The 72,089-nt window shown below is 36.2% G+C and overlaps 3 protein-coding genes and 1 non-coding gene across 4 annotated transcripts; 1 reads left to right on the top strand and 3 right to left on the bottom strand.

The window, feature by feature from the left end:
• Positions 1 to 11,511: 11,511 nt before the first annotated feature.
• On the bottom strand, positions 11,512 to 13,697 carry LOC141674110 (uncharacterized). Its single transcript, XM_074480835.1, has 4 exons — positions 13,447 to 13,697; positions 12,264 to 12,595; positions 12,018 to 12,181; positions 11,512 to 11,958 (listed from the first exon to the last, which is right to left on the bottom strand). Exons 1-4 carry the CDS (start codon positions 13,695 to 13,697, stop codon positions 11,512 to 11,514), a joined length of 1,194 nt encoding a protein of 397 aa, XP_074336936.1.
• A 106-nt stretch (positions 13,698 to 13,803) lies between these two features.
• On the bottom strand, positions 13,804 to 14,208 carry LOC141674109 (uncharacterized). Its single transcript, XM_074480834.1, has one exon. It carries the CDS (start codon positions 14,206 to 14,208, stop codon positions 13,804 to 13,806), a length of 405 nt encoding a protein of 134 aa, XP_074336935.1.
• Positions 14,209 to 18,488: 4,280 nt separating this feature from the next.
• On the top strand, positions 18,489 to 25,274 carry LOC141671535 (aspartate aminotransferase, chloroplastic). The gene is made up of 12 exons (XM_074477807.1): positions 18,489 to 18,651; positions 18,777 to 18,866; positions 19,201 to 19,278; positions 19,826 to 20,020; positions 20,282 to 20,320; positions 20,435 to 20,524; positions 20,608 to 20,716; positions 20,797 to 20,906; positions 22,566 to 22,709; positions 23,058 to 23,224; positions 24,128 to 24,392; positions 24,905 to 25,274. Exons 2-12 carry the CDS (start codon positions 18,798 to 18,800, stop codon positions 25,034 to 25,036), a joined length of 1,398 nt encoding a protein of 465 aa, XP_074333908.1. The 5' UTR covers positions 18,489 to 18,651; positions 18,777 to 18,797; the 3' UTR covers positions 25,037 to 25,274.
• Positions 25,275 to 40,596: 15,322 nt separating this feature from the next.
• Positions 40,597 to 40,703, bottom strand: LOC141675897 (small nucleolar RNA R71). Its single transcript, XR_012556524.1, has one exon. It is a non-coding gene; the product is annotated as a small nucleolar RNA R71 (small nucleolar RNA).
• Positions 40,704 to 72,089: the final 31,386 nt, after the last annotated feature.

Raw genomic sequence — 72,089 nt, 5'->3', positions numbered from 1 at the left:
AAGGCCTCAGACTTGTGTTTCATCAAACACATATCCGAATCCAGATCTATCATCTATGAAAGTAATGAAGTATGAAAATCCACCCATGGCTTGCTTAGATATTGGTCCACATACATCTGTGTGTACCATTCCTAGCAAATTTGCAGCCCTCTCTCCATGTCTACTAAATGGAGACTGCAGTGCCACTATAAAGTGAGATTTTCATCATCCCTTTTCTTTTATTAGTTTGTTCAATCTGAAGTAAATTATGTCACATTTATACAGACCATTATTTAAAGTACCACGTCCATAAAGAATATTATCTCTAAGAATAGAACATTCATTATTCTCAATAATAAATGAAAATCCAGCCAAGTCTAACATGGGAATAATATTCCTCACAATCGAGGGAACAAAATAACAATTATTTCAAACAATAGTCTTGCCCGTAGGCCTATGTAAATGAAATGATTCTACATCTTCAGCAGCAACTCTTGCTCTATTTCCATCAGTAGAATCACCTCATCTTCCTCAAGAGTCCTACTTCTCCTTGGTCCCTGCAACAAATTGCAGATTTGAGAACCAGAGGCGGTATCTAATACCCAAGTAGAAATTTGATTTAATGACATATTCACTTTTATCATGAACATACCTGAATCAGAAGCGGTAGTCTCACTACCCTTCTTCTTCAATTCTGCAAGGTAAACCTTGCAGTTCCTCTTCCAGTGCCCCACCTTGTTACAGTGAAAGCAAACAACTTTTCTCTTGCGGTCTTCAGCTTTTGGTGGAACCGGCTTTTCTTCACCTACTTTCTTCTTCTTGGAAGAGTTCCTCTTCCTTTTCTTAGGATTGGAACCTTCACTAATTAGATAACAGAACTCTTCTTAGGGGGAAAATTAGATTCCGCAGTCTTCAACATGGTGTGGAGTTTAGGTAGGCTGACATCCAACTTATTCATGTGAAAGTTCACAACAAACTGCGAGAACGAACTCGGAAGCGATTGCAAGACCAAGTCTTGGCTCAGCTCCCCATCTATGGCAAAACCAAGTTGTCCAAGATGTTCAATCAAATTGATCATCTTAAGTACATGGTCATTCACAGATGATCCCTCAGACATCCTACACCCGAACAGCTCCTTCGATATCTCATATCGAGCTGTCCTCCCTGCCACATCATACAACTCTTGTAGATGCATGAGGATAGTGTGAGCATCCATATGCTCATGTTGCTTCTGTAGCTCAATGTTCAAGGAAGCTAGCATGATGCATTGAGCAACATTTGCATCATCTATCCACTTACGATACACAACATGTTCATCATTATGTGCATCACTGGCAGGTTCAGTAGGCTTAGGTGAGTCAATCACGTATTCCAGCTTCTCAATCCTGAGAACAATTCTCAAGTTTCGAAGCCAGTCAGCATAATTAGGACCAGTCAATTTGTGAGCATCCAGTATGCTCCTGAGTGATAGTGCAGAAGACATAACGTACAAAGTAAATTTGTAAATGATAAACACATAACAACACTTAGCAAATATTCGATTTCATTTCAAAACACTATATAAATCTGGTCTTTATTCATAAGTGGCTCCCACTAGTTAATCTAATTTATTCAACCCTCTACGTGAAAAATTAAGCATTCATAATGCTAGTGGGAATAGGGATCCTACATTCCATTACACAACCCCGGCTGTAGCACGAACCGCCATGCAATGTTCAATAGGCAGACAACTCTTGTCAATTACATCTTATGTTATTTCCTAATCAAACTTTAGCCTCTTGAATAATTGAGTCTCGGCTGTAGCACGACAAACTCAATATTCTAAGTCAAGTCTAACCCAACATTTCGTACAGTTGAATCAGTCCCCAAAGGCCCACGGCTGTAGCACGTACCGACCTTTAGATTCTTATTCAATGTACATATCTCTATGTAATAGACAAGTATTTCTTATTTCGAAATCAAAGCCCTCGGCTGTAGCATGAACCGACAATGATTCAAAAATAAGAACTACTTTTCTATCATGTTGGAAGGCTATGACCGACACAAGCCCGTTGTATTATTGGCCAATTACTACTTGATATTATTTAATTTTAGAGGGATTATATTACGTTACAATCATAATCATATTATAAATAAATTCTTCCTTTTAAATTAAATATTTCAAATCAATAATCAATAATCAGATGATTCCCAGATCGGGTGGAGCATTGTCAAGAGGCGTCACTTAATAACCCTTTCTTACAGATAGAAATCTGTTGTTGACAGAATCATCCTTTCTCTCATATCGAAAATTCATATTCAATTATGTGTTTCACAAATACAAGAATCTCATGATTGTATTCATAATATTGTTATTAAGGTTATGAAACAATTTCACTATAATAGGTTGTCTAACAAACGCCTTATGTTCATTTAAGTTCACCTAAATCTATCATCGCATGATAAACTAAGCATATATCACATATATCAACATGAATAAACATCAAGGTAGGCATGTTATATCATCTAGCACATTAGTCTAAGCATTATACATCTCTATGTATCACATGAAGTATTTAAAAGCAATTAAAAATAGTCAAAAACAGCTTTAAAACACTTCATGGAAATATAAACAGTTCAAAACTTTTATATAAACTAAAATTGATCAATCCATTAGATCCGTCTCGGAAAAACGAATCCAACGGTATATTGCATGCCCAAAATGGAGTTACGAAACTCCCAGAAAATCAATTTTAATATCAACAGACGGGCTGTAACGCATTACAGGAACGCGTTACAAGCCCTGTAACGCATTCTGGTGATGCGTTACACCCCTTTTAAGCCATTAAAGGGTGTAATGCATTCCGTGAATGCGCCACAGGTGTGTAACGCATTCCCGGAATGCGTGACACCCCTATTTTTTTATTTTTTTTTGTTTTTGCAGCAGCCGACAGAATTCTTTCTCGGAAACCGCGCCGCACCTGACTTCTCTGTGTTCTGGTCTGTCTACTTTTCTGTTCGTGCATTCAGACTATGCAGACAACAGCAATACAGATATACATATACATACTAACAAATAATATATATATATGATTATTGAATTACGAATTTAATTGTAAGAACTTCAAAAATTCATAATAAAAAATCTATACATCATAAAATTATGAAAAAAATACCCAGACGATCTACAACACTTGTAGAACCCAGATCAACATTCAAAATTATTCTGACAAACGATTTCTCATCAGACAAACTTAATCCATGATATAACTTGTAAAAATCATAATTAATTCATACAAGCACATAAAATTCTGAATTTTTTACCACAGATCTATATGCATACAACCTATGCTCTGATACCATTGTTGGATTTTTAACGCAGCAGGGGTATGGTAAAATACTTTTACACATATAAAATCCAAATAAAAGCATACAGATCATGAATAAAAATTCGAGGGATCGAATCTAACCTTTAAAATTAATTCGGAGACAATGATCAGAGATCCTTAGCAGTTGCTCCTCAAGTGTGAAGCACTCTACCGGTATCCACCAAGAAAACGATGTTAAGGAGGAGGAAGGAGGTGGAGAGAATTGGGTTTTCCAAACTTTTTGGGTTTTCGGGTTCGATGGGGTTAGAATAAAATTAGGGTCTATAATAGTGTATTTATAGGCAAAATTTTCAGCTGAAATTTTCCCATAAATATTATTATTATTATCCCATTTATTATTCTCATTAATAATTAAAACACCTTTTAATTACTAATCCTTTTTCTAAACACTTTAGAAATAATTCTCTCTCTTGATTTAATTTCCAAAAATTAAATCCTTTAATTAATAATATTAAGAACTTTTCTTATTTAATTTATAATCAATTAAATCTCATTTAATCAATTATTAAATTTGCCAATTAATTATTTATTTCATAAATAAATAATTATTAGCCATTATTAATTAATTCCTCCACCATTAAATCATTCTCTTTTTTTGGTGTGACCCTGTAGGTTCAATATTAAGCCGGTAGTAGAAATAAATAATAATAAAACTATTTTATTATTATTTATATAAATTCTCTAATTTATTAAATATGATTAATTAATTAATCACATTTATTCTACATCGTGAGGGATACTTCTCAGCATATCGCGACTATCCGGATAATATGAATTCACTGCTTAGAATACCAAGAACCTATTCAGTGAATAGTTACCGTACAATAAACTCCTTCTACCCTACAATGTCCCGATTAAATACAAGGCATGGATCTCGTGTCAAGCCTATCTAATTCAATCACTTTGCTTACCATTTACTATGCGTAGTTCTATACAAATTAGAAACTCCTTTCTAATTTCATTTACTCTGCCCAGAGATTCCTGAACTAGCATAAGTGGATCAGCCTTGAACATTCGCTTCCTTCACTGGAAGGGGTAGATCCTTTATTGATCATACACTATCTTCGTGTACAAATTCCTATACCCAGAAGAGCCCTAATAATTGTCCCTGGAGACTAAGAACTAAACCAAAGCATAGTTCAGTGTACATAAGATGACTATGATGACCTCAAGTCTAAGGATACTTGTACAACTATCACTATGTGAACAACTGCTGACACGTGAGTGAACTCCATCAGTTGTTCAGCTGTGCGAGTCATGTTCAGTGAACTTATTCCATAATAAGCACCTACATACTAGCTATAGTGTCACCACACAAATGTCTATGAGAACAGACATCCTTCATAATGAAGCAAGCATAGTATGTACCAATCTTTGCGGATTATTAATTACCAGTTAGTAATCCTATGACCAGGAACTATTTAAGTTTAGAGTTATCATCTTTTTAGGTCTCACTATTATGATCTCATCATAATCCAGAAAAAGCTTTACTCTAAACTATGGTATATCTTATTTAAACACTTAAATAGATAAAGCCCGTAATAAAAGCAAAACAAGTCTTTATTAATATCAATGAAATCAAAACAGATTACATAAAAGTTATTCCTAAATCCTAATACATGATAGGACTTAGGACATATTCCTTTCAATCTCCCACTTGTACTAAAGCCAATCACTCTGGTATCTAATACCCATCTTATCTTTATGACGATCAAAGTGACTTTCATAAAGTAGCTTTGTGAGTGGGTCTGCTATGTTGTTATGTGTGTCAACTCTAATTCAATACAATACATGAAATGTTACCGCGCTCCAACTAACTCTTTTGTAGACGCATGGTTCATCTACGTTTTTTTGATAAAATCAAACTCTTTGATTGTCTCATCAAAATGAATGTTCCATCTTTCTAGAAGCTTGCTTTAAACCACATATGGTTCGCAGCAGCTTACACACTAGGTTTTCATTTCCCTTGGAAGGAAAACCATCTGGCTATTTGCCAGATCACATAGTCGTAGTAAGCAGCATTCACAAGCAAAATCCGAACTGATTTTAACAGGGCTACAGGTAAAAGGTTTCATCAAAGTCAATCCATTGCCTTTGTTTGAATCCTTTTCCCAAAAGCCTGGCCTTAAAGGTCTCCACCTGGCCATCTGCTATAATCTATCTTTTGTATACCGTATACATAGATTCCATTCCGGATTTCATGGCACTATGCCATTTCTCTGAGTCAACACTACTCATAGCCTCATTATAGGTCACAGGGTCGTCATTATTAATGATCGACAACTCATTGTCATTCTCAATGACAAGGCCATATTACCTCTCAGGTTGGCGAGACACTCTCCCTGACCTATGAATGGGCTGTTCCACAAAAGGTTGTTCAGTCAGAACAGGTGTTTCCACTCGATCTGTAGTAGTTTATGCTTCTTGAACTTCATCAAGTTCAATTTTGCTCCCACTGTTTCCTTCAAGGATAAACTCCTTTTCCAAGAAGGTAGCATGTCTGGAGACAAACACCCGATGATCGGTGCAAAAGTAATACCCTAAAGTCTCTTTAGGATATCCCACAAAACTACATTTTCCGGATCGATATTCCAGCTTATCTGGGTCAACTTACTTGACATAAGCTGGACATCCCCAAATCTTAAAGTGTTTAAGACTCGGTTTCCTTTCTTTCCATATCTCATACGAAGTTTGAGGAACAGATTTTGGAAGGCACCTTATTCAGTAAATATGCTGAGGTTTCCAATGCATAACCCTATAGGAATACTGGAAGATTTGCATAGCTCATCATGGACCGAACTATGTCTAACAAAGTTCGATTTCTCCTTTCAGATACCAATCTGGAGGCGTCCACTGGGAGACTATACCATTTACTTTAAGATAATCTAGAAACACTCCATTAAAGTATTCACCACCTCGATCTGATCGAAGAGTTATAATACTATGTTTGGTTGTTTCTCCACTTCATACTTATATTCTTTAAACTTTTCAAAGGCCTCAGACTTGTGTTTCATCAAACACATATCCGAATCCAGATCTATCATCTATAAAAGTAATGAAGTATGAAAATCCACCCATGGCTTGCTTAGACATTGGTCCACATACATCTGTGTGTACCATTCCTAGCAAATTTGCAGCCCTCTCTCCATGTCTACTAAATGGAGACTGCAGTGCCACTATAAAGTGAGATTTTCATCATCCCTTTTCTTTTATTAGTTTGTTCAATCTGAAGTAAATTATGTCACATTTATACAGACCATTATTTAAAGTACCACGTCCATAAAGAATATTATCTCTAAGAATAGAACATTCATTATTCTCAATAATAAATGAAAATCCAGCCAAGTCTAACATGGGAATAATATTCCTCACAATCGAGGGAACAAAATAACAATTATTTCAAACAATAGTCTTGCCCGTAGGCCTATGTAAATGAAATGATTCTACATCTTCAGCAGCAACTCTTGCTCTATTTCCATAAGTAGAATCACCTCATCTTCCTCAAGAGTCCTACTTCTCCTTGGTCCCTGCAACAAATTGCATATTTGAGAACCAGAGGCGGTATCTAATACCCAAGTAGAAATTTGATTTAATGACATATTCACTTTTATCATGAACATACCTGAATCAGAAGCGGTAGTCTCACTACCCTTCTTTTTCAATTCTGCAAGGTAAACCTTGCAGTTCCTCTTCCAGTGCCCCACCTTGTTACAGTGAAAGCAAACAACTTTTCTCTTGCGGTCTTCAGCTTTTGGTGGAACCGGATTTTCTTCACCTACTTTCTTCTTCTTGGAAGAGTTCTTCTTCCTTTTCTTAGGATTGGAACCTTCACTAATTAGATAACAGAACTCTTCTTAGGGGGAAAATTAGATTCCGCAGTCTTCAACATGGTGTGGAGTTTAGGTAGGCTGACATCCAACTTATTCATGTGAAAGTTCACAACAAACTGCGAGAACGAACTCGGAAGCGATTGCAAGACCAAGTCTTGGCTCAGCTCCCCATCTATGGCAAAACCAAGTTGTCCAAGATGTTCAATCAAATTGATCATCTTAAGTACATGGTCATTCACAGATGATCCCTCAGACATCCTACACCCGAACAGCTCCTTCGATATCTCATATCGAGCTGTCCTCCCTGCCACATCATACAACTCTTGTAGATGCATGAGGATAGTGTGAGCATCCATATGCTCATGTTGCTTCTGTAGCTCAATGTTCAAGGAAGCTAGCATGATGCATTGAGCAACATTTGCATCATCTATCCACTTACGATACACAACATGTTCATCATTATGTGCATCACTGGCAGGTTCAGTAGGCTTAGGTGAGTCAATCACGTATTCCAGCTTCTCAATCCTGAGAACAATTCTCAAGTTTCGAAGCCAGTCAGCATAATTAGGACCAGTCAATTTGTGAGCATCCAGTATGCTCCTGAGTGATAGTGCAGAAGACATAACGTACAAAGTAAATTTGTAAATGATAAACACATAACAACACTTAGCAAATATTCGATTTCATTTCAAAACACTATATGAATCGGGTCTTTATTCATAAGTGGCTCCCACTAGTTAATCTAATTTATTCAACCCTCTACGTGAAAAATTAAGCATTCATAATGCTAGTGGGAATAGGGATCCAACATTCCATTACACAACCCCGGCTGTAGCACGAACCGCCATGCAATGTTCAATAGGCAGACAACTCTTGTCAATTACATCTTATGTTATTCCCTAATCAAACTTTAGCCTCTTGAATAATTGAGTCTCGGCTGTAGCACGACAAACTCAATATTCTAAGTCAAGTCTAACCCAACATTCCGTACAGTTGAATCAGTCCCCAAAGGCCCACGGCTGTAGCACGTACCGACCTTTAGATTCTTATTCAATGTACATATCTCTATGTAATAGACAAGTATTTCTTATTTCGAAATCAAAGCCCTCGGCTATAGCATGAACCGACAATGATTCAAAAATAAGAACTACTTTTCTATCATGTTGGAAGGCTATGACCGACACAAGCCCGTTGTATCATTGGCCAATTACTACTTGATATTATTTAATTTTAGAGGGATTATATTACGTTACAATAATAATCATATTATAAATAAATTCTTCCTTTTAAATTAAATATTTCAAATCAATAATCAATAATCAGATGATTACCAGATCGGGTGGAGCATTGTCAAGAGGCGTCACTTAATAACCCTTTCTTACAGATAGAAATCTGTTGTTGACAGAATCATCCTTTCTCTCATATCGAAAATTCATATTCAATTATGTGTTTCACAAATACAAGAATCTCATGATTGTATTCATAATATTGTTATTAAGGTTATGAAACAATTTCACTATAATAGGTTGTCTAACAAACGCCTTATGTTCATTTAAGTTCACCTAAATCTATCATCGCATGATAAACTAAGCATATATCACATATATCAACATGAATAAACATCAAGGTAGGCATGTTATATCATCTAGCACATTAGTCTAAGCATTATACATCTCTATGTATCACATGAAGCATTTAAAAGCAATTAAAAATAGTCAAAAACAGCTTTAAAACACTTCATGGAAATATAAACAGTTCAAAACTTTTATATAAACTAAAATTGATCAATCCATTAGATCCGTCTCGGAAAAACGAATCCAACGGTATATTGCACGCCCAAAATGGAGTTACGAAACTCCCAGAAAATCAATTTTAATATCAACAGACGGGCTGTAACGCATTACAGGAACGCGTTACAAGCCCTATAACGCATTCTGGTGATGCGTTACACCCCTTTTAAGCCATTAAAGGGTGTAATGCATTCCGTGAATGCGCCACAGGTGTGTAACGCATTCCCGGAATGCGTGACACCCCTATTTTTTTATTTTTTTTTATTTTTGCAGCAGCCGACAGAATTCTTTCTCGGAAACCGCGCCGTACCTGACTTCTCTGTGTTCTGGTCTGTCTACTTTTCTGTTCGTGCATTCAGACTATGCAGACAACAGCAATACAGATATACATATACATACTAACAAATAATATATATATATATGATTATTGAATTACGAATTTAATTGTAAGAACTTCAAAAATTCATAATAAAAAATCTATACATCATAAAATTATGAAAAAAATACCCAGACGATCTACAACACTTGTAGAACCCAGATCAACATTCAAAATTATTCTGACAAACGATTTCTCATCAGACAAACTTAATCCATGATATAACTTGTAAAAATCATAATTAATTCATACAAGCACATAAAATTCTGAATTTTTTACCACAGATCTATATGCATACAACCTATGCTCTGATACCATTGTTGGATTTTTAACGCAGCAGGGGTATGGTAAAATACTTTTACACATATAAAATCCAAATAAAAGCATACAGATCATGAATAAAAATTCGAGGGATCGAATCTAACCTTTAAAATTAATTCGGAGACAATGATCAGAGATCCTTAGCAGTTGCTCCTCAAGTGTGAAGCACTCTACCGGTATCCACCAAGAAAACGATGTTAAGGAGGAGGAAGGAGGTGGAGAGAATTGGGTTTTCCAAACTTTTTGGGTTTTCGGGTTCGATGGGGTTAGAATAAAATTAGGGTCTATAATAGTGTATTTATAGGCAAAATTTTCAGCTGAAATTTTCCCATAAATATTATTATTATTATCCCATTTATTATTCTCATTAATAATTAAAACACCTTTTAATTACTAATCCTTTTTCTAAACACTTTAGAAATAATTCTCTCTCTTGATTTAATTTCCAAAAATTAAATCCTTTAATTAATAATATTAAGAACTTTTCTTAATTAATTTATAATCAATTAAATCTCATTTAATCAATTATTAAATTTGCCAATTAATTATTTATTTCATAAATAAATAATTATTAGCCATTATTAATTAATTCCTCCACCATTAAATCATTCTCTTTTTATGGTGTGACCCTGTAGGTTCAATATTAAGCCGGTAGTAGAAATAAATAATAATAAAACTATTTTATCATTATTTATATAAATTCTCTAATTTATTAAATATGATTAATTAATTAATCACATTTATTCTACATCGTGAGGGATACTTCTCAGCATATCGCGACTATCCGGATAATATGAATTCACTGCTTAGAATACCAAGAACCTATTCAGTGAATAGTTACCGTACAATAAACTCCTTCTACCCTACAATGTCCCGATTAAATACAAGGCATGGATCTCGTGTCAAGCCTATCTAATTCAATCACTTTGCTTACCATTTACTATGCGTAGTTCTATACAAATTAGAAACTCCTTTCTAATTTCATTTACTCTGGCCAGAGATTCCTGAACTAGCATAAGTGGATCAGCCTTGAACATTCGCTTCCTTCACTGGAAGGGGTAGATCCTTTATTGATCATACACTATCTTCGTGTACAAATTCCTATACCCAGAAGAGCCCTAATAATTGTCCCTGGAGACTAAGAACTAAACCAAAGCATAGTTCAGTGTACACAAGATGACTATGATGACCTCAAGTCTAAGGATACTTGTACAACTATCACTATGTGAACAACTGCTGACACGTGAGTGAACTCCATCAGTTGTTCAGCTGTGCGAGTCATGTTCAGTGAACTTATTCCATAATAAGCACCTACAAACTAGCTATAGTGTCACCACACAAATGTCTATGAGAACAGACATCCTTCATAATGAAGCAAGCATAGTATGTACCAATCTTTGCGGATTATTAATTACCAGTTAGTAATCCTATGACCAGGAACTATTTAAGTTTAGAGTTATCATCTTTTTAGGTCTCACTATTATGATCTCATCATAATCCAGAAAAAGCTTTACTCTAAACTATGGTATATCTTATTTAAACACTTAAATAGATAAAGCCCGTAATAAAAGCAAAACAAGTCTTTATTAATATCAATGAAATCAAAACAGATTACATAAAAGTTATTCCTAAATCGTAATACATGATTGGACTTAGGACATATTCCTTTCATGAATCTGGAGAAATATTGGTTTCCTTACCATCACCGACCGCAAACTGCCACTTGCTGAATTCAACGATGATTTTATTCTCCGATTCTATATTTCCTGCATTAAGCCGCATGTTTTGCTACAATAACAGTACTTCACAAGAATCCCAAAGCTTGGATTTATTGAGGGTAGCACAAACTACTTCAGCACTTGACGCTTTTGGAATAACTGGAAGTATTTGCCGAAATCTCCACCAAAAACAATGGTTATACCACCAAATGGCTTTTTAGCTCTTCTTTTATCAACATCAGACATAATATCTCTCAAGGATCGATCAACGAATTCAAATTCATGACGATGTTGCATAGGTGCCTCGTCCCAGAATATTAAATCAGTTTGTTGAATAAGCTCGGAAATATCGGTCCCATGTCTTAACCCGGCAGAACAATGTTCATCAAGTTTGAGAGGAATGTGAAAGAGAGAGTGCGCGGTTCTTCCACCGGGAAGCAGCACGGCAGCTATACCACATGAGACCGCAGGAAGCACAATCTTATGCTCCGACCGTAATCGACAATATAGTGTCTGCCACAAGAAAGTCTTTCCACAACCTCCACTCCCGTAAACGAAGAAAACACCACCTTTTTTCTGGTTGATATTGTCAAGAATTGAATCATAGACTCTCTTCTGTTCATCATTCAAAAGACTATGATTTTTTTTTCATGGATTTTCTTCATTTCTTCTGTGTCATAGGATGTTTGCTCAAGAATTAGCCTATTATCAGAGTTGGAAAAATATGTTTCTCCTGGAAATGGCATATCTGGCAAGTTTGTAAGGCTTTTACCAATATCGTTCAACAATTTCTCAATCTCTGGAATTAATGTACATAAAATTTATCCTGTTAGTTACATACGGTAAAATGATAGGGCTGAAAGAATTATTAAAACTCATACCTGCAAGAGCGTAATTCTGGATATCATAATCTGATAGACAAAGATTTGGATTGTTAGTGAGGTGTCGTCTCACAAGAACAATATCATCCGACATGCATCCCCAATGAGTATCCCAAAGACTACGCGGATGAGAAATTGGACTGTAAACTATAATGTTCACAAACAGTGCACGGAGTTGTGGAGGCATGGATGTATGCGAATTTTTAGCTATAGCTTCATGCCATTGCTGGTCATTCTGGAGGAGACCTAGTGCGGCACAAGCTTCATGAAAAGATTTATGAATATGACCGTGGACTGTCTTCAAATCATCAAAAGAAAAAGCACCTTTAATCCTAAGCAAGAGCATGCGAAGATATAATAATTCACCGCTGGATGAATGTACTTCAGAAAGCCTACCAATGACATCACCTCTTTTTCTCGGTTTCCAGGAACCCGGTTGTGGATGCCAGGTAAACTTGCTTGGGAATTCTGAATAGGTGAAATTTTTGGCCTCTAGATATATTCTGTTTGCTTCAAACCATGCTTCTAATTTGCTTTTTTTTGATCCTGCATTGTCACACACCTCCTATAGATTTTGTGAGTTCCTGAACGACACGTGCTTGTCATTTGGTAGATGTATTGGCAAACATTCAACTGAAGGCCAATGGGAATGGATGTCAAAGCCAAATATCCTCCAGTATGCTTCAGATGCACAAACATATCTACCATCTAAGTAATGTTTAACTTCATCAATTGGACATTTCTCCGGAGTGATTGGTGTTGTGGCGACAGTCTTGGCGGTTATTTTTTTCCTCAGACACATGGTTGCGTTATCGTGCCCTTTCAGGAAATACTTGAATAGATATTTCAGTGATCTTGAGCTGTTACAAATCTGTAGGTTTGTGTGACATTGAAATCTTATTAAAAAATCTCGATTGTATGGGACAACATAACGATTATCCAACTCAATTCCCTTTTTGTTGACAGTAATTCCTGTTTTCCTTCTTTTGTAAATAGGAAAGCCACAGTCATCGAAGAATGTGTGAGAATTATACATGTTAAAAATTATAGAACAATTTTATAATTCAATGTCATCAAGTATATGAACTGTTATAATAAATTCGTTGAGTATGGTGTAAATGACAAAGATTTATATTTTAGGAAATTGTTTAGTACAACTATGGTGTAAATGACGACGATTTACCTTTTAGGAAAATGTTTAGTACAACTGCCTTTAGCCATACATGGAGAATTAACACAATCAGTTCCACATGGTCCATGAATCATGTAATTCTTTACAGCTTCGTATCCAACAGGATCAATACTTGGATCAGGAATTTCTGCAGATACCATTTTATCTATTTGGTCCGTGGTTTTTGGACGATCGTTTGGATGCAACCAAATAAGCATGTGAGCATGTGGCAGTCCACACTTTTGAAACTCTATGACGTGCATCACTGTAAAATGTCAAGGTATTAAATTAGAAAAATAGTATGATTTCCATACATGTCATTTTATTGTCAAAGTGTAAAATTAAATCATCAGAAAAAAAGCTTTCATATTATAATACCTCATATACAACGTCCAAAAAATTTTTATTTTTGATTTGATCAACCATCTGGTCAACTTTCATTTTAAAAACCCTTGCAACCACGTCTGGAGCGTCAACAACATTAACACCGGGTAAAAACTTTAACATCCGTTGTATTTCAGGCCATTTTGTATTTGTGGTCATCGTAAGGAACAGTGATGGGTGGCCAAGCGTTCGACAGATGGATAAAGCATCCTTAAAATACAGATTCATGTACATTTTACTTCCAGTAAATGAGGCAGGTAAAATTGTTGCTTTGTCGATATTTTCAGGATTGTTATCACCCTTTTGTAGTGCATCCCGTATATTGTGGTACAAATCTGAACGAATCGTTGTCTGGTTATCTCTGATCCAGTCAAGTCTGTACTGCTCCATTGCAGTAAATGCATCCACCACATATTGCTGCCATAACGACCTCCGAGATGTGGAGTCAAACCTGTAAACTCGTGATTAAATGCTTGATTTTTTGTAAATTTGAGAGAATATTAAAGAATATGTACTAAAACAAAGTGCAGATAAAGAATATACCTTCTGAAGGTCGAATCATAAGTTTATAATTGTAATACTCTTTCATCGTGATGAATTCTCTATCTCCTTTTTCTATTGGATCTTCATTTTCTACAAACTGAGTGTGTTTGGGCTATTTTTTATAAGGTCTATTAGCAGGGATTTGACGGTAAAATCCAATATCTCCGTGAGGAAAAAGAAGAGGATATTGTAGTTGCATAAATCATGGATCGGTTTCATATATCATCTCCAATCCATTGGTTCTTGAATGGATTATTGTATCCCTGCATCCTTTTGAATAGTCTTCTGTGACAATCAATCCGGCAACTTCATTTGATGGGCCAATATGGTTAGGTCAACCAGATGCTGAAGAAGAAGCTATTAGAACCAATCTGAATTCATCAACTGCATTCTGTTCGATCCGTTCACGTGCCATACGAAAACCTTTAACTAGACGATTATGTTTATCCAACATTTCTAACAAAGACTGTACGATACCCTCATCAACGGAATCACTTCCTCCTTTAACGTCGTTTATTCTGTTATTCACTTCATCTTCAGTGTCATATACATAGAGTTGACAAAATTTGGGGATTACACCGTCAGGTGGTACAAAGCTTCCTATACTGTGGTAATTTACACCTTTGACCTTGAAACAATAAGGAGCACCGCCATGATTGATACTATGATCAATTATTTGACATGCTGTAACAAATACATTATTTGTAAACTTGTGAACTAAACATATTGGATGCTTATCAATCTAATAGTATACATTAATGTACGCACATATATGTGAACCGCACCTGAAAACTCTATGGATTGTAGTTTACGCGCACACGGAGTTTTAGGATTTGCACATGTTTCTCCACATATGTGAACACCTACAAAACTTTTAATAAATCAATAACTAGAGATATAGAACATTAGTTTAATTATGTAAAAATTTGTGGAAAGTTATGATTCTGATAGTTTGTACATCTATTGTTCAATTAAGAATTATTACAAACATTGACCTGATGTTTGAGTCATTCTGAAAGTGATTTGTTCCCAGCGGGAGTGTATATCAAATTATCGAATAATCCTGTATAAGAAGATGACACTGCACTACAGAATATTGCTTTTTTTGGCGAGTTGTTTCTTGCCAGGAACGCTAACTTTGTTTTTATCTGGAAAAAAACAAACAAAATTATGACAGTTAATAACATTTAATTTACATATCTAAGTCGTGTTCACTTGATTCATTATCAAGCCGTGCCTGATATGTGGGAAGCATCCAAAGGTGACGTGTTTCTTCCGGGAGTGTGTAAAATGGTTTCGCTCAAACTTGTATTTTGTGACAGTGTAGATTGGAATACATTCTGATCATTAGAACTGTAATTCTTTCCACGCACCCTCACTTTCTTATTTTGATCTAATTTCCAATCAAGAATTTTATATTAGCAAATAAAATCTGTAACATTTCCTCAGTAGATACTCAGTCATTATTGCTTACCAGGCTGGGTGAGGTAGGGATTTGATCTTGGAACAGTATTGACCTCACATCGGTTGTTAGCCAGAAGTTCAAAACTTGGTTGGAAATCAGTGTCAACCACAACGTCGTGGAGATTTGATATTAACAAATGTTCTGTATATAAACTGTCATTACCAATGGGGTGGTAATCACTGTCGCCTGAATCTGCACGATGAACATGAATTGAGAGCTTTTAGTATCGCCATTCCAAATACCAAGTTTAGGAAGCTTACCAGGCATGGCAATGTAAATACTGCGCATAGACTGATTACTTAAATTTACCGTACGCATACAGTCTTCTCCAGAAATTATTTAACTGCATATTTGAACCGAAATATCTTGTAGTAAATTGTTTCTAATTTCCTCATTCACTTACATACCCTGCCAATCAGGGTATCATATAAATCAAAAACTATATACTCTACCAAGCGCTTTGAGACATTTCTCTGTATTAAATTGGTTGACTCCATATTTGAACATAAATAATATGGCAAAATATGTGCTTGTATGTTACTTAATTTCAATTACACAGATTCAAAACCACTATACCGTATAGGTACAAAAACTAATATTACATTAAAAAATAAACACAAACATCACAGACTGGACTAACCTGATTCTTCTGATTCATTGTTAAAGTTATCAACACTTGATAGAGGTTTTAGATGAGAATGGTGCAAAGAATTACCTGCATCCATGTCAAGATTGATACAAAAGTAGTTATACAATATGATGCATAATAATATACACGATTGTTCTACGATAAATGTTCAGTATAGTTTATTTCATATGTCAAGTAAGCGTTAATTGCTTGTAGAGGACCACGGCTGAGATGTGCTTCTTTCGTCGTCCACAAACATTGCTTGATCGGCGAAGGTTTGGAACCTGTTTAAGTAACAAATATACGGCATTAGCTATAAGGAAATTCATAGAGTGAACCTTGGCTAGAGTTTCTTATGATCTGAAGTGCACGACATATATTGGCTCTGCTTAGAATTTAATCGGCTAAAAGAGGCTTTGGTAAACAATATATCTGATTTCTGATTCTCCTTGCCACTAACTGCTCGTAACAATGCATCTTCACGCAAACTTGGTGGATTAGATCCAGGTATAACTAAACAAAAGAGTAAAGAAAAACTTATTAATGTATACAACATATATTATAAGGAATCATAACAGCGGCCACATGAGATATCGTGTAAAAATTCAAAAAACAATAGAATGCATCTATCATTGTTGCCGTATTTAGACTGGTGATCCTCTGTAGGCTGGAAATTAGTCATATCTGAAAGAATAGAATTGACATTTCTCCCACGAACCCTATGTTTTGTATCTGGTTCGACAAAATCAACAAATCAGTTAAATATAAATAGGAAAATGTTTGCATGCTGCATCATCATGAGGATTAAAACCTTGTTCACTGGTGGCATTAGATGGATTCAAGATTTTCTCAATATTACATCCACGAACACGCTTGAATCCTGAAATTGAACATAATAAGAATAATGTCATGTAGCGTTTCAATCATGAAAACATCAAACAATCTAACAACACAGTTCTGGAGACACCAAGGGAAAATATCAAACAATCTAACAAAAACAGTTATGGAGCAACCAAGGTTTTAAACAATACGTTGAGACTGCATTGTAAACTCCAAACAAAGTTTTTAAGTTCAGAAGCAATACTGTAACTCCATTGTAATCCGTCGACTGAGGGAGAGATAGAGAGGGGGATGATGATTTGGAAAAAGATAGAGAAAACGATGTAACAAATTGGAGAAAATCATGCATGATTTGATTTGTTCAAATCATTTTCCATAGATAGATTTATTTTTGAAATTCAAATAATAACCATATAAATTAAGATGGGTCAATTGAATTTAATTGGGTAGTCCATGGATCTAGCAAAATGTATAGGATTTGGGTCATGTGTAAATTTTTTACCCAAATTGTTAAATAGGTAAATTATGAAATAGTCATTAGGTATTATAGATTGACGAAATGCAATCACGTTTTAAAAATATTAAAGAAGATTCATACAACGTTGGCCATTTTTATACAAAAATATTATAACCAGATTCCATATTCACAAGTCATGTTATTAAAATCGAAGTAATCTAAATCAGTGTTGTAAAAAGCGCATTAAGCGTACGCTTAAGCGGGGGCTTAAGCGGAATCGGAGGTCAAAGCGCTTGGATTAGTGCAAAATCGGATATTTAAGCGTTTAATAAAATTTAAGCGGGTTTAAGCGGTTCTAAGCGGAATTAAGCGGATTTTGACCGATTAAGCGGTTTTTGACCAATTAAAAGGGGAATTAAAAATAATTAGAAAAAAATAAATCTTATTTTTAAAAAAGGTATAATTTGATATTTTTAAATGTTACTTGTATTTTTTAAGTTGATTATGACTTTATGAATTATTATTTTATTGATTTATTATAATACGTGAATGTTATCTCTTTATTAAAAAATATTCATTACTTTTAATATATACATATTTATTTATTTATTTATAATCCGATTAAGCGTCCGCTTTTAAAACCGCTTAAGCGCCCGCTTTAGCGCTTAGAAGGTAACATCACCGCTTAGGTCCGATTTGCGTTTTTTAATGATCTAAGTTCAAACGAAAGATCATGGGAGGAATAAACTCTGGAGTGCTACATCCCAATCTGAATCAAACAAAACAGCTTTGGCGAAATTTCCAAAGTTGTAAAGTGAAACAAGTACAGTTCAGTCCCCTTCATATATACAAACGCACCATTCCAAGAAAAACATACACATAATTAAATCTTGATCACAGGTCAGCAAGCTCTGATTTTGATGATCACCCTTTTCAATTAACAGTCTTCTGATTGCTCTTACTCTTTGTCTTTCTGTTTTTATTTAATTTTTCATCTTTATTGGTTTTCTTGTATATATACACAGATACATACATACAGATAGACAATGGCTGCTTCTTCTGCTGCGATTCTCTCCGTTGTATCATCCACTCCAAATGCTGCCTCTTTTTCTAAGGTCAGAATCACTACTATTCTTTTACTTGCGTTTTGTATGTGTGTGTGTGTTTTGATTCTTTTTTTTTTAACTTAGATATTCAGATTTGATCTTCATCTGATCATATGTTATTCCTTTGGTATAATTATGCAAGTTGTAGTGCTATAAGTATTTATTTCCTTTGCTAATGTTTCGCTTTCGTTGTGTTATGTGTTATGCTTCTCTTGTCCATCTGTGGTTGCATTCTTGTTTTTCTCGAAAAGGGTTTTTAGTGAAATAGGAAATTTAGACATAGTTGAAAAGATGTTACGGTTATGCTTTCTTTGTAAGACCTTGTTTTTGTTTTATTGAACAGGAAAAGTTGAAGCTTGGAAGCTGCAATTTTAATTCTGTACTATGGCAGGGGAAACAACCTTCCTTCTTCAAGACAAAGGTAATAGACTTCATTTCATCATTGTGTAGACTTACTGACTTTTAAGTTTTATGACTGCTTTCCTCTTTTCAGCCCTTAAAAATCGGTAAAGATGGAAAATTTTGAGTTTGACATTTTATTTGATCTGTCTTCACACAGGTAGAAATTATATTTTTGAAAATGTAACATTCCGTTCCCTAAGGCTGGTGGAAACCATTATAGTCTGTGAAATGGAGTTCCAAAGGAAACAAAGGATAAGAAACTAATTGTTAATCTAGGAAGAATAGCTTCGTACGCAAACACAAAGAGAAAAACTAGAGGGGGAGAGAGCGAGAGCGGGATTGGGAGAGAACAGGGTGAGGGTAATTGGGAGAGAAGAGGGAGAGGGAGAGGGAGGGGGAGAGAGAGAAAGAGATATCTCGTTTTTAAACCTTTACCTAGTCCCCTACACCCAACCATTCACCCTCACAAAAACATTTATTTTTACATTCAATTTTCATATCTTTTTCCCTATTTTCTCTGTGTTAATATTTCTTAGCTAATTACTATAATTTATTTTTATTTGCAGTCTCTTAGTAAGGTTACAATGTCTGTTGCTACTAATGTTTCTCGATTTGAGAGTATAACAATGGCGCCACCAGACCCAATCCTTGGTGTCTCTGAAGCATTTAAAGCAGACACAAATGAAATGAAGCTAAACCTTGGTGTCGGAGCATATCGAACTGAAGATCTAGAACCATATGTGCTTAATGTTGTCAAGAAGGTGAATGGTTTCTTCTTAATCTCTTGGCAAGTAATTATATTTCTATTATTATGTATTAACTAATTTAACTATCTTTTGTTTTTTTGCTAAATAATATAACTATCATTTTAAACCCTTTGCCTTGTTTAAACTGAGATAAATAAAGTTGGCTCAAAAATCATTTCTTAGTAATGTTGAAATTGCAAAAGCTCGTGTAGAAATTTTAGTTGGACTAAGTTATTTAATATCGGGTCTTCACTTTAGTTTTTGTTTGTATTGTAGGCAGAGAATCTAATGTTGGCGAGTGGAGAAAACAAGGAGGTAAAGCAGCTATATTAGCGTTGAATTTTGTTATTTAAAGATTATCATTATTATTGCGAATCTTTTTGCAATTTAGTTTGAATGTATTCTGAACTTTTGATATGCTTTGTTTAGTATCTACCCATCGAAGGATTGGTTGCATTCAACAAAGCTACAGCAGAGTTACTGTTTGGAGCAGGCAATCCAGTTATTCAGCAACAAAGAGTATGGACATAAAATTCAGCAGTTCCCAAAAAAACTTTCAGACTTGTATATCTCATTTACCTTAGTGTTATTTCAATGTTTAGGTTGCAACTGTCCAAGGACTTTCTGGAACTGGTTCTCTTCGGCTTGCTGCAGCGCTTATAGAACGCTATTTCCCCGGTGCAAAAGTTTTAATATCTTCGCCAACATGGGGTGGGTATCATCACTCTACTAAACTTATTTACGTAGTTCTATAAATAAAATTAAATGCTGAGCTAAAATTAAAATTGCAGGTAACCACAAGAACATTTTCAATGACGCCAAAGTTCCATGGTCTGAATATCGCTACTATGACCCAAAAACAGTTGGTTTGGATTTTGATGGGATGCTATCAGATATAAAAGTAATGACTATTCGACTATATCTTTTCTTTTCGAGATGCCTAATGTGAACTTATCTTTTGTCTCATGTTTCTGAGAGAGCAACAGTGCATTACACACTGTTTTTATCGTCGCTAACTTGTCACCGCTGATATCATTTCATGCTATTACAGTGTGTCTTATCCTTACTAGCTGATTTGTTATGATTAAAAAATTAAATCTGGTTTGATGTCATAATTTATTTGAGACTGAAGCTGATTTAGAACCCTTAAACCGCACGTAGATAATCCTTGTAAATTTGCACCTGCAGTTACCTTTTATATCAGATTTTTCCTCGTTCCTCTCACTCTATTTTCTTCTCCAAATTACGATATTGATGTCATATGATTTAGCTTTAGTCATCATTTGTGTGGCATAGTTTACTTCATTAGTTTATGTATCCTGAAGACACTGACTGGAGCTATACTATGGCACATTGCACTAAGATATAGACTGCCCCCGCAGCTGAAGTGCTGAACCAAATGTAATACAGATAGTAAATAATCTATGGCTGTGCGACGTGCCAATAATGTTGTTTTTGGTTGGTATGAATGACACTTGGGGAGAATGGAATCAGTCTTCCTGTAATCCATCCCTATGATATCTAAAAAGAGCTCAAACTATGATTTGAAAAGAAATGCTCCACAAACCTTTCCCATTCCATTCTCTCCGACCAAACAGTTTAAAGGTTTTATTTACCAATCATTAAAAGTGATTTTTCTTCAATATAGTAGGAGCATCTTTGTGTTTTAAAAAACAAAGAAAGATTCAATGTAAGGTGGGTTAAACTCCATAGGTATGAGAAGATATTAAACAAGAGAATAGCTGCTGAAGAAGGAAGACATTATTAGATGGATGACTTGCAATTCCAAGCAGATACAAAGCGTTTTATGAACAAGTTTTTGGGCCTCTATTAGTAAGAGGTATTAGTGAGTAGAATACCAAGGTTTGGAAAGATGGACTCTGGGACTAGTTAAACTTGTTTTGTTATGTAGTTCAGAAAAACTGACCTAGGAGATTAAAGGGTGAAAAAGATTTATTTACTTTATAAATGTACCTGAAAACCTTTTGGAGGAAGCCTCAGAGCCTCTATTAGTCAGAGGTATTAATGAGAAGAATACCAGGGTCTGGAGAGATGGACTTTTGGGCTAGTTAAACTTGGTTTTGTTATGTTCAAAAAAACTGACTACGGAGATTAAAGGGTGAAAATGCTAGGGTGAAAAAGGTTTATTCACTTACTAGCTGTACCTGAAAACCTTTTGGAGGAAGCCTTGGAGCCACAAAGTGTGTCATTTTTTTGTTTTTAGTTGTCCTCTCCCGACCCCCAAAAAAGAATTTGTATAAATTTAAACTCTTTGTTTTACTTTTATGAATTTAGGTTTATAAAGTAAATAGATATAGGTTGTCTGAATTTTATATTTTTTGATCTAATTGTATCAATGTTGAGATTAATTAGCTGTAGTACGCAATGGTTCCACTTTCCAGCACTGTGTCTACAACTTGTAATGAATCTTTCCTTTAATAGCTTATTCTCTATGACTGATTATTAGAGTGTGGGTCGCCTCTTCTTATTTCTGTATATCAGCTTAGTGCATCTAATGAGCTCTTATTGTTTATGTTTATAATCTTGTACTTTCTTGCAGGCTGCCCCTGAGGGATCATTTGTGTTGCTTCATGGATGTGCTCACAATCCAACTGGTATAGATCCAACCCCTGAGCAATGGGTTAAAATTGCTGATGCAATTGAGGAGAAAAACCACATTCCGTTTTTTGATGTTGCATATCAGGTACGGCTATTTAAGCTTTACAAGAGATTCATTACATATTATCGTACTGAAGTCGTGGAATTAGTAGAGTAACTCACTAAAATGATGTTAATGTATAGAGAAGTGTAGTTTCATATACACCCAGTATTTCGTAAAACAAAATAAGTTTTATTATGAAATTTAAAACAAAATGAGAAATCTTGCTTGCATAGCTGTCTACACGGGTTTACATTATTAGTCTATCAGATCATTTTCTATTTAAGTTGTAGCTATATCAAGAGTATAATTCCAATCTGTTGAACTAGGTAAAATTTTCATTTTACAAACTATGATAGTAAATGTTATGTTCCGGAACTCATTGCAATACAGGGATTTGCAAGTGGAAGTCTTGATGAAGATGCATCGTCAGTGAGATTGTTTGCATCACGCGGAATGGAGCTTCTAGTTGCCCAATCATATAGTAAAAACTTGGGCCTCTATGCAGAAAGGATCGGTGCAATCAATGTTGTTTGCTCATCAGCAGATGCAGCGACAAGGTTTGATGACCTTACATATAGTAGATAGCACTTTCTTATGAATGTACTAATCTGTGACCGCAAGGCCTAGCCCAGCGGATACCACTCCCCTCGTAGTAGTAAGTGGGAGACTGTTCAAACCTCCATGGAGACGTGTGTGTGAGTATTTAAAAATCTGTAATTGACCAATGACCATAACAGAAAAAAAAGCTTTAGAATATTAAAGTCCATGACTCAAAATTGTTTAAGATGGAGAAATAACAGTTTTAGGAAGGACTACGCAATTTACCTTGGCAATCCATCACTGGGCAGCTTCATCCAGTTATTGTTCTGTGGAAAAGCTGTAATGTTGATTCAAGATATGAATTATATCTGCTATTACGACATAAAGAAGAAAATAAGAAAGAACGAGTTGGGTGCAACGAGGACGTATACCTCATGTTTTTGCGCTAGTATTTCCTTATAGCTTCCCCTATATGCGGTGACCATGTTTTTTTTGTGTTAATCAGCTAGGGAGCAGGAAATACACGTTGCTTGTGCATTGGCGTTCCTATCTGAAAGCTAAAAATTAACCTCGGAACATAATAATTGTATCTTTTCTATATTATTCATCCATACATGCTAATGCTGGCTGATTTTCTTTTAATTTTTTATTTTCTGTGCTTTGTTCACATGCGAGCTGACGCACACACGTGTCCTTGTATCTATTTATTTGATTGTGCATTGACGATTGGATTAGAATTTTGAGACCTGATGAAAACTCTATACTTGGTCAGACATTGTAGCCTGCATGGGTACAGGTGTTGTCAACAATCTAGTGACCATGGTGCATATTTTTTTTTATTAGTTTGCCATGTGCTTAAGGTGACTTGTATAGTTTTGACTACTCTGTTTTTTTTACCAACTCACAAACTGTTCTTTTAGGGTGAAGAGCCAATTGAAGAGGCTTGCTCGACCTATGTACTCGAACCCTCCTGTTCATGGTGCTAGGATTGTTGCTAATATTGTAGGAAATCCTACTCTCTTTAATGAATGGAAAGAAGAGATGGAAATGATGGCTGGTAGGATAAAGAGTGTCAGACAGAAATTATTTGACAGCATATGCGCAAATGATAAAAGTGGGAAGGACTGGTCATATATTCTCAAACAGATTGGCATGTTTTCTTTCACAGGCTTGAACAAAGCTCAGGTGAACTTCTTTGATATATACTGTGTTATATGCAGTTTTTTTCCTGAATTGTTTAAGTATGAGATTTCAGCTCAGAATGAGAGAAAAGGGTGGAGCTAGTTTTCATTGAGCGGGGAGATTAGCACAAATAGCTCTAGGTCAAATTTAACTGCAATAAACCATATATTTGGGCTAGCTAGTGACATGAATCTTAGAGGGTATATTCGAATATAGTATAATAATTGATCCACTAAATTTTATAATATTTTTCCTTTTACCGTGTAGTCGGTTCCATTGGTAGGAATTAAAGAATATTTCAAACCTCTTACATATCCTGAAACACTGTTTCTCTTTCTTAAACAAGGATGAGTTTTTTCTTTAATATTTGACCGCTTATAATCATCTTTGCTTCAGTATATTGTACAGCTGAATGAGTTCTTCAAATACATTACTTTATAGTATGTTTTTCTAACGCAACCTTGCTGGATATCTGTACATCATTCTTACGTTATTTACTTTCCCTGTTAATTCAGAGTGACAACATGACTAACAAGTGGCACGTGTATATGACCAAGGACGGAAGAATTTCTTTGGCCGGTTTGTCTTCAGCGAAATGTGAATATCTTGCTGATGCCATTATTGACTCATTCTACAATGTTAGCTAGAAAGAACAATCTAAATACACTAGGCAAGACATTAGTGATTTTTCGAGTGGAATACCTTGAAAGTTGATTACAACTTTGATCAGGATGTTGTAATAATCCATCTCCAGTTTTTGAGATGCCAACAGTAATAGGTTTGCACTACCTTTCTTCTCTGGCAAAGAAGTTAGTAATGCTTTACGGTGTTTTTTTTGGTAATGTGACCATATTGTAATGTTACACCGGAACAAATTATTTGTCACATGCGTACATCAGTGTCCAGATCATCCATGAACCATGACATAACCCAAACTAACATAGGATTAGTGAGTACAACAATCAGGTTTTAATTACCGGTGAGCTTACATCTTCGAGAAAACTATCGACTCAATAGCTAATCGCATCAATTTTAGCTAATAGCATCAATTTTCTAGCGACAACCAGTTTTATACGGGTAATTGCGGAACAGATAGCTAACGCCTTTTTTGCTCTGCTGTTTGGAATAGCGCTTTTGATTTAAAAATTAGCATATAATCATGCCTCCCATGTTTTCATATATATGAAAATTATAAGTTTTACTATCAAACCTTCTCAAAAATATTATATTTATATATTATATCTCAAAATATGTATAAATTATAAAAATTTACCAAACAATCATCTAACCTGGTAGCCCTTTTTCCACCAGCATTTTTTCTCACAGCACAACAGTTTTCAATAGCACTCCCAAACGACGAATCCTTAAACATAATACTGACTATTGTTGTCGGGGTTAGAAAATTTGTATGCCTACAAACTTGCAACTCCATTTGTTTCGGTTTAGAGTTTTACTTTGTATTTTTGGCATAAATAAAGTTTATTTTAAATAAAATTAATAAAATTGATTTTTTTTTCTTCAAAATATGAAATAAAAAATTAAAACATTATTTTGGAACAAAGGTAGCATTTTACAACTATTGCAATCCACAAATCACGTAAAATTATAATCGCACTTTAAAACCATACATAACTGTTAAAAAATGCCAGACACAAAAAAGTGTACAAGCAATTGTTACCAAATAAAATGGCATAATTGATGTGACAGTATAAAATAATTTAATTGATGTTATTGATGTGATGTCGGGGTCCATTTTTATTTAACGAATAAAAGTCCGACACATAATATTTTATAACTATTTTATAAACAAATTTTATATTCCTAATATTTTCCTAAAAATAGTTGTATCATTTTATAGAAAATGTGCAATAGGTTGGATGAGTATCTTCCTCGGGTGTTTGATGGGTCTATTAAATGGATTCATAAATATAACCTCTAAAGGGTTTTTGAATAAATTTACATATTTTTTGCCATAATAACAATTCATAAATACACATAAATCTGATACATCAAAATTGAAAGCCTAGCCTATTGTAACTCTTATCTCAGCCATAGCGGCATCAACGCCTACAAGAAGCGGCGGAACATTGCCAATCTGTTCGCGAATTGGGAGTTTGGTCATTTTCATCTTGCCTAACTGTTGTTGTATGATGAAGAAATAAAGTACGGGTGAACAAAACAACTCAGCAAAATAACATGTATATTAATTAACAATATATGAGCATTCTCGTAGTATTTATGAAAGTATTGGTCAAGTAAAAATGAATCAAGTTGATATCTTTAATGCGACGAAGTCGTAAAATTCCCTATATATTATATATATATAAATAGGGAGTTGCTCAAATGAGAACCTATCTTAAAATGAGATATGAGATCTAATCTTATCCCTTCATTTTATAATATATTTTTTATTTTTATTTTAATCCCAACCATACATCTCTTTCTCTCAATTATTCATCCAATTTCTTTAATCCATTTCTCACATGGACAACCACTGCCTCTTTCCATTCTCACCCGTCGTCGCCACTGCTGCTCCACCACCGCCCACCTCTCCCCCCACTCTCTCTCCCCCTCCCTACATCTCACCCCCTTCTCCCCATCACTTATCTTTATCACCCACATACCTCTGTCTCTCTCTTTAAGCATCCCACCAACCCCCACCAGCCGAGTTGTCGCCAATCCGTCCCTGATCATCATTTTTTCGCCTCTGTTCATTAATTTTTAATGATTTTTCTGCAATTATTGTAGATCCAGCTTCAACGAATTCAGTCCTATCGATTGATGGATCCGTTTTAGCTTCGACGATTTCATTTTCGGTTTGTTCCGTCAATTGTTTTTAATAAAATTTGATGTTTTCTCAATTGTTATTGATTATTGTTCATTTTATGGTGATTTTGGGTTGTAGTTGGAGATTCATTACATATTGAGGATCTGTAGATGGTAGTGTTGGTGGTGATGTGATATTGAATTAGTGATTGTGCGATAATGTTGTAGGAGGTAGTAGTTGTGTTGCTTCGTTAATATTTACGACAACAATGGTGGTAGAAGCATGTAATCTGGTGATTTTTGTTATAAATTTGGTGGTCGGAGTTATGAATAGACCTGGTGGTTAGATCTGGTGGCCGGAAACTATGGCAGAATGTGGTGATTTTTATTTTTCGTTGGTGATTTTTAGTGCATCGGTGGTGATTTTTCATTTTTCGGTGGTGATTTTTCATTTGACAGTGGTGATCTTATGTTTAACGGTGGTGATTTTCTGGTGGTCGCCGGAGTTGGTGGCGTCCAGAAATGGTGGACGCCGGAGGTGATGGTGGTTAATGGGTGGTTGAATTAGATTAAAGATAATTAATATTAAAATTAAATGTTAAATGAACGGTGAAGATCAACATGATGTATTTAAATGAGTGGATAAGATTAGATCTCATATCTCACAATTATGGGGTTCTCATTGGAGTAAGACCCTATATAAATATATATAGTTTGTTCAATAATGCAAACTATCTTTATCGATAACTTTCTGAAAATCTTTTATGCATAAGATAATCATTAACTAAATATAAGTTTAGAAAGATGAAGTTACAAACACTCCAATATACTTATATCTTTTTAAAAAATTACTTGAACTTCAACTGTTCAAAGTATACTTAATTTCTAAGATTCATCATATAGATGAAGCTACAAGATAAAACTTGTATAGAATCAATCTGTGAAATGTTATTTAAAAAAAATGAAGTTACGAGATACTTCATGAGTCCCGATATACACACACAGAGACATATATATTTATATATATCATACACTTCTTGAAAACATCTGTTATGAAAAGTATAAACACAGTTATAATACCCAATAATTTTGGAAGGAGGAAAACTTTGGCATAAACCTGATACCTTGCTGATCAGGTATAGATATCAATCAAGTCACCTTTTCTATTAGTAGATTGATGAATTCCCCACTGGTCATCACCCTGGCCGCATTAGGACCTAATATTGGACCGTCTTCCGGCCTCTTACGCATTGATGGACTGCCACTCAGCCACTTACAATTTGATTGACTCCCACTGAGCCTATGTTGCCTATGCCAATACATTTTGATTGGCTTACTTCCCAAACGTTGGGCAAGTAATAAAAGACTCTATTACCAATCAGCAACTTCATTGCGATAAAAATACACCACGGAGTCGGATCCCCAAGGCTTTGAGCGAGTATTTAAATTCCTCCACGAAAGAAAAGATTTATATTAGAAACGAGTTTTGGGATTCGTTTTAACTTTTAAAATCATTTTGAAGATTTGAAAACATTTTTGAAAATGTTTGAAGTAAGGATGATTTATAAAATAAATCAATTCTGATATATTAAAAAATATCTGAATATTATTATTTAAATAATATTCCCCTAAAGAATAGTTTTTATAAAAATAAATGAAGTAGAAGTTTTGAAACCAATACTTCAAACAAATAATATATAACAAAAAATATACTTATATGAAAATAAGATCTTTATTTGAATAATTGCAAATAAAGTTTGATTACTATTCAAAACTATCGAATATACCTTATTCGATTAATAGTTATTGAAAACCATATAAAATATACTCGGGAACCTCGCCTCCCGGTTTTAGGAAAAATGTTCAACTTTGGGTCCCCTATACTAAGGGAATGCACAACTACTGCTTATCTCTAGCATATGTATTATGCAGCTTATAAGTGTTATGCAGGACATGTCTGTACTATAATAAGACTAAGTCATTTTGACAACCCTAAGATTTAGTTGTATGATAGTCTAAATCTGTATTTTGTATTGTATTATTTGAATCTTTAAATATGTCAAAGATCATACTGGAGTATGTTTTTGTAAACAGTCTCAAGCCTAAGAATAAACTCTGGAAGAAGATCAACAAGATCATGCCTCATAGAAATTGTGAAGAAGCTTGGAGTTAAATAAATCAGTTTTAGGAAAAATGTTCTAAGTCAAGATATCTACAAGTCATATATCAAGTCATACATAGAAGTCATTCGAGAACTCCATAATGACTTATCGAGAAGTCCAAAATGGCTAATAGAGAAGTCTCAGATATGTCGACAAGTCAAATGAAGATATGAAGATTGGAGATATCAACAAGCTATTTCTGCATATGGAGAACTCAGAGATATCGACAAGTTAAAGTAAAGATATAAAGATTGGAGATATCGACAAGTCAACTTCTCATTAGAGATCTCAGAGATATCGACAAGTCAAAATGCATATAGAGAACTCAAAGATATCGACAAGCCATTTCTAAATGCAGAGATTTAGAGACCTCGACAAGTCAAGTTCACTTATAGAGAACTCAGAGATCTCAACAAGTCAAAAACACTTATAGAGAACTCAGAGACCCCGATAGGCCAAAATCACTTATAGAGAACTCAAAAACCTCGACAAGTCAAAAACACTTATAGAGAACTAATAGATCTCGATAAGCCACTATACTTATCGAGATGTCAATTCTCTATACAACAAACTAGAGATCTTAATATGAACCTCAAGTACAGAATGCAGACAAGTTAAATATTCAAGATTATCAATCAACAAACGATCTAATCACTTAGATTGAGAAATCTACAAAAGCAGCTTGAAGAGTGCAAGATCAAAGGCCAAGATTAACTGACAAAGGAAAGTCACAGACCTACACGACTTGCAAAGATACACTAAGCCATAAATGGAAAGTTTTAGAGATAACTTAAAGTATGGTTTAGTACATCTTATTGCATGTTGTGTAAACCTATATTTACTAATCTATAAAATAAATAGTGGTCCTTTGCTTTTAAATTGTATCAAACAGATCTAGTTTTTCTTGTACTCTCTCAAGGAAGAAGCTGAGTTCTTTACTTATAAAGAACCCAGGATTTGTAACAAGACACTAGCTTGATTTTGAAATATTGTGTGCACTGTTTTATTTCAGCTAACATAATATTACTGCATTTATAATCTGCTTTGTTAACCAAGTAACAAACATTCAAAAAGCCTTAAAAATATCCAAAACACATTCACCCCCTCCGTGTTGTATTCATTACCTAACAAGTGGTATCAGAGCAAAATCTAAAAGCAAACAGATTAAAGATCATGGAAGAATGAATACACAGAAGATTAGCAGTGTTAAGATACCAACCTTTGATAAAAATAACTACACATTATCGAAGAAGAAGATGGTGTTATTTCTTAGGATGACCAATCCCTTGTACATCCAGATTCCGAATAATAGACCTTTCACTCCTATGAAAGGATTGAGGAATCTACAGATGGAGATATGGTTATCCCAGCTCATTATGATCCTAAAGATTCTTTAAAATATATAGACATTAAGAAAGAAAAAGTTTCTCTTGATTGTGGTGTGCAATTAATTCTGATAGAGTCATTTGACAATGGCATGTACAATAACATTGTCAACTGTGACAAAACTAAACAAATCTGGGAGAAAATAGAAATTCTATGTAAAGTTACAGAGGAAGTTAGATCCAATCAAAGAAGAATACTGGTATCTCAGTATGAGGGTTTCATGGCTGAACCAAAGGAGAGTATAACTGATGTCTTTGAAAGATTCAATAAACTGATTAATGACTTGCAGCTTCATGACAAATACTATGAAGCTAAGGAGGTTAACTTGAAGTTTTTTCTCACCCTTCCTGACCATCTAGAACAGAAGATTTCAGCTATAAGAGAAGGTAGAGACTTGATCCAAATGACACTGAAGGTTTTTTTTATGATATTTTAAAAACCTATGAACTGGAAATGATCCGAAGAAAATCTTTAAGAGCTGGTCAAGGGCACATTTTTAATGGATCAAGTGCACTAGTTGTTAATGACAACCAGTCATCTGATGATGAACTAGAAATTCAGACTCTAGTTGTTCAAGTAATGAGCAAAAGAATAAGGAACCACGAAAGCAAGTTATTCTTGAACTTGAAGAGGATGAATTCTATACCTTGGATGAACTGGATGAGTTTGATCAGTCCATGGCTTACTTAGCAAGGAAATTCTCTAACATTAGAGTAAAGAAGACAATGTTCTTCAAAAACAAGGGACAAACATCCAACAAGGACAACAGCTGGAAGGCAAAGGCACAGTACAATTCTGGCAGCAAAAATGGCTACAAAACAGGATCTGTTGACAGGTCAAAGATTAGGTGCCTCAATTGTGATAAATTAGGCCATTTTTCTACAGAATGCAAGAAGCCTAAGAAGGTGAAAAAGGACAAGGCCTATCTTGAATTGGAGGCAAAGTATGTGGCTCTTCTAAGAAAGCAACTAGGGAAAGCTTATATTGCAGAAGGAAAGAGTTGGGATGATTTAAATAATGATGATGATAAGGAAGTAAGAAACTATGCACTCATGATCTTGGAGCAAGGAAAGTCATCCTCATCATAAACAAAGGTACCAACTCTTACCACTATTGATTTAAATGAAAGTTAATATAAGGAGACTGTTGAAAAGATGAGCATAGAAATGTTCCACATCCATACTAGCATGGTAGCAGCTACTGAGGAGGTCAATAGGTTATCAAAAGCTAATGAAAGTTTGAGAGTGAGAAACAAAAGTTTGAGCTACTGCTTGTGGAGCTTAAGACAGTCAAGCAAGAGAATGAATATCTAAAGAACAAGCTGAAATGTGCTAGTAAAATAGAAGCCGTGTTAAGAGAAAAGATAGAGAATAATGAGATGAAATTAAAGTCATTCAGGAATGCATCTCAGCTAGTTGGTCAGTACCATGAGAAGAACAAGCCATGTGCAAACATAACTATTGGCTTGGATTATGATGCATTGAACAAGAACAAAAAGGTTGAAGGTGACAGAGGAAAAAAAATTCTAGATGAAGAAGTCCCAGTTATGTTGAGGAAAGTGGATGCACCTCTTTTCAAGGCATGAAAAGCAAATTTTAGTGAAGTTGAGTTGGTGATAAAGCAACAGCTTGCTGATGAGGATAATGATAACAAATGCACATAAATAACTCCAACTCATAAAGCTAAGAAGACGCCCACGATGAACTAAACTCCCAAGAAACCAATCAAGGAAGTTAAGGCTGAGAATGCAGGAAAGAAGAAGAAAAATAGAAATGGGAAGGTTGGAATAAATAAAAGAAATAACTTTGAATTTGTTGCAGATGCTCCCAGGAAACAATGTCAAAAGCGTGGCTCTATTAATCATCTAACTCACCTTTGCAAAAAGGTTGTTAGCAAGCCAGGAATGGGAGCATGCAAGTATAATGAAGCTAAGTCTAATGATCCTTACTCATTCTGTGACAAGTTTGATTGTATACCTTGCAACATGAAAGCAATGGCAAGTTGCCACAAGCTGAGAGTAGATCTTAAGGAAGTCAATATTGAGTCCTCAACTAAAAAGGAAAATGCACATCAATTAATGAATTTGATTCTTTCTGATTCATCAAATTCTACTTCTACCAAATCTATTAACAAGAAGAAAGAACCCAAAACTGCTTGGGTTGCTAAACACACTTAGTCCTCATTGTGTGCAGGGCAAAGTAAAGAAGGTCATATGGATAATAGACAATGGATGCTCAAGACATATGACATGTGATATGACCCTGCTATCACAATTTGAGGAGATGGATGTCCCATTAGTGACTTTTGGAGACAACAACAAAGGTTTCACAACAGATATGGAAAGATAATTTCTGGAAATGTTGTCATTGAAGATGTAGCACTGGTAGCTGGTCTTGACGTGAAACTGCTTTAAAAGGAGCAAGGAAGAGAAGCTTATTTATTGCAGACCTGGACTCAGCAAATGAGGATGAAATTTTTTGCTTCTACAGTAAGGCATCTGAAGAACAAAGCAAGTTGTGGCATAAAAAGCTCGCTCACCTGAATTATAAGGCCATCAATACCCTAGTTAATAAGGAGTTGGTGAGAGATATGCCAAATCTGGTGCTTGCTTAAAATGAGGTCTGTGAGGCTTGTCAAAATGGAAAAAATAAAGAAATCAAGTCACAAGAGTAAAAATGTGAATTCCATAAGTGCGCCTTTGCAACTTATTCAAATGGACTTATTTGGACCAATTAATGTCTTATCAATTTCAAGGAAGAAATATGCACTTGTGATGGTGGATGACTACTCAAGATACACATGGGTAGAATTTATGCATTATAAGGATGAAAATCCACACATCATAATTGAACACATCAGGAAGATTGAGAAGCAGGATGAAAATCAGGAATGTGTGACAAGATTGAGGAGTGACAATGACACATAATTCAGAAATACAACTCTAACTGAATTCTACAAAGACAAAGGCATTATTCATGAAATATTAGCTGCTAGAATACCTCAGCAAAATGGGGTAGTTGAAAGAAAGAAGAGAACACTAGTAGAGGCTTCTAAAACAATGCCACAGGATGCTAAATTTCCAACAAGTTTTTGGGAAGAAGCTATCAACACTGCATGTTATAATAAAAATAGATATCTCATTAACAAGAATCTTGGAAAATCACCCTACTCATTCTTATCTAAAAGGAAGCCTACTGTGAAGCATCTTCATGTGTTTGGAAGCAAGTGTTATATTTTGAAAGACAACTCTGAATATGTGGGAAAATTTGACTTTAAGGTTTTTGAAGCAATTTTTCTGGGATATTCATTGGATAGAACTGCCTACAATGTCTATGTGCTTGAACAAAAGAAAATTATGGAAAGTACAGATGTGATTTTTGATGATGACAAGTGTCCAGGCTTGGAATGCCTTGATGAAAATGAAACCGAGGCCCTTAAATTTGAAAATCTCAATATTGATAGTAATTCTGAAGCTGAAGCTAAAGTTAACACAAGCAATGGAATGAAAGAAAAGTCAACTGAACAAGTGAATCATGAAAATGGAAGCTCATCTCAAACACCTGAATTTGATAGCACAAACTCAGGGGAGAAAGAGGAGAAAGTTCTGCAAGTCATGCTAATTGTGAAGAAAATGCAGAAAACTCAAGCCAACAAACTCACACCAGGAAATGGGATAGGAGTCACATAAGAGAAGTAATTATTGGGATCCAACTGCTGGATTGAGAACTAGAAGTGCAACTGCTAATGAATGTTTACATGCATGATTTATTTCATAAATTGAGCCTAAGAAAATTGAAGAAGCTCTACTTAATCCTAATTGGATATCTATTATGAAAGAGGAGCTAAATCAATTTGAAAGAAACAAAGTTTGGGAGTTGGTCGTGCACAAAAGAACAGAAGTGTAATTGGAAGAAAGTGGGTGTTCAAATGGATGAAAATGGAATTGTCAATAGAAGTGAAACAAGGTTGGTTGCAAAAGGCTACTCATAGGAGGAAGGAATTGATTCTGATGAAACTTTTGCTCCAGTTGCAAGACTTGAAGTAATAAGAATCTTTCTTGTATTTGCCGCACACTAAAATTTTAAGGTGTGTCAAATGGATGTGAAGAGTGATTTCCTTAAAGGTGACTTGGAAGAAGAAGTGTATGTACAACAGCCACCTGGATTTGAAGATCTTGAATTTACAAACTTTGTGTACAAACTATCAAGGCTCTATATGGACTAAAGCAAGCACCTAGAGAATGGTATGACCCACTGTCAGAATTTTTGCTTAAACATAGATTCACTAGAGGAACAATAGATAAGACTATCTTCTACAAGCAGCATGGTAGTGATATGATTCTAGTTCAGATCTATGTGGATGATATCATTTTTGGTTCTACTAATGAAAAGCTATGTCAAAGATTCTCAAAGCCCATGCAAAGTGAATATGAAATGAGTATGATGGGAGAGTTGAGTTACTTTCTTGAATTTCAAGTCAGTCAAAGAAGTGATGGAATCTTCATCAGCTAAACCAAGTATGTTAAAGATCTATTGAAGAAGTTTGGTATGGTTGATTGTTCACCTGCATCTACACCTATGTCTACCGCTACTAAGTTAGATGAAGATAAGAAAGGAAAAAGTGTAGACATTTCAGGTTATAGAGGAATGACTTGATCTTTGTTATATTTGACTGCTAGTAGACCATACATTATATTTGCAACATGTATTTGTGCAAGATTTCAAGCCAATCCAAAAGAATCACATTTGATGGCTGTGAAAAGGATTTTCAGATACTTGAAGGGAACTCCAAACTTGGGATTATGGTATCCTAAGGGAACATAATTTGAAGCTGTTGGATACACAAATACAGATTTTGCGGGATGCAGGGTTGACAGAAAGAGCACTAGTAGAAGCTGTCAGTTTCTTAGACAAAGAATTGTATCCTGGTATAGCAAGAAACAATAATATGTGTCAACTTCCACAGCTGAGGTTGGATACATAGTTGTTGGAAGTTGCTGTCTCAAGTGCTTTGGATTAGAAATCAGCTAATGGATGACGACCTATGTTACACAAAATTTCAATTATGTGTGACAATACTAGTGCTATATGTATTGTGGCTAATCCATTTAATCATTCTAGAACAAAATACATTGATGTAATGTACAATTTCATTAGAGAACATGCTACAAATGGTACCATTGAGCTCATTTTTTTTTCAAATGGAAAAACAGTTAGCTGACATTTTTACTAAACCTTTGGATGAAGCTACTTTAATTAGACTTGTAGGTGAAATTGAAATGCTAAATTCTTCATCCTAAAGGCAAGAACTCATCTAATGTTTTATAGCAGATTAATTTCTAATAAAGCAAAATTAATTTGATTTAATTAGAAATTAACTGGAATATGAGTTATAAATATTTCAGAAATCTATGTATATTTATTTTTCAAAATTCAAATTTAGCTTGGAATTTTTCAAATCAAAGAAAACTGTCCAAATGTTAATTCACATTTTTAATATGTGAAATTAGCACGAGGAAGAACAAAAAAGAACAAAAGTATATAGAGAACTGAGTTCTCGATAAGTCTAATTGACTTCTCGATAAGTCATTTTGAGACTTCTCTAGTGAGTTCTCGATAAGTCATTTTTCCGACTTCTCGAAGGACTTCTCGAAAAGCTTTATTATGACTTCTCGATAAGTCATTGTAGAGATCTTGATAAGTGATAATTCACAGAGTTCTCTACAAGTATAAACTTTAGACTTATCAATAACTCAGAACTAAGATAATTTAACTTAATAAATTATTTTGGTACAATACTTTTGATAAAATTCATTCTGATTTTATCTTGATTCATTCAAATGAAAATTGGAAATAATTTAATCAATCCAGGACAAATTGAGTATTTATTTGACATCTCGACAAGCCAATTTCTAGTTCTCGATAATAGTCAGGAAAATGACATATCGATATGTATCTATTCTCAATATGACTTCTCGATAAGCATATCCCAAACATCTATTTTAAGTTCTCGATAAGTCATTTACCTTTTACTATAAATACCCAGACATCTCGACATACACCTCTTTACGCTTTCGAGATCTCTAAGTGACCTAATTTTTTAAAATCCAAACCTGTTTCTCTCATTTCAAGTTCTTTCTCTCTAATTTTTCCTACCCACTCAAATTCAAACACTTACAATGGCATCAAACACAGTTATACCCTTTATCCCAAAGGAAGGAACCAACTATCTTGCATTTACAGATGCAAATCATGCTCCTGATACTTTCAAGAGTTTTATGAAGTTTCTTTCTGAAACATACTTTGCAGGTGCTCTAACTGCAAATCCAGTGCTGTACTTTGATATTCGCAGGGATTTTTAGAACACAACTATGGTGAGGACTGTGGTGCATGAAAACCAGGCTGTATCCATTGTGGTTAGTTGCTCTATTATAGACCAAAAAGTGGAATTTTCTGAGGATGATGTCAATGTGGCTTTGGGCATCTCTACTGACAAGATGGTTGAGGTTCCAACTTAAGAAGAGCTAACTGAGTTCATGGAATTCATAAACTACATTGAGAAGATCAATTTGGCAAGCCTGAACAAGAAGAACTTGAGGATGAAATGGTCCTTTCTATTTGACTCCATTGTTAGGGCCTTCACTTGTAGAAAGACAAGGTGTGACAACATCTCAAGCGTTGTCCATAGGCTGGTGTTCTCAATGACCGGCAACAGAAACCTCAATGTAGGTCATCTCATCATGGAGGAGCTGAGCATTAAGCTCATAATTCCCTTGGAATCAAGAGGTAAGGAAATCTTTCTTCCTAGATTCATAATGTCTGCTTTAAATCATAAAGTGCATGACATTCACATGCTAAATGATACAGATAGAAAACAAATAGGCAACTATAAGCAAGTGTCCAAGGTTCTATTTGGTTCAATTACTACTAAAAATAAGGTAACTGTAACTCTTAGACTCACTCCATTCATGTTGGAGAGATTCAGGACTTACCCTTACCCTATGCCTGACATGAGGTCTAACATTGAATCTAGTGCAGTAATTGCTTCTGTCCTAATGGAAATACAAACACAGGAACACCAACAGGGGCCTTCCCATACCGAGACCCCTTCTTCTTTACCTATAACATCTAGGAAACCAACCACTTTATCCTCTCAAAAGGGAGAAGTGAGTAAAAAGAAGAGAAAGCAGGCACCATTAACTATAATAAATGAGAGTGGTGAGGATCAAACAGAACCAGAGTCAACCTTGGTCAAGAAACCAAAGAAGGCAAAACAAACTGAGTTGACCACTCAAGCTACCTATGCATCCTCCCAAAATGATGTAGTTGAAAAAGAAGGATTAAAACAGACTTTAGGGGCATCCTCTCAACAGGGTGTCTCTATTGAAAAGAGCACTCTCCCTAGTGCACCATGTAAAGAGTCTGCACCAACACTTGAACAAATTCAAGTGTATGAAAGAAGAAATAAGAATGGCACACAAAAAGAGAGCACATCTTTTGAAGCTCCCTCATCCATTCAGGGGTATCTACCAACACTCAATTCTGAAATTCGAAATCTAATCTCTCAAATTTCTTCTTCATTCAATCAAACACTTGAATATGATTTTCAGGTATTTCCAACATTATGTGACATGGTTCAAGAGACTGTTCTCACCACCCAGGACCCAAATTTAGTTGGTGAGAGGCTACATGCTGGGGTAGACCTTGATGACATCAACACAAACACAAGAGTTTTATCAATTTTTACTGAAGACCCCTGGTAGTTTCAAATGCACCTTCATGTGCAAATCAACCTTCACAGGTTGTAAGGTTTGAGGGTAGTTGATAAGTGGCATTTTATACCACTTAGAACGTCTTAAAATGGCTTAAATTGGTGTCTTGAAATCAAGCATTTTGTGTATTTGATGCATTTTTCTAGTGTTTATGCGTTTCAGGGTAATAGTTGCATTTTGGGGGAGTAATCATCAATAATAAGCCTTGGCATGTGTCTAGCATCGCGAGAGGGAAGAAATGAGTAGATTACAGCGGAGAAACATAGCAAAAATCAGACATTTTCCAGTAGGGGTCTGAGCGCCCGCTCAGCTATGCTGAGCGGCCGCGCAGGGACGGGAAATTAAAATATTTATTTTAGACTTCTACTTCTGTTTAGCTTCCAACTTCTGTGTAATCTGAGTTTTATGAGACTTCTATATAAGTAGATTCAGAGACGTTTCACGTGTGTTGAATCGTTGTATTAATCGGGGAGCGAAGGAGATAAGGAAGAAGATCGTTTTAGCACACCGCAACGAAGAGGAAGCATATTTTCTTGTGATTCTTTATTTCGTTGTAACGTTGGATGCTAGTTTTCTTTGCTTTAAACCTATTTACTCTTGTGACGTACTCTGGTTTAATATAATTACTTTAGTTATTATTCTCTTGTGTTTATTTATCATGTTTTCATATGAACCCATGATGACGATAAGTGCTATCATGGGCTAATCGTGATCATGGGGTCGTAACGGATTTACTATGGAATTCTTTAGTTAGTTGTTTAATACCTTAGTGTGTGATGATTGTATGATATCTAGTATTGGTTGTGCGTATTCGTCTTATGTGCGTCGCGAACATATAAGATAGGGTGTTAATCTCTTGTGAAGCGATGATGGATCTCGAGATTTAGAACTTGCCATGCTAGCATAGGTTCATGTATGATGTTGCATGATTAGTGGGTAACTCTAACTGTTTTATTCGCCCTGTGTAATAAAAAGGAATAACTTGTGCTTAAATCATTATGTTGTCAATTTCTGTAGACATATAGGGACTCAACATAATTGATGCCTATTCAACTTCTATCTTAATTGTGGATGTTTGGTAGAATGGTATTAGTACAATGAAAGTTGGCTTTTATCAGTTTCGTGTTATTCGATTAATATCATCACTATTGCATACTAAGGGTAATAACAATAACTATTGAAGAAAGTAGTAATGAAGTTGTGATCTCATGAGTGTTTTAATATTGTTAATTCGAAGTGTTAATTAAGTGGTTAAATTTAATAGTTAATTGTAGTTCATAATTAGTTAATATTATTCTAAGTGTTATTGTCTTAACATTGAGAAGTAAACATACATTGGTGAGTGAGTTGAAGTGAACATAATTAGTCCGAGTCTCTGTGGGAACGAACAAGAAAGTATTCTATATTACTTGCGAACACGTATACTTGCATGAATATTAGCGCGTGTTTTCGCCCTAACAAGTTTTTGGCGCTGCTGCCGGGGACTCAGCGTATTTGTTTAGTTTATGTACTTACCATCATTGGTCGTTAGGACTCAGTGATTAAGATGTGTTACTTATTGTTTCCGGTTGTGTTTTAGGTACTTTAGCGAGCATTTATGCAAACTCGTTCTCATAATCGCAAGAGGACTTTAGATACAGCTGAGGAGACAGGCGAAGTTCTTGATATTCCGGAGAAGATAGATTTTGAAGATTCAGATTCAGGAAGTGAGCAGAAAGAACCAGTAATCATGGGTGATCGTATTGTTCCGGCCGATCCAACTCTTATGGACTTTTCTCGGCCTAAAATTGATGACATTCAGTCAAGCATTCTTCATCCGGCTATTCAAGCTAACACCTTTGAAATCAAGCCGGGCACTATTCAGATGGTGTAGAATTCTGTTTCTTTTGGAGGAGCAGCGACTGAAGACCCCAACATGCACATAAGGAATTTTGTCGAGATCTGCAGTACTTTCAAATATAATGGCGTGACTGATGAGGCTATCAAGCTGAGGCTTTTCCTATTCTCACTGAGGGATAAAGCTAAGGACTGGTTATATTCTGAACCAGCTGGGTCCATCACTACTTGGCAAGATCTTGCGCAAAAGTTTCTGGTGAAGTTTTATCCATTGGCAAAGACTGCTGCTATGAGGAGTGCTCTTACTCAGTTCGCGCAGCAACCTACAGAATCTATGTGCGAAGCTTGTGAACGCTACAAGGAAATGTTGAGAAAGTGTCCACATCATGGAATGCCCGATTGGATGTTGATCACTGATTTTTATAATGGTTTGGGGGCTCAATCTCGGCCCATGCTCGATGCAGCAGCTGGAGGCGCCTTGTGGGCCAAAAGCTATACCGAGGCTTATAATCTTATCGAGACTATGGCTGCAAATGAGCATCAAAACCCAACTCAGAAGATGATGCCTGGGAAGGTAGCAGGTATTCTGGAAGTCGATGCAGCCACCGCTATTGCAGCGCAGCTCCAAGCGCTGTCTATGAAGGTCGATTCTCTAGCTACCTACGGAGTCAATCAAATAGCTATGGTCTGTGAGCTTTGTGCAGGTTCTCATGCTACGGATCAGTGTTCTCTTGTCAATGAATCTGTTCAGTATGTGAACAATTATCAGTGACAACAACAGCCTGTGCCTGCTACTTATCATCCTAACAATATAAATCATCCAAATTTCAGCTGGGGTAATAATCAGAATGCTATTCAGCCACCATATCAGCAAGGTGTGAGTAAACAGTTCAATCCACCTGGATTCCAGCAACCACAACAATATGCTCAAAGGTAATCATATCCTCAACAAGGAAGTGCAGCTGCACCCACTAGTGCTGATTTTGAGGAACTTAAGCTGTTGTGCAAGAGTCAGGCGGTTTCTATCATGACCTTGGAAAATCAAATCGGTCAAATAGCTAATGCAGTGCTCAATTGTCAACCTGGAACACTTCCCAGTGACACTGAAGTACCAAGCAGGAAGGAAGCTAAAGAGCAAGTCAAGGCTATTACCTTAAGGTCTGGGAAAGTTGCTGATGCTGAAAAGGCAAAAGAAGGAGAAGCTGAAGTTGGAGATGAAGAAGCTAAGCAAAAGGAGAAAGCGGCGGAACCAAGGAAGACTACTGTTGAACACACTCTGCCTAAGGGTAATACAGGGGAGAAACAGCTCTATCCTCCACCACCTTTCCCTAAGAGATTACAACAACAAAAGCTGGATAAGCAGTTCGGTAAGTTTCTGGAGGTGTTCAAGAAACTTCACATCAATATACCTTTCGCTGAGGCTCTGGAGCAAATGCCTAGTTATGCGAAGTTTATGAAGAGTATTCTTTCAAGGAAGGTGAAACAGGATGACCTTGAGACCGTTGCTCTAACGGAAGAATGCAGCGCTGTGCTGCAGCAAAAGTTACCTCAAAAGCTTAAAGATCCAGGTATCTTCATCATTCCTTGCACCATTGGCAAGTTGTCATTTGACAAGTGCCTTTGTGATTTGGGAGCAAGCATCAATCTAATGCCACTGTCGATCTTTAAAAAATTGGATTTGCCTGATTCAAAACCCACCTACATGTCTCTACAATTGGCTGATCGTTCTATTACTTACCCAAGGGGCATAGTAGAGGATGTGCTAGTCAAGGTGGATAAGCTCTTCTTTCTTGCAGACTTTGTTATTCTGGATTTCGAGGAAGATAAGAAGATTCCCATAATCTTGGGAAGACCTTTCTTGGCTACTGGTCGTACCTTGATAGATGTGCAGAAAGGTAAATTTACTATGCGGGTGCAGGATCAGGATGTGACCTTCAATGTATTCAAAGCAATGAAATTTCCTACAGAAGATGAGGAGTGCTTAAAAGTGGATGTGATTGATTCTGCGGTTACTTCAGAACTCGATCATATGCTAATGTCTGATGCATTAGAAAAGGCCTTAGTGGGGGATTTTGACAGTGATGATGAAGATGGCAACGAGCAATTACAATATCTTAATGCTTCTCCCTGGAGGCGAAAGCTGGACATGCCGTTTGAATCTCTTGGTACTTCTGACCTCAAGAATGCTGAAGGAAAGCTCAAACCATCAATTGAGGAAGCACCTACCTTGGAGCTTAAGCCATTACCTGAACATTTGAGGTATGCTTTTTTAGGTGATGCATCTACTTTACCTGTTATTATTGCATCTGACCTTTCAGGTAGTGAGGAGGACAGGCTCTTAAGGATTTTGAGAGAATTCAAATCAGCTATTGGATGGACCATAGCAGACATCAAAGGGATCAACCCTTCATATTACATGCATAAGATTCTGCTAGAGGAGGGTAGTAAGCCAACTGTTGAGCAACAGCGCAGACTTAATCCTATCATAAAGGAGGTGGTGAAGAAAGAAATTCTGAAATGGCTGGATGCAGGCATCATTTATCCTATTTCTGACAGTTCTTGGGTGAGCCCCGTGCAATGTGTGCCTAAGAAAGGAGGTATCAATGTGGTAGCAAATGAGAAGAATGAGCTCATTCCCACTCGAACAGTTACAGGATGGAGAGTATGCATGGACTACCGAAAGTTGAATAAGGCCACGAGGAAGGATCACTTCCCTCTTCCATTTATTGATCAGATGCTTGACATGTTGGCTGGTCATGAGTATAATTATCTTCTGGATGGTTACTCCGGGTATAATCAGATTTGTATTGCACCAGAGGATCAAGAAAAGACTACCTTCACTTGTCCATTTTGCACGTTTGCTTTTCGCAGAGTTTCGTTTGGGTTATGTGGCGCACCGACCACTTTTCAGAGATGTATGATGGCTATATTCTCTGACATGATTGGAAATAATGTTGAGGTGTTCATGGACGACTTCTCCGTCTTCGGATATTCGTATGATGAATGTTTGAATAATCTTCGTGCCGTGCTCAAAAGGTGTGTGGAAATTAATTTGGTGCTCAATTGGGAAAAATGTCATTTTATGGTGCGTGAAGGCATAATTCTTGGGCATAAGGTCTCTAGCAAGGGTCTTGAGGTGGATAAAGCCAAGGTGGGAGTCATTGAAAATCTTCCACCACCTATTTCTGTGAAAGGAATCCGTAGTTTTCTTGGTCATGCGGGTTTTTATCGACGATTCATCAAGGACTTTTCGAAGATATCTAAGCCATTGTGCAACTTGCTTGAGAAAGATGTGCCTTTTAAATTTGATGATGAATGTTTGACGGCATTCAAGACTCTTAAGAAGAGTTTAATCACTGCGCCAGTTATTACAGCACCGGATTGGACAGAGCCTTTTGAGATGATGTGTGATGCGAGTGATTATGCGGTAGGTGCAGTTCTTGGGCAGCACAAGAATAATCTCTTTCATGTGGTCTACTATGCTAGAAAGACCTTAAATGGGGCCCAAATGAACTACACCACTACTGAGAAGGAGCTCTTAGCTATAGTCTTTGGTTTTGAAAAATTTCAATCTTATCTGTTTGGGACAAAAGTGACAGTATTCACTAATCATGCGGCCATTCGCTATTTGGTTTGCAAGAAGGATTCGAAGCCGAGACTCATTCGTTGGGTGCTCTTACTACAGGAATTTGAGTTAGAGATCAAGGATCGGAAAGGTACTGAGAATCAAGTAACTGACCACCTCTCTAGATTGGAGAATCCCGAGTCTACTTCACAGGATAAGACATTGATCAACGAGTCTTTTCCGGATGAGCAGTTGTTCGCAGTTCAGGAGGAAGAGCCATGGTTTGCAGATATTGTAAACTATCGTGTCAGCAATATAATGCCTCCTAATTTGACCTCAGCTCAAAAGAAGAAGTTTCTGCATGAGGTGAAATGGTATATATGGGATGAACCATATTTGTTTAGAGAGGGAGCTGACCAGATCATCAGGAGATGTATCCCGTTCTGTGAGACGGAGGGGATATTACGAGACTGCCACTTCGCAGTTTATGGTGGACACTATGGTGGTGAGAAGACGGCAGCTCGTATTCTGCAAGCAGGTTTTTTCTGGCCTACTTTGTTTAAGGATGCTCATCAATTTGTTTTAAGGTGTGATCGTTGCCAACGAGTGGGAAATTTGACGAGAAAGGATGAGATGCCGTTAAATGTGATGCTTGAAGTCGAGGTCTTTGATGTTTGGGGAATCGATTTCATGGGGCCTTTTGTCTCATCCTGCAACAATCAGTACATCTTGATGGCAGTCGATTACATCTCAAAATGGGTAGAAGTCAAAGCTCTACCGATAAATGATGCAAAGGCAGTGTTGAATTTTCTTCATAAGCAGATTTTCACAAGGTTTGGAACGCCTCGGGTAATCATAAGTGATGAAGGGTCGCATTTCTGCAACCGTAAGTTCACTTCTATGACGCAGCGTTATAATGTGAATCATCGAGTTGCTACTGCCTATCATCCGCAAACAAATGGTCAAGCGGAAGTGTCTAACAGAGAGATCAAGCGTATTCTAGAGAAGGTTGTTTGTCCGTCAAGGAAGGATTGGTCTTTAAAGCTCGATGAAGCTGTTTGGGCTTACAGAATAGCATACAAAACTCCACTTGGTATGTCCCCATTTCAACTGGTGTATGGTAAGGGATGTCATTTACCTACGGAGCTTGAGCATAAGGCCTATTGGGCGTTGAAAAAGTTGAACCTGGATCTAGATGCAGCTGGAAAGAAGCGAATGCTTCAGCTTAATGAACTTGATGAATTTCGACTCCAAGCGTACGAGAACAACAAAATGTACAAGGAAAAGGTGAAGAGGTGGCACGATAGGAAGCTACATCCTAAGTTATTCATGCCGGGGCAACAAGTTCTTTTATTCAACTCTCGTCTCCGACTTTTTCCTGGGAAGTTGAAATCAAGGTGGTCTGGACCTTTTATTGTCAAAACTGTGTTTCCACACAGAGTGGTGGAGATTTTTGAGAATGATTCGGACCAAGCGACCGATCCGGCGGAACAACTCAAAAGATAAAGAAGTATCGTTAATTTCTTCATGCTACATTCAAGGTTAATGGCCAGCGTTTAAAGTACTACTATGGGGACACGGCAAACTGAGAAGTGGTTAGTGCCGTTTTATTGTCAACTTGAGGAAGGTACGCAACGTCAAGCTAATGACGAAAAAGAAGCGCTGCGTGGGAGGCAACCCATGATTTGTTGTTACAGGAACCCTTAGAAGTTAATAACCTATCCAAAACCACAAAAAAATCAGAAAAACCTGGCTGAATTTTTTTTTTCCAGTGACCCCCTTAGCGCCCGCTCAGCTCTGCTGAGCGACTGCTCAGGGGTCGGCTGAATGAAATTTTTTTTAGTCAATAAAAATAAAAAAAATCAGAAAAATAAAACACAAATTTCAACCCATAAAACCCACGACCTATTCCCCATTTTCCCATGATTTTTACCCATAAACCCACTCCTAATCAAATTCTACCCTAATCCATTCCCTATATATACATACACCTATCCCACATATCTCCCACACAACTTCTACACTCAAACTCTCTCCCAAACACAAAAACACAATTCTCAAGCACTTTTATTCAGATTCAATGGCACCCAAGAGAGCAATGACTATTGATAGTAGCAGCACTATGCCTACGGCTGATTCTTCGAGGGGTACTGCTGCGAGGCCTCGGTTGAATGATAGGGCTGCGGAGGAGGAGTACACTAGGCTTTTGGGGAAGCCGATTCTGAAGGAGAGGGGATTTTTACCATCGGGGAGGGATGGTGAGTTGTTACCTATGATTGCTGAGAAGGGGTGGATAGCTTTTTGTGAGTCACCTGAAGCAGTGCCGATGAGCGTGGTTCGCGAGTTCTATGCGAACGCGAAGGCCCGGAGTATGACGGTTGATTATCACCCAGCGGCGATTCACCGTGTGATTGGGCAGCGAGAGAGGAAGACCACGGAGGAGAACTGGAATGAGAAAACTGCTGAGGATTTTGACATGGATTTGATTTGTGCTACTCTCTGTAGGCCGGGCATAGTTTGGACCTTCAAGACAGGAACTAATGAGTATCATCACTTTCCGGCGATCACGATGAACATGTATGCCCGTGTATGGAATGCGTTTATTTGTGCTAATATTCTACCTTCTTTGCATGCACATGAGGTCACAGTTGAGAGAGCACAGTTGTTGTGGAGAATTTTGAATGAGGAATACTATATGGACCTTGGTGAGTTCATCTACCAAGGAATTCTGAAGTTTTTGAGGGGAGCTAAGCACATGAACATCCCGTATGCATCCACTGTTACTAAGCTTTACCGAGCGGTGGGAGTGAACTGGCCGTCTCATGAGCAGTTGCAGTTGCCGGCCGCTCCTATTGATTCCGGGACTCTGAATGCGATGCAGGAGTGGACCGGTGGTGAGCCCGAGGAGCATGTGCTGGGTTATCGTCTTCCAGGAGGGCGTCCAGCACGAGGTGCTACTATGGCGAGGCCTAGGCGTGATGCAGCTGGTTCTTCGAGAGCTCAGGAGGGTGCTGGGATGGCTGATGCCCAATATAGGAGGCTGTCACGGAGGATGGATGCTATGTATGAGACGCAGAGCAGGTTTGCTCAGGAGCTCACCCTTGCGCTAGGGACTGCTTTTCGAGGCCTTGGAGCTGACATCCAGTGGCCAGTTTTTGGTGAGGACTCTGCATATCCGCCTCCTGATACACCACCCACTGAGGGTGATGATGATGATGACTCCGAGTAGGTATACCCTGTGTTCCTTTCTACTACCTTCACTGGGGACAGTGAAGATTTTAAGTTTGGGGGTGGTAGTTAAGGAATATTTTATGTGTGTGTCATATAGCTACATATTCATGATAGTTAGTTCATATAGTTGCATAATTTTTGCCATATAGTTTTTTTTATATATAGTTTTATTTGTGTATCATATCATGTAGCTCATGCATATACCATAATCCCTTTTGCGATGATTTACCAACTGATTTGTGATGTTGATGCGAGTGTAGTGATAGCATTAAAGTGATGTTGAGTCATGTAGGTTGATATGCATGCTAGAAACACTTGTATTTTCACTAAGTCTTAGAGAATGCTTAAGGTCTAGATTTAATGTTATGATCTGATTGTTTTCGAGGTTAATCTATTTATTATGCTTAGAATTTTATAATAGGTTCCTAGTGATAAAGGCATGAAAAAGAAAAAAATGGAGTAAAAAAAATAGAATTTGTTGCTAATTGTGGCTAGGCGTCAATTGGCTAGTAGCCGGCTCGTATGTTTATGCGAGTAGTCTAGGGTTGAGCAAGATGGAGCGAAACGCACTTGCTCAGAAATTTTGAAAAAAAAGAGAAAAAAAGAGTATGCATAATTGATCACGAGTGGGCTCTTTGGTATTCGAGTTATTAAGTTCTTAGGGGACTTTGTGCCTAGTGACCTAAGGCTTTTAGAGTCTGGGATCCGCTAACCTAACGCTCGCTACATGGATACCATTGTATAAGTCTTTTGTGGACCTCACTCATTACACAGTCAAATAAGCATTACTGTTAGGAATAAAAAGCATGATTCCATGATAAGCTCCAGAATTCTTGTAGTGTTGTAAGTCACTTTGTGCCTAGCATTTTTATTCTTTGTATAATCTTGTGATTTCCTTGATGATAGTTGAGTCATAATAATGGATTTAGTTTCGGAGCATATCTGTTAAGCATCTACACACATCACGTTTCTGGCTATATGTTAGTTGGCATGGTTTGATTGATCTTTAGTCGCCTAATTGCATTTGTTGAGATGTTGTAAGTTGGTTGGTTTGTTCGTAGTAAGGGGGATCGCTGTATTTCATATAGATTGCATTCATGCATGTTTTTATTTGTTTTTGAGTCTGTGACGCTTGAGGACAAGCATCGATTTAAGTTTGGGGTGTGATAAGTGGCATTTTATACCACTTAGAACGTCTTAAAATGGCTTAAATTGGTGTCTTGAAATCAAGTATTTTGTGTATTTGATGCGTTTTTCTAGTGTTTGTGCGTTTCATGGTAATAGTTGCATTTCGGGGGAGTAATCATCAATAATAAGCCTTGGCATGTGTCTAGCATCGCGAGAGGGAAGAAAGGAGTAGATTACAGCGGAGAAACGGAGCAAAAATCAGACATTTTCAAGTAGGGGTCTGAGCGCCCGCTCAGCTATGCTGAGCGGCCGCGCAGGAAACTGAGCGCCCGCTCAGCTATGCTGAGCGGCCGCGTAGGGACGGGAAAGTAAAATATTTATTTTAGACTTCTACTTCTGTTTGGCTTCCAACTTCTGTGTAATCTGAGTTTTATGGGACTTCTATATAAGTAGATTCAGAGACGTTTCACGTGTGTTGAATCGTTGTATTAATCGAGGAGCGAAGGAGATAAGGAAGAAGACCGTTTTAGCACACCGCAACGAAGAGGAAGCATATTTTCTTGTGATTCTTTATTTCGTTGTAACGTTGGATGCTAGTTTTCTTTGCTTTGAACCTATTTACTCTTGTGACGTACTCTGGTTTAATATAATTAGTTTAGTTATTATTCTCTTGTATTTATTTATCATGTTTTCATATGAACCCATGATGACGATAAGTGCTATCATGGGCTAATCGTGATCATGGGGTCGTAACGGATTTACTATGGAATTCTTTAGTTAGTTGTTTAATACCTTAGTGTGTGATGATTGTATGATATCTAGTATTGGTTGTGCGTATTCGTCTTATGTGCGTCGCGAACATATAAGATAGGGTGTTAATCTCTTGTGAAGCGATGGTGGATCTCGAGATTTAGAACTTGCCATGCTAGCATAGGTTCATGTATGATGTTGCATGATTAGTGGGTAACTCTAACCATTTTATTCGCCCTGTGTAATAAAAAGGAATAACTTGTGCTTAAATCATTATGTTGTCAATTTCTGTAGACATATAGGACTCAACATAATTGATGACTATTCAACTTCTATCTTAATTATGGATGTTTGGTAGAATGGTATTAGTACAATGAAAGTTGGCTTTTATCAGTTTCGTGTTATTCGATTAATATCATCACTATTGCATGCTAAGGGTAATAACAATAACTATTGAAGGAAGTAATGAAGTTGTGATCTCATGAGTGTTTTAATATTGTTAATTCGAAGTGTTAATTAAGTGGTTAAATTTAGTAGTTAATTGTAGTTCATAATTAGTTAATATTATTCTAAGTGTTATTGTCTTAACATTGAGAAGTAAACATACATTGGTGAGTGAGTTGAAGTGAACATAATTAGTCTGAGTCTCTGTGGGAACGAACTAGAAAGTATTATATATTACTTGCGAACGCGTATACTTGCGTGAATATTAGCGCGTGTTTTCGCCCTAACAGTAGTATTCCTGAGGGGGAGCTATCTAAATCCTCTCCATTTCATTGGAGGTTCCTCTTTAAGGAACAACTCCCCTCAAAACCCTAGCTGAAATTGCACTTACAATTGAAGCTAAGAGTTCAATTGCCAGTGATCCTGCTATTGGGGAGGCAAGTTTAACACATTAAAGTGCAAGCTCACTGCAAAATGAGCAAGGGTTTGAGTCCATGATACATGATAGTAACCTGGTCAAATCCCCTCCAATTTAATTGAAAGTTCCCATAATTGGTGAACAACACACTGTCACAACCGTAGTTCAACCTGTGAGTCAAAATATGACATCTGTAGGTGGTTCTATTGAGTCTCTTCCCTCCACCTCAAATCCGAATGACCAAACATCCACCTCTAATCCTACACCACCACAACCTTATTTTATCTCTAAGTGACTGCAAGAAACAAAAGCTCAACCAACAATAATGAATGATCTTTTCGTTGATCAGCTATCTGGACTTGCCCAAATTTCTCAACAACTTCTTACATCAGATATGTCTAACCAAGACTATGAAGCTATCATGCTTTCCTATCACACACAAGTTCAAGAACAACAAACAAAGATTATAAATAAAGCTTAACAATATGGTAATTGTGATGCTTGGTTGGATAAAGACTCAATCTTGAGATGGAAGTGGTTTTGACCAGATTTAGAGGAGTTCAATGAGTTACTGGAAGTTCTAAGAGTCTCCCTGGCCAATAACTACATTACTTACAAGAGAGCTTTGGCCAACACCATCAATTTCTTGAGAGTGATAATAGTGAAAGTTGACAACATTTTGGAGAAAAGGATAGTAGCCAATGTCAATGACTGTGGCTTGGACATATGTCTCTCTCAAATCTATAAAGAATGAGAGCATCTGAGCTGGATGTGATAATTGTCAAAGTTAATCCAGTAATTCCAGAGGACACCCAACTGCTCAGAGAACTCAAGCAAGCTCAGATAGCTACTTTTCCTGAAGCTTATCTTCATCCAAGCAAGGGGTGGCCTACATCTTTTCACAAACTAAAAAGTGCAAGTTCTTCACAGTTACAATGAATTGTGTAAGATGAAATGTGAGATTGATAATGACCTTTGAAACTGATCTAAAGTTCAAGAAGAACAAGAAAATTAAAGATGGGGAGATGATCAGAATCTTGGGAAGATATCTTCAAAATGCTGATACCATGTTGCCCAACTCATAATTCAACTTAAAAGATGACAAGGATGATGATGAGCATAAGCATGATGAGCAAAAACATTCTGGCTCAAATCCAAGTCATTCTTCTAAAATAACTGGTAGAGAAGTAAAAGAAAGGAAGCAGGATGAGAAGAAGAGAGATGATAAGAAAAGGGTAGATGAAAGAAGAAGAAAGAAAAGGGAAGATGGTGAAGGCTCAAAGAAAAATGTTCAATCAACTCAAATCTAACATGTTCAAGACACTAAACCTACAAGCTCAAACATTCAACTACCCTTGACCTCTAAGCCTAATCTTTTGTATAAACATACTGCAAACACTCTACTTAAAATACCAATCACCTCCAGCCAAACCACTCTAAAGAAAATCTCAAACCTACCTTCATTCAAGTCACCAATCAGAACTCACTACAAATCTGTTGGAATAAAACCAAAGAAACTTCAAGTTATTGAGAGGGCTATCTAGAACCGTTTTAATCAAAATAATTTTCTACCTCTAAACTGGCGCACAACATATGATGACTACTTTCAACAATTAGCTGAAGAAATGGTTGGGTTGTATCATTGAGGGAAGTCAGAATTTATTATCAAGATGGTTCCTACACTTTACTTGGAAGGAATTTAATGGACACATTCTCAACTACAGAAATCAAAATGGTGATTAGCTTGATGAAAGGGAAGGACACTAGTACAATGGCATGGAGGGCTGTGTTGTGTGTATGGTTAGTAGTGAGAGATGAAAGAAGAGCAAAATCAAAGGCTGAAAAGGAAGAAAGGGATATGAAGTATGCAACATAAATTGCCATGTTTAAACAAAGATCAAATAAGCTCAAGGAAAGGGGATGAGCAGAATTTTTAAGGATGGACATTTTCTGAACATTAAGGTTGGCAGATGATCAAGATTCAGAGTTGGTTACTGAATGGTTATTCATTGGATGATTGGCTCAAGCTTGTGGAAGCTCTAAGAGGGATTAAAATATTTGAAGAACTTCAAGTGCTACTAAATCTTAAGGACCTTATTAGAAAGGAGCCGGGATATGAAAATTTCATGTAATGAATATACTTGTCAAACTCATGTAATCACTCAATGTATAAAAGTTATACTTGTATTTCTGTCAATTTTATGTAACCTTTATTGTATCATTGTAACTTAGGGTTAGTCTTGTCACCATGCATCAATTTGTGATAAGCAATCTTCTCACAAATTGGGGGAGATTGTTGTGCAAGACATGCCTGTATTATAACAAGACTAAGTCATTTTGACAACCCTGAGATTTAGTTATATGATAGTCTAAATCTGTATTTTGTATTATATTACTTGAGTCTGTAAAAATGTCAAAGATCAGACTGGAGTATTTTTCTTTAAACAGTCTCAAGCCTAAGAATAAACTCTGGAAGAACATCAACAAGATCATGCCTCAGAGAAATTGTGAAGAAGCTTGGAGTTGAATATCGACAAGTCAATTTCTTATTAGAGATCTCAGAGATATCGACAAGTCAAAATACATATAGAGATCTCAGAGATATCGACAAGCCAATTCAACATTTAGATATTTGGGGACTTCGACAAGTCAAGTTCTGTAATAACCCCAAAAATTTTGGACTTTTTGTAATCCTTATGAATAGTGAATTTGCTGATTAAGGAATTTTTTCATGCCACACTATGTAGGAGTTCTTTTATTGATATTCTGAGATCTTATTAGTACTCCGTAGAGTATATGAGTGTATGTAAATATCGTCAGAATCCAAAATAGAACACTTTGATTTTTCCCGAAAAATCCACGGATACCGAAAGAATTAAGTATAAGGTAACATGATGAAAATGATTTAAATTCAAGGATTATAAGAGCGGATCATAAAAGGAATATAAAATATTAAGAAAGGTTTAGGGGAACCCAAGTAATAAGATCCTGGATATGATCCCTCAAACGACGAACCAGAACGAAAGTTAAGCGAACCGTATAACAGATAAGCGGTCATTAGCCAAGCAATTAAGATTTAATCAAAGAGGTTAGTGGATGGTGATGTCATCACACCACAAGGAGGAGATATGTGTTAAAAGATGACACAAGCAAGATGACATAAGCATGACTAGTAGATATTTTGAGTTGGTTGATTATTATCCAAGAATTTTTTTTACCATGGTAAATTCTAATTAATCAAGCAAATAAAGAAACAACCACAAGTCAACCAAGCAAGAATCAAGAAACATTTCATTCTCTCCTCTTTTCCAAAAAGCTCTCGGCCTCTTTTATTATTCAAGGAAGACATTTTGCAAGTCCAAGCTCCACTTCATAAACAAATCCAAGATCAAGCTTGTAGGAGGTCAGATCAAGGCTCCCTAAGGCTTTCTAGCAACTTATCACTCGCCAAGGAAGGTAAAACCTCATACCCTAGCTTTAATTTTGAGTATTTAGAAGTTTTTATGCTTGATATAGTATATAGAAGTATGATCCTTGTTTGTTAGAAGTTTGGTTGGATTTGTAGTGATATTGGGATATGAATCTTGGTTAATGGTTAATGAATCTTAAGTTATGGTTAGTAGATCATGTTTGTGGATGAATGAGTTGGAAAACCTTGAGATTATGGACTGAATTTGCCTTGAGATTATGGACTGAGTCTCCTAATGTCACTTAACTTAGAAGTAGAAAGAGCATAGTTCATGGAATTAATGTGACGGTCTCAACCCCGGGGTCAGGAGTTGACGTCACCAACAATAATACTAATAAACAATATAACCCAAATTATTAATTATACATAATCTCGACCCCTTTACCAAGACCTTTTCCAGGTTTAAGTATGACTTAGGTTACAACCATCACAAAACCAACTTACTAAAGACAATCCAAACAATACTATCTTTATTCAACAACTCAACAGACCCGCTTGGTCCAACACAACTACCTCAGAGGAGCCTGACACGGAAGGAACTGGAACTCTGCCCCGAATACCACTGAAGAATATCCTAAGTATCTACAATATATATATAAAACAATTTGCAAGGGTGAGCAATCAATTGCTCAGCAGTACCACTATATGAATAATAATCAAAAACAGTTTATGATAAACAGTTATAGGAACAGAAATCATAACTTGTTAAAGCAAGTAAAACAGGTATAAACTGGATATCAAAACTAGCATGCTGTGTAAAACAAAATCAACTGTCGTGTGTTGTGTATAAATACTAGAGTTCAATTTTAGCATGCCATTTTCATTTTCAAACTTTCCGTTCCATTACAGGAACCATAAAACCATTATCCCATTATGGGGACCCCAAAATCATTTGTTCCATTACGGGAACCATAAAACTTGTCCCATCACAGGACTTATAAAACTTGTTCCTCTCCGGGAACCTCAAAATCACTTGTTCCATTACTGGAACCACAGAATCATCTGTTCCGTTATGGGAACCACTAAATCATAATCAGATATATATTGGATGTTATCTAGGGACGGCTGATCAGGCCTCCACATAAATTATCTAGGATAGTTGGCCGGGCTATCACACAAAATGTCTAGGAAAGCTGATCGGGCTTTCACACAAAATTACCAGATCCGTAGAGACTAGCTAGCTCTCTGATTATCTATGATGGACTAATCGGTTATGTAAGGCGCGCAACCGAACTAACCACTTACGCAACGTTATCCAATATCTGATTCGTTTCATCCAGTTTTCAAATCCACTTTTACCTATCTCTTTTCAAAACAATTTTATCACAGCACACTATTCAAAACTTCATTTCATTTTAATCACATTTTAGAGATAGGTACTTTCAGAAGTTACTTTTTCCCCAAAACATCAGTTAATAAAACATATTTAAATACGGGGAATACGTAACTTAAACCATTCTGTTCCAGTACATAATTTAAATCAACAACTATTCATATATACTGAACTGTAAAAGATTAGTTCAGGGGTACTTTCCTTGCAGAGCTTTACAAATAATATCAATTGATCTTGAGCCAACACGAACGCTCAGACTTTAACGTCTAACCACTAGATTACCCTGGATTCGACTCCAACACTCAGGTCCTTCAATTGGAACCTTACTAAGCTCGTCGACTGTCCACTAGGCTATCCAACGCCAACCCTTGGGCTTTTCGACTAGCACCTACAAAGTCGAAATACCCTAATTTAGACTTTCGATTATGCTTGACATATTGTAACACCCCCAGATCCGGGGTCGGGGATCCGGGTCGTCACGAGTTCCATTTCCCTTAATAACACCCAATCTTAATAATTACTCAACTACTCTGTACTGTGACCCCACAATAAACACACACACCACACGTTATAGTCTCAGAGATGAACATCCAAAAATAACCACAAGTCATTTTATTCCATAATTATCTGCCAATACACCTTAAAAGGTTTTCTGAATAAATTTACATTCTTTGCCATTATTACAATTCATAAATATAAATAAATCTGGTCCATCAAAAGTTGAAAGCCTAGCCTATTGGTAGTTCCTACCTCAGCTATGGCGGCATCAATGCTTCTAGAAAACTGCGGAACGTCTCCTAATCGCTTGCGAATCGGGAGCTTGGTTCTGTTCATCTTTTCTATCTGTTGTTGTGTGATGAAAGAAGAAAGCAAGGGTGAGCAGCAAGCCCACCAAAATAATATGTATAATGATTAATAGTATATGAGTCTACTCATAATACTCATGAAAATCTTGGTCAAAAGAAATGAACCAAGTTTGATATCTTAATGTGATGAAGTCGCAAAATATTTAGTATATATACATATATACTTTTCAAAATATTGGAAGTCCTCTTCCATGCATAATATACACAAAGTCCCAGTGTATAACTGTATAAAAAAAATATCGTTGCAAGGTGATCTCATATATCTAACCTTGTTTCAATGTTTTTCTGAAAATCTTTGTCATTCATAAGACAATTATTAATTAGATATAAGTTTAAAAGATGAAGTTACCAAATACTTCACTACACTTATATCATTCCCAAATACTACTTGAACTACCACCGTTCAAGTTATAATCAATTTCAAAAGTTCATCCCACTGATGAGACCACAAGATAAGACTTGAATAGATTCAATCTTTGAAATATTATTGAATGAAAAAGTTATGAGATACTTTATTTAGTCCCGATATATATATATCCACATATATATATCCCTTTAAACATTTCCTGGAATCTCTGTTATGCAAAGTATGAACAGAGTTTGAAACATCCAATGAATTTTGGAAAGGAAAAGAATTTTGGCATAAACCCGATATCTCGCTGATCAGGCAAAGATACCAATAAGTAACCTTTTCTACTGTAGATGGATGAATTCCTCACCGGTCATCACCCTGGCCGCATTAGGACCTCGCGCTAGACCGTACCCCGGCCCCTCACGCGTTGATGGACTGCCACCCAGCCACTTACACAATAATAGACCGTACCCCGGCCTGTCGCTTATGCCGACTCAATCAAATGGACTTACTTCCCGAACATTGGGCAAGTAATCAAATTGTTTTCTCAAAACAGCAACCTTGTTGCGAATATAAAATACACCACAGAGCCGGATTCCCCAGGTTTTGAGCGAGTATTTAAATCCCCTTTAAAAAGGAAGATCTTAAATATAAAAATGAGTTTTGGGATCCGCTCTGACTTTTAAAAATCATTTTGAAGACTCGAAAACACTTTAAAGAGTGTTTGGAGTAAGGCTGATTTAATGGAGTAAATCAGTCCCCAGAATATTAGAAAATATCTGAATATTATTAATTAAATAATATTCCCATAAAGAATAGTCTTTATAAAAATAATTGAAGTAGAAGTATTAAAATTTATACTTAAAACGAGTATTAAATAACCAAAGATATACTTATATGAAAGTATTATCTTTATTTGAATAATCGAAAATAAGTTTGATTATTTACACCTTATTCTTTAATAAAATAAAGAATATATCTCAGCAAATAATCGGAGTCATAGATCCTCAAATGAATATTCAAATAATATTCAATAAATAAAATAAGCTGAGTCATAATACCTCGAATGAATATTATAAATAATATTCATTAAATAAAATAAAGGAGTCATACATCCTCAAATGAATATTCAAATAATATTCAATAAATAATATAAAAGAGTCATAAGCCTTCGAATAATATTCGAAATAATATTTAATAATAAAATAAAGTTTCAAGTTATCGAATAAACCTTATTCGATTAATAGTTTAGAAAACTATAACCATACATATATATAAATATAAATATATATATAAATATCCATATCCATATATATAAAATCTACTCGGGATCCTCGACTCCCGGTTTTTGAAAATATTTTCACCTTTGGGTCCCTATACTAAGGGTATATGCAAGATACCGCTATCCTCTAGCATAGGTATTATCAACTGAACCAACAGATATATATTTCAAGAATATGAAACAGGCATGCATATATACCATATCACATGCTACAATATATCGCAAGAATTTGCTAAATAACCAACATGCATCTATCGCAAGATAATGCATATACAAGTGTATTCATCACAACAACAGTATAACGGATAGAATACTTGTCTGAGCGACTGGGGGTTACGAATGGCTCGGGACGAGTCTGGTAACCTATAAACAACAAGTAAGTTGGAATTAAACCAAAGTCACTTGCAAATCTATACTTTAACTAACTTAGACTCTAACGCTTGTTTTGCGCTCACTGATTCGCTTAAGTCACTCGGGTACCCTCGGCTCCACCATTTTTAATAATTTAACCTTTACGAGTTTTAAAGCGATTCCTTCTCGAGTGACTTACCAACTGCCTAAAACACTTACCATAAATGTTTCATGCATTAATTAACCCTTTTTGATCTTTAACCTATATTTCAAAGTAAGGCGGGGGGGAAAAGTTTCGTTCGCGAAACGCCGTTACTTGAAACGGTCGTTTCTCCTAAACCGTGCATCGGAATCGAACGAACTACATATCAAAACGAAGCTCGTAACATGAGCTATCTAAACATGGCAGTGGTCATAATCTAGCAGGGGGTTCTCGGGTCCTAATGCTATGCACAAAAACAGTCCAAAGAAAATCGGACGTTACGACGGCTATGTTTACGCGATTTCCAATTTTTAAACCATCCACAATCAACCCAAATCAACCTCAAATCCAACATACAACCAACATCCATCCTTATCACATCATAACAACCCCAACCAATCCAATTTAATCATTTATACTTATGCTTAAACTTAACTTTAATCATGCTTAAGTTCTTTTAAATCAAAACCACAACAATTACCATTCCATTTCACTACCATACCAAATCTCAAACTCTAAATCATAACAACAAGCTACAATAACATCCTACTCATCAAAATCACCTTATAATATATATGAACCTAGGGTTTGGAAATGGTATACCTTCCTTGAAGTGGTGGGTGGAGCTAGGAAGCCTTAAGAAGCTTGGAGAAGTTTTAAGAAAGCTTGGATCTTCAAGAAAACAAGACAAACTTCAAGTTAAAAATCTTGAAAACACTATTCATTGTCTTCTTCATTGATTAAATGAAGAAGTTAGAGAAAGAATTAATGGCTTAAACTCATGATATAGCCATAACTAAGCATGAAGATGATTAGGGAATTTTCTTACCAATTTAGGAAGCTTTGATCTTTGATTTTGAAAAATCTATGCCTTGAAAATGCTAAAAAGCCGTGAGCAAGATGAACTCATGCCTTGGTTGTTTTGATTTTTTGATGGAAATGATTTTTACTTGGCTTGGTTGACTTGATTTGTATTTGATTTAGCAAATTACTACCTTGCCCTTGAATTTGTGTGGTTCTTATTCAACCACACCTCCTTCCTTCCCATGTCATGCTTACCTCATCCTCATGATGTCATCCTTCCTTCCTTGTCTTCTTTCTATTGGTTGGATGACATCATTCCCATTAATCCCTTTGATTAACTTCCTAATCGTTGCCTAATGACCGCTGATCTGTTATACGGTTCGCTTAACTTTCGCTTTCATTTATCGTTTGAAGGATCATACCCGGGATCTTATTACTTAGGTCCCCTTAACCTTTCTCAATACATTGTATTCCTTTTATGATCCTCTCTTATAATCCTTTAATTTAAATCCTTTTTATCCTGTTACCTTATACTCAATTCTCTCCGTATATTGTGGATTTCCGGGAAAAATCAAAGTGTTCGGAATTGGATTCTGACGATCTTTACATACACTTATATACCACATAGAGTACTAATAATATCCCATAAGATCAATAACAGAACCCCTACATAGCGTGGCATGAAAAGTTTTCTCATTCAGCAAAAACACTATTCATAAGGGTTTCAAAAATTTCCAAAAATTGGGGTTATTACAGTCTCCCCTCCTTAAAAGGATTCCGTCCCGGAATCAGATAGAAAACAAATGGGAATACTTGCTTAGCATTACACTTTCTAACTCTCGAGTCAATTTTCCCACATTGTGGTTCTACCACCAAACTCTGCCTAGTTTGATAATCCTTCTCCTAAGCACTTGTTCCTTTTTCACTCTATAACCCTTCCTGGTTGCTCCATATAGGTTACGTCGGGTTACATATCTATGCGCTCATATGCCTCTATTTATCTGGCATCTGAATTACACTTCCTTAACATTGATACGTGAAACACGTTACGACCTGCTACATGTTCGGGGTTAGGGCTAGCTCATATGCTAACTTCCCAAACATCTTAATATATCCAAGGGTCCAACAAATTGTAGACTTAGCTTTCCTTTCTTTCCGAACCTCATCAATCCTTTCTAAGGGATACCTATAACATTACTAGGTCCCCTATTTCATACTCTTTATCCTTTCGTGTGAAATCAACATACTTATCATGTCCATCTTGGGCTACTACCAGCCGTCCTCTGATTAGATCTATCATATCCTTGGTCCTTTGGACTACTGCGGGTCCGAGCATCTTGCGCTCTACAACTTCATCCTAACATAAGGGAGATCGACATTGTCTTCCCTCAAGGATTTCATAAGGCGATATCTCAATACTGACATATGATCTATTGTCGTAAGAAAACTCAATCCGTGTTAAGTGATCATTCTAATTTCTTTCAAGTCTATTGCACAGACTCTCATTATAGCTTTTAACATTAAAGCTTTTGCTTCTCAATACCCATTCTTTTCCAGTTCGTAATCGCTATCACCTTCCGTTCCTAATATTATACTGGTTATACTTTTGCTCGTTAGCGTTCTATAACCTTTTAATGACCACGACAACCTTAGTATCACGAATGTGTTTCCATTCCGCATACTACCACTACTTTATTACTCCTTTTTCAGTTGTTTCTATTTTCCGGAATTTGATCAATCAAATAGAAGTAAAGGAATTTGTTGAGAGATCACTATGATCACGAACACTTGTCCTATTGCATAGTTAGTACAGAAGGTGGCCAGCCTTTAGTACTTGACAAGCAATTAAACAATAGATGGTATCCTACTAGGCTTCTATCACACAGATAGATAGTCATTCGGCAATACCTCCCCTTTCTGGAAGGGTTGTTCTTCTCAGATTACATGAAATGAAAAGAAGAGAAAAGAACGAACTGAAGAGAATTGTATATTCATAAAAAATTTTATTGCCATAAAATATCGGGCTTGGAATCTACCTCTGAACTATAGAGGTTTGTCATAGAAGAACAGAACATATATGTATTTATATCAACATCAAGTATTATAGCATCGCATTTCACGTGCCTAAATATTTTCGCTATCCCGTCCATCATTCTATGGACCCATGCTCTTCCTCGAGCTTATACATAATTACCTTTGAAACTCCCTCGATATCGAAAATCGAACCTGGGATCTCATTCTAGACATCATCGTTACTAGAATTCTATGCTTGCATCGCAACCTTCCTCGTATAATAATATGGCTCTCTATTGATAAGAAAGAATAAATATTTCACTAGGTAGATACTCTACTTAATTAGTTTATCAATGATAACTTATACATTACCACGACCCGATTAGTGGTACTCAATCTCAACATCCATTCCAATACAACTCTCATGGTTGTAATCAGCTCATTACTCATAGAATCATTGCTGCCTTACTATGGTCCACCACTGACCTACCGTAGTCGTTCATTTTCCATAAAGTCTTAATATCTAACCATACGGAGTCCATACATGTCGTATCAAATCCTTCTAAGGAGGTAACATAATCACCATTTATGATTCATGGAGTACACTCCTGATTCTGACATATATACATGACATGAAGCAGATAAAATTGCAGAAGAGTTTCGCTCAAAGCAACGATAGGAGGTTAATACCATTCGTAATCATATGCCTTCAATAGAAGACTTATCTCAAAGGTTTGTTTAGTCCTTTTTGAAACATAGTCCTGGCTTATCTCAAGATAGGACCTTCTAAGATAGATAGCCCGTTCATGGCGATTACACGAATTAACCTTTACCAACTACTATTACGGTTGGGTATTGCACAGTCATCAGAAGGAATGTCAATCTTCCAAACCATAATACAACCTTCACAGCTTTAACCATCATCACTGTATTCTTTTGGCACAAGCGCCTATAATTATCCTCTTACCTTTAAAGTGTCGGCCACCTCTTTGGCCTTTCCTGATAGTACAATTTCCTTACAGTCAATGTCATTTTAACCACCTCCAAATAAATTTTCTACCTTATTTCAATCACAGCTTATGTGAAAATGCTTTTCTTTAATATCTGATGAGTAAATAAAAAAAATATCACCATTTTTCCATAAGTTATTGCCTCAGTCTTTAGAGGTTAATCACTGTCACGACTGACTCTCAATTTATACTTAGAACATCTTATCTTAAGTCCTAATTGCCCTGAACAATTTCGACCATTAGTGGTTCGATCCATACCTCCTCGTGGTTTAACACGTGCCTCACTTGGCATCAATATAATTACGTCATATTTCCTTTATCAACATTTCTATTCTTGAAAATTTTGAATATTACCTTTCTCCTTGTAAAACCTCTAGGGTCATCCTTGAATCGTTCCTCCTGTATTCCCTGGATACAGGGCATATCAAGATACCATTTATTAATACCAGAATCATTGTCTATATACTTCTGAAGAATTTCTCCACTGATTCTTAAAGGTTCTTGTTACCTTAATCCTTTCCAATTCATACTGTTAAAACTCATGTTGTCCCTATTAAGGGTGAAATGCCAACCTTTATGCATTCCCCTAGGATTCACTTCAAGTTATCGGGGTTTTATCCTTAATTCCACCTTTAAAAGATACTTACACTCTTCCATGGATAAATCAAGTCATATATACTTGATAGATTACCTTATTCAATCATTCTCACTTCGATAGTCGATACCTAATTTCATAATAGCATCCTTATTCAAATTGAGGTCAATCCATATGGCCTCCAAAAGATAACAATGGTCATCCGCTTATCTTGCCTAATTTGGTAACGATAACAAGGATGTTCTGGAGGATATTGGTCGTGTTCAACGTGAACTTCTTCTTAATAATTCCTTATTTACTTTTGTTGTTTATCTCAACAGTCACCTCGATGTTGGGATATCTTTCATATCTGGCGTCTCCCTTTCTGGGTATCATGCCACCGGTCTTACATCACCTTCTTGAAGGTCACTTCCTTCATCCAATTTTCTTAATTTCTTACTTTCTTGTCTCCTCAGTCTATCCGCGTCTCCTTATTTATCCTTCGAATTATCTCAAGGTTTCCTCGAATCTTCCCAACTTACGGGGGATAAAATATATGTATCTCTTATGCCCTCAACCATCAATTTTAACTCATGGTGAATCACCCTCATCCTGACGATTACATACTCTTCTATTTCCATTTCTACGAGTCTTTAGGGTTTCCTCATACCCAACTCCCTTATCATTCCTCAAACTCTATTGCCGTTATATTCCTTTCTCTTATCATTATTTCATGAACCAACACAACATAAGCATTGATTCCAAACATTCCGTCATTCTGGATTCGTGTCTTCAGAACGAATCTTGACAACTTTTACAACTTAAATTCACAATTCATCATACTCGTCTGCCTTTGTTCTGGCTCTAAAGCTTTTACTCTATCTCTATAACCTTGGGAAGTACTTTCCTGAAAACAATTGACTGAACTTAAATCAGTTTATTATAATCTCTTGCTTCGTGTCTTCCTTGGTCTTTCACCAGCGGGTGGTCTCTCTCTTAGGAGGGTAAGTGATAAAAATAGTCTTTTGTGATTCGTCAATTATTTAGAATCTCAAATAATTCCTATATTTCCTTTAGCCAGGCTCTTGCCTCGACTGGGTCAACCTGTTCCTTGGAACTCTGAGAGCTTAGAGACTTAAAGGTCCTGAAAGAATTTCCTATCGCATTGTTTCCTCAAGGTGGTGGTTGGGGATAATAGTCTAAGTTCTGTCTAGACAGGTCCATGAATTGCCGTATAGGAGTACCGTCTCGGGTCTCCTTTCCTTACTCAACTTTCGGTTTCCTTGGTATGAAATGTTTCATCCTACTCCCCATAATTGGGGTCATCTTTTAATTTAAAATCCTCATTTTCCACTCCATTATATCATGGGTTCCTTCTATCTTGATGGCGACCTCCCTGACTATCACGTTCAGGGTTTGCTCTAAATCTTATTCCTCAAACTATGGCTCTCATCTAAGTTCTCATCCTTACGCTCTTGAACTTTCGGAACCCAAATTCTATAGGAATACCTCATTATTCCCTTATCATCTTTCTCGATATTAATCTTTTATCTAATTGTTGGCTCTCTGCCTTCATTCATAACTTTTTCTGGCACAATATGATCTTTTCCAATAATTCGGGCTGTATTGCAATCTCAAACAGCTTTTCGGTACCGGCTCCGGTTACCTTCACTTCTATTTCCATTTTCTCAAAATCTCTTATAAACTCTCCAAAAGACATTATCATCTTGAGTCTCTCCTTTTTACTAAGGGCATCAGCCACCATATTGGCTTTCCCCGCATGCTAAAGAATCTCCCAATCATTATTCTTGATTAGCTCTAACTGCCTCCTCTGGCATATGTTGAGCTCTTTCTACGTGAAAATGTACTAGAGCACTTATGGCTTAGGTAATTCTCGTACTTCTCTCCATACAAGTAGTGCCTCCAATCTTTAGGGTAAAACTATTGCCACGAGTCTAAGCTCATGGGCGGGGATATCGAATTTCATATTACCTTAATTGTCTTGACGCAGACGCGATTATCTTGCTGTGCTAAGAAGCACCCTAATTCCTTATGCGAAGCGTCACTACACTTCACAAAATCTCCTTTTCCATCCGGCAACGCCAGCATAGGGGCCATCACCAACCTCTGCTTCAGTTCTTGAAAGCTGTTCTCGCATTTCTCTGTCCATTCGAACTTCTCAGTCTTACGAGTAAGCCGCGTTAAAGGGGCTACTATCTTTACAACTTGAACGAACCTCCGGTAGTGACCGGCCAATCCTACCTCTGGTAGTCGACCAAACCATGGTCATCAATTCATCAGTGGTCCTTTATCCAATCCTGTCAGGATCCTGCATGGGGTCCTCCTCAACAACTATCCCTACTAGGACAACATCCTCAATATCAACATCATCCGGTCCTACATTAGGACACTCTATCGGATCCACAATCCGATCTCCAATTAGTAATAAAATATCATCACGATGTTGCTCCTCAACCTCAGGGTTCGGAGTCCCGCTACCATATACGATAACGAACTACGCTCCTATCATGATATTTATAAGGGTTCCCATAAGGGTTTTAACTGTCAGTGCTACGTTAGGTAGCCCGACTATGAACTTGGCAAGAGTTCTTATTATCTTAGTTAACTTATTATCTTAACGTCCCATCATCTCTGAGGTTTATAACGCTTAGCTCTGATACCATTTCTGTAATATCCCCAGATCCGGGGTCGGGGATCCGGGTCGTCACGAGTTCCATTTCCCTTAATAACACCCAATCTTAATAATTACTCAACTACTCTGTACTGTGACCCCACAATAAACACACACACCACACGTTATAGTCTCAGAGATGAACATCCAAAAATAACCACAAGTCATTTTATTCCATAATTATCTGCCAATACACCTTAAAAGGTTTTCTGAATAAATTTACATTCTTTGTCATTATTACAATTCATAAATATAAATAAATCTGGTCCATCAAAAGTTGAAAGCCTAGCCTATTGGTAGTTCCTACCTCAGCTACGGCGGCATCAATGCTTCTAGAAAACTGCGGAACGTCTCCTAATCGCTTGCGAATCGGGAGCTTGGTTCTGTTCATCTTTTCTATCTGTTGTTGTGTGATGAAAGAAGAAAGCAAGGGTGAGCAGCAAGCCCACCAAAATAATATGTATAATGATTAATAGTATATGAGTCTACTCATAATACTCATGAAAATCTTGGTCAAAAGAAATGAACCAAGTTTGATATCTTAATGTGATGAAGTCGCAAAATATTCAGTATATATACATATATACTTTTCAAAATATTGGAAGTCCTCTTCCATGCATAATATACACAAAGTCCCAGTGTATAACTGTATAAAAAAAATATCGTTGCAAGGTGATCTCATATATCTAACCTTGTTTCAACGTTTTTCTGAAAATCTTTGTCATTCATAAGACAATTATTAATTAGATATAAGTTTAAAAGATGAAGTTACCAAATACTTCACTACACTTATATCATTCCCAAATACTACTTGAACTACCACCGTTCAAGTTATAATCAATTTCAAAAGTTCATCCCACTGATGAGACCACAAGATAAGACTTGAATAGATTCAATCTTTGAAATATTATTGAATGAAAAAGTTATGAGATACTTTATTTAGTCCCGATATATATATATATCCACATATATATATCCCTTTAAACATTTCCTGGAATCTCTGTTATGCAAAGTATGAACAGAGTTTGAAACATCCAATGAATTTTGGAAAGGAAAAGAATTTTGGCATAAACCCGATATCTCGCTGATCAGGCAAAGATACCAATAAGTAACCTTTTCTACTGTAGATGGATGAATTCCTCACCGGTCATCACCCTGGCCGCATTAGGACCTCGCGCTAGACCGTACCCCGGCCCCTCACGCGTTGATGGACTGCCACCCAGCCACTTACACAATAATAGACCGTACCCCGGCCTGTCGCTTATGCCGACTCAATCAAATGGACTTACTTCCCGAACATTGGGCAAGTAATCAAATTGTTTTCTCAAAACAGCAACCTTGTTGCGAATATAAAATACACCACAGAGCCGGATTCCCCAGGTTTTGAGCGAGTATTTAAATCCCCTTTAAAAAGGAAGATCTTAAATATAAAAATGAGTTTTGGGATCCGCTCTGACTTTTAAAAATCATTTTGAAGACTCGAAAACACTTTAAAGAGTGTTTGGAGTAAGGCTGATTTAATGGAGTAAATCAGTCCCCAGAATATTAGAAAATATCTGAATATTATTAATTAAATAATATTCCCATAAAGAATAGTCTTTATAAAAATAATTGAAGTAGAAGTATTAAAATTTATACTTGAAACGAGTATTAAATAACCAAAGATATACTTATATGAAAGTATTATCTTTATTTGAATAATCGAAAATAAGTTTGATTATTTACACCTTATTCTTTAATAAAATAAAGAATATATCTCAGCAAATAATCGGAGTCATAGATCCTCAAATGAATATTCAAATAATATTCAATAAATAAAATAAGCTGAGTCATAATACCTCGAATGAATATTATAAATAATATTCATTAAATAAAATAAAGGAGTCATACATCCTCAAATGAATATTCAAATAATATTCAATAAATAATATAAAAGAGTCATAAGCCTTCGAATAATATTCGAAATAATATTTAATAATAAAATAAAGTTTCAAGTTATCGAATAAACCTTATTCGATTAATAGTTTAGAAAACTATAACCATACATATATATAAATATATATATATATAAATATCCATATCCATATATATAAAATCTACTCGGGATCCTCGACTCCCGGTTTTTGAAAATATTTTCACCTTTGGGTCCCTATACTAAGGGTATATGCAAGATACCGCTATCCTCTAGCATAGGTATTATCAACTGAACCAACAGATATATATTTCAAGAATATGAAACAGGCATGCATATATACCATATCACATGCTACAATATATCGCAAGAATTTGCTAAATAACCAACATGCATCTATCGCAAGATAATGCATATACAAGTGTATTCATCACAACAACAGTATAACGGATAGAATACTTGCCTGAGCGACTGGGGGTTACGAATGGCTCGGGACGAGTCTGGTAACCTATAAACAACAAGTAAGTTGGAATTAAACCAAAGTCACTTGCAAATCTATACTTTAACTAACTTAGACTCTAACGCTTGTTTTGCGCTCACTGATTCGCTTAAGTCACTCGGGTACCCTCGGCTCCACCATTTTTAATAATTTAACCTTTACGAGTTTTAAAGCGATTCCTTCTCGAGTGACTTACCAACTGCCTAAAACACTTACCATAAATGTTTCATGCATTAATTAACCCTTTTTGATCTTTAACCTACATTTCAAAGTAAGGCGGGGGGGAAAAGTTTCGTTCGCGAAACGCCGTTACTTGAAACGGTCGTTTCTCCTAAACCGTGCATCGGAATCGAACGAACTACATATCAAAACGAAGCTCGTAACATGAGCTATCTAAGCATGGCAGTGGTCATAATCTAGCAGGGGGTTCTCGGGTCCTAATGCTATGCACAAAAACAGTCCAAAGAAAATCGGACGTTACGACGGCTATGTTTACGCGATTTCCAATTTTTAAACCATCCACAATCAACCCAAATCAACCTCAAATCCAACATACAACCAACATCCATCCTTATCACATCATAACAACCCCAACCAATCCAATTTAATCATTTATACTTATGCTTAAACTTAACTTTAATCATGCTTAAGTTCTTTTAAATCAAAACCACAACAATTACCATTCCATTTCACTACCATACCAAATCTCAAACTCTAAATCATAACAACAAGCTACAATAACATCCTACTCATCAAAATCACCTTATAATATATATGAACCTAGGGTTTGGAAATGGTATACCTTCCTTGAAGTGGTGGGTGGAGCTAGGAAGCCTTAAGAAGCTTGGAGAAGTTTTAAGAAAGCTTGGATCTTCAAGAAAACAAGACAAACTTCAAGTTAAAAATCTTGAAAACACTATTCATTGTCTTCTTCATTGATTAAATGAAGAAGTTAGAGAAAGAATTAATGGCTTAAACTCATGATATAGCCATAACTAAGCATGAAGATGATTAGGGAATTTTCTTACCAATTTAGGAAGCTTTGATCTTTGATTTTGAAAAATCTATGCCTTGAAAATGCTAAAAAGCCGTGAGCAAGATGAACTCATGCCTTGGTTGTTTTGATTTTTTGATGGAAATGATTTTTACTTGGCTTGGTTGACTTGATTTGTATTTGATTTAGCAAATTACTACCTTGCCCTTGAATTTGTGTGGTTCTTATTCAACCACACCTCCTTCCTTCCCATGTCATGCTTACCTCATCCTCATGATGTCATCCTTCCTTCCTTGTCTTCTTTCTATTGGTTGGATGAAATCATTCCCATTAATCCCTTTGATTAACTTCCTAATCGTTGCCTAATGACCGCTGATCTGTTATACGGTTCGCTTAACTTTCGCTTTCATTTATCGTTTGAAGGATCATACCCGGGATCTTATTACTTAGGTCCCTTTAACCTTTCTCAATACATTGTATTCCTTTTATGATCCTCTCTTATAATCCTTTAATTTAAATCCTTTTTATCCTGTTACCTTATACTCAATTCTCTCCGTATATTGTGGATTTCCGGGAAAAATCAAAGTGTTCGGAATTGGATTCTGACGATCTTTACATACACTTATATACCACATAGAGTACTAATAATATCCCATAAGATCAATAACAGAACCCCTACATAGCGTGGCATGAAAAGTTTTCTCATTCAGCAAAAACACTATTCATAAGGGTTTCAAAAATTTCCAAAAATTGGGGTTATTACACATATCCTCGCTAACAATCTACCTGAACGTTAACAAAACCCGACTCGTAATACTTCTTATGATAATACACATATCAATTAGGGTTCACGTCTTCGAAAGTCGGTTCGGTGTTCGTTTTCAGAAAATAGGCATATTCATCCTTTTACGAAATTAGGGTTATCGATTTCCGTAAAGTATTTCATCACAACACATAATCAGATTTCGTATAAAATAGTTACATATAATCGATCGACGTTCCGATAGCCATTGGGTACGGCCTCGTATTTCCGTAATTAAATTCTCCGGAAATCGGGCATCACCTCCTTTGATTATTGGCTAACCCGTCGAACATCCCGACGCCAAATCAATCACAACCAATTCAAACCAACCACAAAACAATTCCCAAATTCACAAACATCAATTAAATACACTTATTATCTGCTATTATCCGTATTTTTATGTCTTAACTCGCATTTTATAATTTTATTCGCAATTTGCATTTTAAACCGTATTTTGTATTTTAAATTGTAGGACTCAGAACAACGTCATCACAGTCCACCGTCCGCTCGTCATAATTTATCGCGGACGGCGGTAAAAATTACGGGTGCTTGTATAATCTGGTTTCCATCGCGAACTTTCACCGATTATTGTTATAAATTTCCGCACACAAATTAATTCACATCACGATTATAACTCAAATAATTTCTGCAGGAAATAAATAAATAAAAAGAAATTAATCAGAAAAGTCGAACAAAGTAACAGGGGCAGCACACGCGCCATCCACCAAACCGCCACACCTCGCCGGATTCCGGGGAGGCGCTAACCAGTCGAAGCACAGGACAAAACCCACGCAAAAATTTGGAAAGCGACCAAACAGAATTTATAGCACAGGCAACGGAGGTTGCCGGATAATTACGCAGGTGACCGGAAAACAGCCAACACAGACACTGACCCACACACACATCGCACTTATATATATACGCTTGTATACATATGTATATACGCACAAATAAAAAAGAATTAAGCCAGGATAGTCACCGAAAACACACCAGGAAACGGGGTCACGACGGCGTGAAAAACAAAGGAAGGAAAAATGAAAACACCGGGGAAAATCAAGGAGGAATTTAGAGAACAGAAAGGAGAGGTTGATAGAGATAATCGAGAAGAAGAAGTGAGTCGAGTGAGGGAGCAGTCAGGGGAGGGGAAATGGGATAAGGGAGGAAGAAGATGGGGTTGTAATAAAATAATACTTAATATTATATCAGTTTATAAAAACATGACACGTTTCGTCTAATTCATAAACGCCAGCCACGTGTTTCCCCGATCTGAAAGCCGAGTTTTAATCCGTTATCCTCGATTTAATGACATATTTTGCGGGTAAAAACACATTAAAATAAATATAAAATAGTTTTAAAATGTTAGAAATATCCCGGAGTAAATAAAAATGAAATTTTAAAATTTTTAAAACAATTTCTAAAATGCAGTTTATACCCGTTTTTAACAAATAAACGAATCAACGCGTGGTTGAAACAAATTTCAAAAATCCCCAAAATAATTTTAAAATTCCCGGAATATTCCCAACTTAAATAAATATGAATTTCCAAAATTTTTAAAGAATTTTGAAATTAAATACGGATTTAACAATTAATTACAATCAGAAAATCATATATGGCTAAATAATTGATGAAATGCTGATTTCTTAATTTTAAAAACTCCTGAAAATAATTAATAAAATTATGAAGCTATAAAAATGATTTTAGGGATAACCCAAGTATTTATGGAAATAATTCTTGAATAGAATCACCTTTAAATACAAAAACAAAACAACACAGCTTCACAACTAATTACACAAATCATCCTCGAACACCAATAATCACATATTTTATTTATGTAATTATTTAATAATTACACATTTAAATAATATAAAGATATACGAGTCGTTATAATTAAGCATATTGATTATATCAATGTCGGTGTGTGGTGAGGTCACAGTGTTATCAGAAATCTTGAAACATGCTTTTATAACATCACTATTGATACAGAATTCTTTACCTTTAATGGTGAGTGTGATTGTCTTATCTGTTGAGTTGTATGTAGCAGTGGTCCACATCTCTTCAACAACTTCACAAAAGATTGTGGGTGATTCCAGCATGGCATAGCTAAGCTTGCAATTCTTCACAAAGTCCATCATCTTGTGATAGTCACCAGATTGTTGAATACCCTTGTTTACTAATGCAGTAAAATTGTTCTTCTCATAAATAAACCCAGTTTGAAACATAATCTTGACAACGGGCGCCATTGTTAGAGAATGAGAGCTTGAAGAGAGAGAGTAAGAGCTTTGAAAGAGAAAGAAATTTGAGCAGTTGATTTGAGAATGATAAAAGAAAAGCAATTGAAATGAAATAAGGTTTTATACTATCTCAAAAATAACTGCTAAATACAATAAAGTAAAATAGAGTAACCAATTAAAATTGCCTAAAATAGTTGTTTAAAAAATAAACTGTAAAAATTCCACTCATTATCCGTCGTGTTATGCTTACAAACTGTAAGTGAACTCGATGGATAATGTTCAGGGAATTAACGGCTGAGATTAAGACAATTCGACGGATGAGGATAGATTGTTATCTGTCGAGTCATAAAATATTCCAGAAAAATAATTGATTTTTGTTAGCAAATAGTATACCGACGGATGATCAAACTCGATGGATAAGGATCATCTGTCGAGACATAAATTTTGACTTAGCCAAAATTTCATCCAAGACTAAAAAATTAATTAAATTTCTGGCTACATATCAACTTGCAAATAATCTCATATTGATTTAAGAATAATTAAGCATACCTAACTCACTTACCAACCTTGAAAAGGTGGATTCATCTAGTGGCTTGGTAAAGATATCTGCAAGCTGCTTCTCACTTGGAAGAAAATATAGTTCCACGGTACCATTCATTACATGTTCCCTTATGAAGTGGTACTTGATATCTATATGCTTTGTCCTTGAATGTTATACTGGATTTTCAGTGATGGCAATTGCACTTGTGTTATCACAGAAAATAGGAATCCTCTCAACTTGCAAGCCATAGTCTAGCAATTGATTTTTCATCCATAAAATATGTGCACAGCAACTGCTAGCAGCAATATATTCAGCT

The sequence above is a fragment of the Apium graveolens genome, chromosome 7, assembly GCF_009905375.1.
Source record: "Apium graveolens cultivar Ventura chromosome 7, ASM990537v1, whole genome shotgun sequence".
Classification (NCBI taxonomy): domain Eukaryota; kingdom Viridiplantae; phylum Streptophyta; class Magnoliopsida; order Apiales; family Apiaceae; genus Apium; species Apium graveolens.
Note: the sequence above shows the minus strand (reverse complement) of the source record. Positions and strands in the feature narration are given on the sequence as shown.

Excerpts from the sequence above, each read along its gene's own strand:
- LOC141671535 (XM_074477807.1), top strand. The coding sequence starts at position 18,798 with ATGGCTGCTTCTTCTGCTGCGATTCTCTCCGTTGTATCATCCACTCCA. Across the intron at positions 18,867-19,200 it reads ATGCTGCCTCTTTTTCTAAG|GAAAAGTTGAAGCTTGGAAG; the intron begins GTCAGAATCACT and ends TTTATTGAACAG. Across the intron at positions 20,021-20,281 it reads TGCTTAATGTTGTCAAGAAG|GCAGAGAATCTAATGTTGGC; the intron begins GTGAATGGTTTC and ends TTTGTATTGTAG.
- LOC141674109 (XM_074480834.1), bottom strand. The coding sequence starts at position 14,208 with ATGGAGCAGTACAGACTTGACTGGATCAGAGATAACCAGACAACGATT.
- LOC141674110 (XM_074480835.1), bottom strand. The coding sequence starts at position 13,697 with ATGCACGTCATAGAGTTTCAAAAGTGTGGACTGCCACATGCTCACATG. Across the intron at positions 12,596-13,446 it reads ACTAAACATTTTCCTAAAAG|GATTAAAGGTGCTTTTTCTT; the intron begins GTAAATCGTCGT and ends GCTCTTGCTTAG. Across the intron at positions 11,959-12,017 it reads TCCATGAAAAAAAAATCATA|AAAAAAGGTGGTGTTTTCTT; the intron begins GTCTTTTGAATG and ends AATATCAACCAG.